At 42.7% G+C, this 64,126-nt stretch overlaps 1 protein-coding gene and 1 pseudogene across 1 annotated transcript; one reads left to right on the top strand and one right to left on the bottom strand.

The window, feature by feature from the left end:
- Nucleotides 1-33,976: 33,976 nt before the first annotated feature.
- On the bottom strand, nucleotides 33,977-34,952 carry LOC125511681 (early nodulin-like protein 8). Its single transcript, XM_087522389.1, has one exon. The coding sequence runs from the start codon at nucleotides 34,790-34,792 to the stop codon at nucleotides 34,184-34,186; it is 609 nt and encodes a 202-aa protein (XP_087378515.1). The 5' UTR covers nucleotides 34,793-34,952; the 3' UTR covers nucleotides 33,977-34,183.
- A 14,568-nt stretch (nucleotides 34,953-49,520) lies between these two features.
- On the top strand, nucleotides 49,521-50,482 carry LOC125511560 (mitochondrial import inner membrane translocase subunit TIM23-1 pseudogene; annotated as a pseudogene).
- The last annotated feature ends 13,644 nt before the right edge of the window (nucleotides 50,483-64,126 follow it).

Below are 64,126 nucleotides of genomic sequence, written 5' to 3'. Positions count from 1 at the left end.
CCTGTGTTACAAGGTGTGAAGTTGAGTCAGACTCAATGCCTGACCACTGCAGAAGATAGAGAGAAAATGAAAGTCATTCCCTATGCCTCAGCCATAGGTTATGTCATGTATGCAATGTTGTGTACCAGATCTGATGTGTGCCTTGCTATTAGTTTAGAAGGGAGGTACCAAAGTAATCCAGGAGTGGATCACTGGACAACGGTCAAGAACATCCTGAAATACCTGAAAAGGACTAAGGATATGTTTCTCGTTTATGGAGGTGCCAAATAGCTTGTCGTAAATGGTTACATTGATGCAAGCTTTAACACTTATCCGGATGACTCTAAGTCACAAACCGGATACGTATTTTTATTAAATGGAGGAGGTGTCAGTTGGTGCAGTTCCCAGCAGAGCATTGTGGCGGGATCTATATGTGAAGCGGAGTACATAGCTGCTTCAGAAGCAGCAAATGAAGGAGTCTGGATGAAGGAGTTCATATCCGATCTAGGTGTCATACCTAGTGCATCGGGTATTCGATACTAGGATCGGTTGGATCGTGAAGAGGTACGACTACATCAACCGCGTTGTCATAACGCTTCCGCTTACGAACTACGAGGGTATGTGGACAACACTCTTCCCCTCTCATTGCTATGCATCACCATGATAGATCTTGCGTGTGCGTAGGAATTTTTTTGAAATTACTGCGTTCCCCAACAGTCCTGTCTATGATTCGGATGTGGTACATATTATCTTTTATAACTATTTGTTTCATTTAGTGTTTATGACAAGTATGCCGACGAACGTGACATATATTTTTTATCTAGGAGGTATGTGAACCAGAAATTCCAACCGACCCTATTGTCGAGAGGTTAATTTAGTTGAAGAAGAAAACAATTACTTAAAGGAAAAATTGAAAAAAAAATTGAGGAGGAGAATATGATATTGGAGTTGCATGTTGCGGATATCATCGATGATCGCAAGATCAAGATGGATGCAATGCGCTTGAAGATTAGAAAAATTAGAAAATATGCCATTCATACTTAGGCTTGGTATCATTATGCCGTTGGATCAATTGTTACCTTAGTTGCGATTATGATCGCATTTGTTGTTGCATTGAAATGTTTTAGATAGTTTCAATGTATGGTTTAATTAGATGCTCTGGAGAGCTATATGTTGTTCAATGAGAACTATGTATGTACTTTGGTTTTAATGTGATGATGAACTTCTATTAATTTGGTCACTTCTGTATTCATGATGTTCTGTAATGGTTTTTGACACACTTAATTATATATAATGCACGCAGATGAACCGGCAATGGATGTACAGTAATAGACGCGCCTCCGAGTACATTAAGGGCGTGCATAATTTTCTTGAAGTGGCTGAGGCAAACAAGTAGAATGGTTTTATGTGTTGTTCGTGCCCTATATGTGGGAATACGAAGTCTTACTCTGACCGGAACATTGTTCACACCCACCTGCTTTATAAGGGTTTCATGCCACACTATAATGTTTGGACCAACCACGGATAAAGAGGGGTTATGATGGAAGACACCGAAGAAGAAGAGGATGATGACAACTATGTGCCCCCTGAATACGGTGATGCTACAACGAGGGAAGCTGAAGATCAATAGGAACCAGACGATGTGCCCGATGATGATTTTCGCTAGGTCATTGTTGATGCAAAGAGACAATGCGAAAGTGAAAAGGAGAAGCTGAAGTTCGATTGCATGTTAGAGGATCACAAAAAAGCGGTGTACCCCAATTGCGAAGATGGCAACACAAAGCTCGGTACCACACTGGAATTGCTGCACTCGAAGGCAAAGAATGGTGTACCTGACAAAGGATTTGAGAAGCTACTGAAAATATTGAAGAAGAAGCTTCCAAAGGATAACGAATTGCCCGACACTACGTACGCAGCAAAGAAGGTTGTATGCCCTCTAGGATTGGAGGTGCCAAAGATACATGCATGCCCTAATGACTGCATCCTCTACCGCGGTGCGTACGAGGATTTGAACGCATGCCCGGCATGCGGTGCATTGCGGTATAAGATCAGACAAGATGACCCTGGTGATGTTGAGGGTGAGCGCCCAGGAAGAGGGTTCCTACCAAGGTGATGTGGTATGCTCCTATAATACCATGGTTGAAACGTCTGTTCAGAAACAAAGATCATGTCAAGTTGATGCGATGGCACAGAGAGGACCGTAAGAAAGACGGGAAGTTGAGAGCACCCACGGATGGGTCGCGGTGGAGAAAAATCGAGAGAAAGTACTGGGAGGACTTTACAGGTGACGCAAGGAACATATGGTTTGGTTTAAGAGTGGATGGCATTGATACTTTTGGGGAGCAGAGCAGCAATCACAGCACCTGGTCCGTGACTCTATGTATCTATAACCTTCCTCCTTGGTTGTGCATGAAGCGGAAGTTCATTATGATGCCAGTTCTCATCCAAGGCCCTAAGCAACCCGGCAACGACATTAATGTGTACCTAAGGTCATTAGTTGAAGAACTTTTACAGCTGTGGAATGGAAATGGTGTGCGTGTGTGGGATGAGTACAAACAGCAAGAATTTGACCTGCATGTGTTGCTGTTTGTAACCATCAATGATTGGCATGCACGCACTGTTTAGATGGCACTGAAAGTATATAACTGGACAAATGCAGGAAGAATGTGTACCTGGGGCATCGTTGATTTCTTCCGACCAACCATCAATGTCGAAAGAAAGGCAAGCATTTCAAAGGCAAGGCAGATCACCGGAAGAAGCCCACCATCTGTACCGGTGATCACATACTTGCTATGGTCAATAATTTACAAGTAATCTTTAGAAAGGGTCCCGGCGGACTATCTGTTCCGAATGACGCTGAGGGACGCACGTCCATGTGGAAGAAGTGAGGGAAATATTCCCTAGAGGCAATAATAAAGTTGTTATTTATATTTCCTTATATCATGATAAATGATTATTATTCATGCCAGAATTGTATTAACCGGAAACTTAGTACATGTGTGAATACATAGACAAACAAAGTGTCCCTAGTATGCCTCTACTAGACAAGCTCGTTAATCAAAGATGGTTAAGTTTCCTGACCATAGACATGTGTTGTCATTTGATGAACGGGATCACATCATTAGAGAATGATGTGATGGACAAGACCAATCCATTAGCTTACCATAATGATAGTTTAGTTTTATTGATATTGCTTTCATCATGACTTATACATGTTCCTCTAACTATGATATTATGCAACTCCCGAATACCGGAGGAACACCTTGTGTGCTATCAAACGTCACAACGTAACTGGGTGATTATAAAGATGCTCTACAGGTGTCTCCGATGGTGTTTGTTGACTTGGCATAGATCAAGATTAGGATTTGTCACTCCGTGTATCGGAGAGGTATCTCTGGGCCCTCTCGGTAATGCACATCACTATGAGCCTTGCAAGCAATGTGACTAATGAGTTAGTTACAGGATGATGCATTACAGAACGAGTAAAGAGACTTGCCGGTAACGAGATTGAACTAGGTATGTTGATACCGACGATCGAATCTCAGGCAAGTAACATACCGATGAGAAAGGGAATGACGTATGTTGTTATGTGGTTTGACCGATAAAAATCTTCGTAGAATATGTAGGAGGCAATATGAGCATCCAGGTTCCACTATTGGTTATTGACTGGAGATGTGTCTCGGTCATGTATACATAGTTCTCGAACCCGTAGGGTCCGCACGCTTGATGTTCGATGACGATTTGTATTATGAGTTATGTGATTTGATGACTGAAGTTTGTTCGGAGTCCTGGATGAGATCACGGACATGATGAGGTGTCTCCAAATGGTCGAGAGGCAAAGGTTCATATATTGAAAGGTTACATTCGGACACCGGAATGGTTTCCGAAAGTTTCGGATAAGTTTCAAAGTACCGCGGGTTACCGGAACCCCCCCCCTCCCCATCGGGGGAAGATAATGGGCCAACATGGGCCTTAGTGGCGGAGAGAGGGCCGGCCATAGGATGTAGCGCGAGCCCCCTGCCAATCCAAATTGGACAAGGGGTGGGGGCGACGCCCCACCTTTACCTCTGCTACTCCTTCTCTCTTTCCCCCTTTGCTACTCCGGAAAAGGAAAAAAGGAGAGGGGAATCCTACTAGGACTAGGATCGATTGTATTGTGAAGACGTTAGGACTCCCCACACTTGGCCTCCTAGTAGGACTCCCCACACTTTACTACTCCTTCTCTCTTTTCCCCTTTGCTACTCCTTCTCTCTTTCCCCCTTCTCTCTTTCTCCTAGTAGGACTCCCCACACTTTGCCTCCTCCTCCTCCCCCTTTATATACAGAGGCGGGGGCACCCCAAAGGGACAACAAACATCTCTTAGCCATGTGCGGTGCCCCCCTCCATAGTTTACCACCGCGGTCATATCGTCGTAGTGCTTAGGCGAAGCCCTGCGCCGGTAGCTTCATCACCACCGTCGCCACACCGTCGTGCTGACGGAACTCTCCCTCGTCCTCAACTGGATCAAGAGCTCGGGGACGTCATCGTGCTGAACGTGTGCTGAAGATGGAGGTGTCGTATGTTCGGTGCTAGGATCGATTGTATCATGAAGACGTTCGACTACATCAACCGTGTTACTAAACGCTTTCGCTTTCGGTCTATGAGGGTACGTGGACACACTCTCCCCTCTCATTGCTATGCATCTCCTAGTTAGATCTTGCATGATCATACGAATTTTTTTGAATTACTACGTTCCCCAACAAGAAGAAATCTATATTTTGGAACCTACCCTACTGGAAAGACCTAGTGGTCCGCTCTTCAATCGATGTGATGCATGTGATGAAGAATCTTTGTGTGGACCTGCTAGGATTTTTCGGCGTGTATGGGAAGACAAACGATACACCGGAGGCACGGGAGGACCAGCAACGTGTGCATGAAAAAGATGGCATGCCTCCAAAGCAGTATGAAGGTCCTGCCAGCTACGCTCTTACCAAAGAAGAGAAGGAAATCTTCTTTGAATGCCTGCTTAGTATGAAGGTTCCGTCTGGCTTCTCGTAGAGTATAAAGGGAATAATAAATATGCCAGAGAAAAAGTTCCAGAACCTAAAGTCTCATGACTACCACGTGATTATGACGCAACTGCTTCCGGTTGCATTGAGGAGGCTTCTACCGGAAAACGTTCGATTAGCCATTGTGAAGCTATGTGCATTCCTCAATGCAATCTGTCAGAAGGTGATTGATACGGAAATCCTGCCAAGGTTAAGGAGTGATTGCTACCTCCTAAGCACTGCGTTGGTTTCCCATTGAAGAGGAAAGGGTGATGCAGCAAAGTAGCGTAAGTATTTCCCTCAGTTTTTGAGAACCAAGGTATCAATCCAGTAGGAGACCACGCGCAAGTCCCCTCGTACCTACACAAACAAATAAGAACCTCGCAACCAACGCAATAAAGGGGTTGTCAATCCCTTCACGGCCACTTGCAAGAGTGAGATCTGATAGAGATAATGATAATAAGATAAAGATTTTTGGTATTTTTATGATATAGATTGAAAGTAAAGACTGCAAAATAAAATAGATTGGGAACTTGTATGATGGAAAATAGACATGGGGCCATAGGTTTCACTAGTGGCTTCTCTCAAGATAGCATAAGTATTACGGTTGGTGAACAAATTACTGTCGAACAATTGATAGAAAAGCGAATAATTATGAGAATATCTAGGTATGATCATGTATATAGGCATCACGTCCGTGACAAGTAGACCGACTCTAGCCTGAATCTACTACTATTACTCCACACATCGACCGCTATCCAGCATGCATCTAGAGTATTAAGTTCATAAGAATAGAGTAACGCCTTAAGCAGGATGACATGATGTAGAGGGATAGACTAATGCAATATGATATAAACCCCATCTTTTTATCCTTGATGGCAACAATACAATACGTGTCATTTCCCTTTCTGTCACTGGGATCGAGCACCGCAAGATTGAACCCAAAGCTAAGCACTTCTCCCATTGAAAGAAAGATCAATCTAGCAGGCCAAACCAAACTGTCGAAGAGACTTGCAAAGATAAACCAATCATACATAAAAGAATTCAGAGAAGATTCAAATATTGTTCATAGATAGACTTGATCATAAACCCACAATTCATCAGATCTCGACAAACACACCGCAAAAAGAGTTACATCGAATAGATCTCCAAGAAGATCGAGGAGATTTGTATTGAGATCCAAAGAGAGAGAAGAAGCCATCTAGCTACTAGCTATGGACCCGAAGGTCTGAGGTAAACTACTCACACATCATCGGAGGGGCCATGGAGTTGATGTAGAGGCCCTCCGTGATCAAGGCCCCCTCCGGTGGAGCTCCGGAAAAGGCCCCAAGATGGGATCTCTTGGGTACAGAAGGTTGCGGCGGTGGAAATAGGGTTTTGTGGTGCTCCTGGACGTTTGCGGCGTACATAGATATATATAGGAGGAAGAAGTAGGTCGGTGGAGCAACGAGGGGCCCACGAGGGTGGAGGGTGCGCCCGGGGGGTAGGCGTGGCCCCCTGCCTCATGGCCACCTCGTTGATTGCTTGACGTCCACTCCAAGTCCTCTGGATCACGTTTGTTCCAAAAATCACGCTCCCGAAGGTTTCATTTCGTTTGGACTCCGTTTGATATTCCTTTTCTACGAAAAACTGAAATAGGCAAAAAAAACAACAATTTGGGCTGGGCCTCCGGTTAATAGGTTAGTCCCAAAAATATTATAAAAGTGTAAAATAAAGCCCATTATCATCCAAAACAGATAATATAATAGCATGGAACAATCAAAAATTATAGATACATTGGAGACATATCAAGCATCCCCAAGCTTAATTCCTGCTCGTCCTCGAGTAGGTAAATTATAAAAACAGAATTTGTGATGTGGGATGCTTTCTAGAATATACTTCAATGTATTTTTCTCTATTGTGGCATGATTGTTCAGATCGGAAAGATTCAAGATAAAAGTTTGTTTTTGAGATAAAAATAGTAATACTCCAAGTATGCTAATCAAGCAATTATGTCTTATCAAAATACCATAGCCAAAGAAAACTTATCCCTACAAAGTCATATAGTTTGGCCATGCTTCATTTTCGTCACACAAAATGCTCTCATCATGTACAACCCCGATGACAAGCCAAGCAATTGTTTCGCAATATATGAGCGCGAGCCATGGACATAGCACTATGGGTGGAATAGAATATGATGATTGAGGTTGTGTGAGAAGACAAAAAGGGAGAAAGTCTCACATTGACACGGCTAATCAATGGGCTATGGAGATGCCCACCGATTGATGTCAATGCAAGGAGTAGGGATTGCCATGCAACGGATGCACTAGAGCTATAAATATATGAAAGCTCATCAAAGAAACTAAGTGGCTATGCATCCAACTTGCTTGATCACGAAGACCTAGGGCAATTTGAGGAAGCCCATCATTGGAATATACAAGCCAAGTTCTATAATGAAAAATTCCCACTAGTATATGAAAGTGACAACATAGGAAATTCTCTATCATGAAGATCATTGTGCTACTTTGAAGCACAAGTGTGGAAAAAGGATAGTAACATTGTCCCTTCTCTCTTTTTCTCTCATTATACTTTTTTTGGGCCTTCTTTCTTTTTTTGCCTCTTTTCTCTCTTTTTTTCGTCCGGAGTCTCATCTCAACTTGTGGGGGAATCATAGTCTCCATCATCCTTTCCTCACGGGACAATGCTCTAATAATGATGATCATCACACTTCTTTTTACTTGCAACTCAAGAATTACAACTCAATACTTAGAACAGAATAAGACTCTATGTGAACGCCTCCGGCGGTGTACCGGGATTGCGATGAATCAAGAGTGACATGTATGGAAAAATTATGAACGGTGGCTTTGCCACAAATACGATGTCAACTACATGAGCATGCAAAGCAATATGACAATGATGATGCGTGTCATAATAAATGGAACGGTGAAAAGTTGCATGTCAATATATCTTGTAATGGCTATGGAAATGCCATAATAGGTAGGTATGGTGGCTGTTTTGAGGAAGATATAAGGAGGCTTATGTGTGATAGAGCATATCATATCACGGGGTTTGGATGCACCGGCAAAGTTTGCACCAACTCTCAAGGTGAGAAAGGGCAATGCACGGTACCGAAGAGGCTAGCAATGATGGAAGGGTGAGAGTGCGTATAATCCATGGACTCAACATTAGTCATAAAGAACTCACATACTTATTGCAAAAATCTACAAGTCATCAAAACCAAGCACTACGCACATGCTCCTAGGAGGGTAGATTGGTAGGAAAAGACCATCGCTCGTCCCCGGCCGCCACTCATAAGGAAAGCAATCAAAGAACACCCCATGCTTCAAATTTGTCACATAACGTTTACCATACGTGCATGCTACGGGACTTGCCAACTTCAACAAAAGTATTCATCAATTTCACAATTACTCAACTAGCACACCTCTAATATTACCACCTTTATATCTCAAAACCATCTATCAAACATCCAACTTCTCTTAGCAGTTAAAATTTATAGCCAAAGTGAATTACCATGTTGTTCTAAGGGTCTCTCAAAATGATATAAGTGAAGCGTGAGAGATCAATTGTTTCTATAAAATAGAACCACCGCTGTGCTCTAAAAGATATAAGCGAAGCACTAGAGCAAAAATTATCCAACTCAAAAAATATAAGTGAAGCACATAGAGTATTCTAATAAATTCCAATCAATGTGTGTCTCTCCCAAAAGGTGTGTACAGCAAGGATGATTGTGGTAAACTAAAAAGCAAAGACTCAAATCATACAAGACACTCCAAGCAAAACACATATCATGTGGCGAATAAAAATATAGCTCCAAGTAAAGTTACCGATGGATGAAGACGAAAGAGGGGATGCCTTCCGGGGCATCCCCAAGCTTAGGCTTTTTGCTGTCCTTGGATTTTACCTTGGGGTGCCTTGGGCATCCCCAAGCTTAGGCTTTTTGGTGTCCTTTTATTTTACCTTGGGGTGCCTTGGGCATCCCCAAGCTTAGGCTCTTGCCACTCCTTGTTCCATAATCCATCAAATCTTTACCCAAAACTTGAAAACTTCACAACACAAAACTTAAAAGAAAATCTTTGTGAGCTCCGTTAGTAAAATAAAACAAACCACCCCTTCAAGGTACTGTAATGAACTCAGTATTTATTTATATTGGTGTTAAACCTAATGTATTCCAACTTTTCTATGGTTCATAAACTCTATTACTAGCCATAGATTCATCAAAATAAGCAAACAACACACGAAAAACAGAATCTGTCAAAAACAGAACAGTCTGTAGTAATCTGTAGGTTTCGAATTATTATGGAAACCCAAAAATTCTAAAATAAATTTATGGACGTGAGGAATTTATCTATTAATCATCTTCAAAAATAATTAACTAAATAGCACTCTCCAGTAAAAGATGGAAGCAATTCTCGTGAGCGCTAAAGTTTCTGTTTTTTACAGCAAGATCAAAAATACTCTCCCCAAGTCTTCCCAACGGTTCTACTTGGCACAAACACTAATTAAACACAAAAAACACAACCAAAACAGAGGCTAGATAAATTATTTATTACTATACAGGAACAAAAAGCAAGGAATAAAAATAAAATTGGGTTGTCTCCCAACAAGCGCTATCGTTTAACGCCCCTACCTAGGCATAAAATCAAGGATAGATCTAAGTATTATCATCTTTGGTATGCAATCCATAAGTGGCTCTCATAATAGATTCATAAGGTAATTTAATTTAATTTCTAGGAAATTTTTCCATGCCCTTCCTTAACGGAAATTGGAATCTAATATTCCCTTCCTTCATATTAATAATTGCACCAATCGTTCTAAGGAAAGGTCTACCAAGAATAATAGGGCATGAAGGATTGCAATCTATATCAAGAACAATGAAATCTACGGGCACATAATTCCGATTTGCAACAATAAGAACATCACTAATTCTTCCCATAGGTTTCTTAATGGTGGAATCCACAAGATGCAATTTTAAAGAACAATCATCAAATTCATGAAACCTAGCAAATCACATAAAGTTTTAGGAATCGTGGAAACACTAGCACCCAAATTACACAAAGCATAGCATTCATCATATTTAATTTTTATTTTAATTGTAGGTTCCCACTCATCATAAAGTTTTCTAGGGATAGAAACTTCCAACTCAAGTTTTTTCTTCATAAGATTGCATTAAAGCATCAATGATATGTTTAGTAAAAGCTTTATTTTGACTATAAGCATGAGGAGAATTTAGCACGGATTGCAACAAGGAAATACAATCTATCAAAGATAAATTATCATAATTAAATTCCTTGAAATCCAATATAGTGGGTTCATTTCTATTTAAAGTCTTGACCTCTCCAATCCCACTTTTATCAATTTTTGCATCAAGATCTAAAAACTCCGAATCATTGGGACGCCTTCTAACTAAAGTTGACTCATCTCCAGTCCCATCATTATCAATATTCATATTGCAAAACAAAGATTTAATAGGGGACACATCAATCACTTTTAGATCTTCATTTTTATTATCATGGAAACTAGAAGAACACGCTTTCACAAAGCAATCTTTTTAGCACGCATCCTAGCGGTTCTTTCTTTGCACTCATCAACCAAAATTCTCATGGCTTTGAGAGACTAATTGATATCATTCTTAGGTGGAATAGATATAAGTTTCAAAGAATCAACATCAAGAGAAATTATATCCACGTTCCTAGGCAACTTATCAATCTTAAGCATTTTTTCTTCAATCAAAGCATTGAAACTCTTTTGCAAACTAATAAATTCTTTAATATTAGATTCAAAATCAGAGGGCATCTTATTATAATTTCCATAAGAATTGTTGTAGGAATTACCATAATTATTAGAGGAATTACTAGGAAACGGCCTAGAATTGAAATTACCTCTATACGCGTTGTTACCAAAATTGTTCCTACCAACAACATTCACATCCATAGATTAATTATTATTCTCAATCATAGTAGACAAAGGCATATCATTGGGACCAGTAGGAGCACTCTTATTAGCAAACAATTTCATAAGTTCATCCATCTTTCCACTCAAAACACTAATCTCTTCAATTGCATGCACCTTTTTACTAGTAGATCTTTCAGTGTGCCATTGAGAATAATTAACCATAATATTATCTAGGAGTTTGGTAGCTTCTCCTAAAGTAATTTCCATAAAAGTGCCTCCCGCGGCCGAATCTAAAAGATTTCTAGAAGCAAAATTCAATCCAACATAAAAATGTTGAATAATCATCCATAAATTCAAACCATGTGTAGGGCAATTACGTATCATTAATTTCATCCTCTCCCAAGATTGTGCAACATGCTCATGATCAAGTTGCTTAAAATTCATAATATCGTTTCTAAGAGAGATGATCTTAGCGGGAGGAAAATACTTAGAGATAAAAGCATCTTTGCACTTATTCCATGAATCAATACTGTTTTTAGGTAAAGACGAAAACCAAGCTTTAGCATGATCTCTAAGAGAAAACAGAAATAGCTTAAGTTTAACAATATCATTATCCACATCTTTCTTCTTTTGCATATCACACAAATCAACACAGTTGTTTAGATGGGTAGCGGCATCTTCACTAGGAAGGCCAGAAAACGGATATTTCATGACAAGATTCAGCATCGGTAAGAGGAGCAATCGGAGTGCTAATAAAAACATTATTGTTTGTATTGGCAAAGTCACACAATTTAGTATTATCTTGAGCCATCATGACAAGCAAGCTATCCAACACACAAGCAAACAAGCGAAGAAAAAGCAAACAGAAAGAGAGGGCGAAAGGAAAAGAGGGCGAATAAAACGGCAAGGGTGGAGTGGGGGAGAGGAAAACGAGAGGCAAATGGCAAATAATGTAATGCGAACGATAAGAGTAGTGATGGGTACTTGGTATGTCTTGACTTGGGGTAGATATCCCCGGCAACGGCGCCAGAAATCCTTCTTGCTACCTCTTGAGCACTGCGTTGGTTTTCCCTTGAAGAGGAAAGGGTGATGCAGCAAAGTAGCGTAAGTATTTCCCTCAGTTTTTGAGAACCAAGGTATCAATCCAGTAGGAGACCACGCGCAAGTCACCTCGTACCTACACAAACAAATAAGAACATCGCAACCAACGCTATAAAGGGGTTGTCAATCCCTTCACGGCCACTTGCAAGAGTGAGATCTGATAGAGATAATGATAATAAGATAAATAGTTTTGGTAATTTTATGATATAGATTGAAAGTAAAGACTGCAAAATAAAATAGATTAGAAACTTGTATGATGGAAAATAGACCCGGGGCCATAGGTTTCACTAGTGGCTTCTCTCAAGATAGCATAAGTATTATGGTGGGTGAACAAATTATTGTTGAACAATTGATAGAAAAGCGAATAATTATGAGAATATCTAGGTATGATCATGTATATAGGCATCACGTCCGTGACAAGTAGACCGGCTCGAGCCTGCATCTACTACTATTACTCCACACATCGACCGCTATCCAGCATGCATCTAGAGTATTAAGTTCATAAGAACAGAGTAACGCCTTAAGCAAGATGACATGATGTAGAGGGATAGACTAATGCAATATGATATAAACCCCTATTTTTATCCTTGATGGCAACAACACAATACGTGTCATTTCCCTTTCTGTCACTGGGATCGAGCACCGCAAGATTGAACCCAAAGCTAAGCACTTCTCCCATTGCAAGAAAGATCAATCTAGCAGGCCAAACCAAACTGTCGAAGAGACTTGCAAAGATAAACCAATCATACATAAAAGAATTCAGAGAAGATTCAAATATTGTTCATAGATAGACTTGATCATAAACCCATAATTCATCAGATCTCGACAAACACGCCGCAAAAAGAGTTACATCGAATAGATCTCCAAGAAGATCAAGGAGAACTTTGTATTGAGATCCAAAGAGAGAGAGAAGAAGCCATCTAGCTACTAGCTATGGACCCGAAGGTCTGAGGTAAACTACTCACACACCATCGGAGGGGCCATGGAGTTGATGTAGAGGCCCTCCGTGATCAAGGCCCCCTCCGGCGGAGCTCCGGAAAAGGCCCCGAGATGGGATCTCTTGGGTACAGAAGGTTGCGACGGTGGAAATAGGGTTTCGTGGTGCTCCTGGATGTTTGCGAGGTACGTAGATATATATAGGTGGAAGAAGTAGGTTGGTGGAGCAACGAGGGGCCCATGAGGGTGGAGGGCGCGCCTAGGGGGGTAGGGGCGCCCCCTACCTCTTATGGCCGCCTTGTTGATTGATTGACGTCCACTCCAAGTCCTATGGATCACGTTTGTTCCAAAAATCACCCTCCCAAAGGTTTCATTCCGTTTGGACTCCGTTTGATATTTCTTTTCCACGAAATACAGAAATAGGCAAAAAAACAGCAATTTGGGCTGGGCCTCCGGTTAATAGGTTAGTCCCAAAAATAATATAAAAGTGTAAAATAAAGCCCATTATCATCCAAAACAGATAATATAATAGCATGGAACAATCAAAAATTATAGATACATTGGAGACATATCAGTGATGTGGCGCAATGTCTTGTCAGTTTCAAGCTGGTTTTCCCACCATCCTTCTTAAATATCATGATGCACGTCCTAGTTCATCTAGTCGACGAGATTGTCATTCTGGGCCCTGTATTTCTACACAATATGTTCCCCTTTGAGAGTTTCATGAGAGTCCAAAAGAAATATGTCCGTAACCGTGCTAGGCTAGAAGGAAGCATCTCCATGGGCCATCAAACAGAGGATGTCATTGGGTTTTGTGTTGACTTCATTCCTGACCTTAAGAAGATTGGTCTCCCTCAATCGCGGTATGAGGGGAGACTGACTGGAAAAGGCACGCTAGGAGGGGACTCAATAATATGTAGGAACGGGCATTCTTGGTCTCAAGCACACTACACAGTTCTACAGAATTCTACCTTGGTGACCTCGTATGTCGATGAACACAAGAATATTCTGCGCTCCAATAACCCGGAGAAGTGTGACGACTGGATTACATGTGAACACATCAGGACTTTCGGCAGTTGGTTGCAAACAAGTCTCAGGGGTGACAACGCTGTTTCTGATAAGCTGTACTCGTTGGCCAGGGGACCATCTTCGACTGTATTGACTTACAAAGGGTACGAGATAAATGAGAATACATTTTACATGGTCGCCCAAGATCAAAAGAGCACCAAGCAAAATAGCGGTGTCCGCTTTGATGCAGCAACCAAGAGGGGAAAGGACACATATTATGGTTACATAGTGGACATATGGGAACTTGACTATGGACATGATTTTAAGGTCCCTTTGTTTCAGCGCAAATGGGTCAATCAGGAGGTGGGGTACAGGTAGACCCACAGTACGGAATGACAACAATGGATCTGAAGAATCTTGGGTACACAGACGCACCATTCATCCTAGCCAATGATGTGGCACGGGTTTTCTATGTGAAGGACATGTCTACCAAACTGAGAAAAATAAAAGATGAGGAAGTGAATACATCATACGATGACCCAAAGAGCCACATAGTTCTTTCAGGAAAAAGAGTCATCGTGGGATTGGAGGGCAAGACAGATATGTCTGAAGATTATGAAAAGTGTCATGAAATTCCTCCCTTCAAAGTCAAGGCTGACCCAAGCACCCTGTTAAACGATGAAGATTATCTATGGTTACGGCGCAATAAGCAATGGACACAGGCAAAGAAAAAGTGAAGACTTTCTCTCCACAACTATTATGATGATGACTTTGATCTAGAATATCACTGTAGCTACATGTGAAGAAGTGAAATGCCTTTTGTAACAGATGAGTTTCCGTATGAAACCCTGATACAGATTGTTCGTTTTGTACATGAAGTGCATCCAGTCTTTGTCGTAACCCTCTCAACTTTTTATAACATGCTATGTGGGTGAAATGATGATACCATGCCAAATTTCAACCTTTTTAGAGTTCTTTTGTAGCGCTTTTCAATTTCAGGGTCATTTAGCTTTAAAAAATCAGTAAATGCATGAAAAATACAAGATGAAGTCAGAAAGGGTTGAAAATTGATGATGTGGCTTTGAATGGTTCATTTTGAACACACAAAAAGTTTGGAGTTCAAATAAGTTCAAAAAATGAAATACCTTTGTAACAGATGAGTTTTCATCCGAAACCCTGATACTTCGAAAGAGATTGTCCGTCTTATACATGAAGTGCATCCAGTTTTTGCCGTAACCCTATCAACTTTTTATAACATGCTATGTGGGTGAAATGATGATACCGTGTCAACTTGCAACCTTTTTAGAGTGCATTTGTAGTGATTTTCAATTTCAGGGTCATTTAGCTCAAAAAATCAATAATGCATGAAAAATACCAAATGAAGTCAGAAAGGGTTGAAAATTGATGATGTGGCTTTAAATGGTGCATTTTGAAGAAACAAAAAGTCTAGAGTTCAACACTAGTAGAAAAAGGGCCTTCAGTCCCGGTTCATAAGGGCCTTTAGTCCCGGTTCTGGAACCGGGACTAAAATGTCGGTACTAATGCCTCTCCCTTTAGTCCCGGTTCAATCCAGAACTGGGACTAAAGGGCGCGGCCACGTGGAGCTCCACCTTTAGTCCCGGTTGGTAACACCAGGTTGGTAACACCAACCGGGACTAAAGGAAATTTTATGATTTTTTTTGGAAAAAAATTTTGAAATTTTTTTTAATTTTTTTATTATTTTCAAATTTCTGAATTATTTTAACCTCTAGTCTGTAATCACCACCCCTCATCACTTCTCAATTTATCCTCTAATCACCCCTCATCATTCCAAATCATCTAACTTCCCGAATGGTCACCCATCCTCCCACTCCCCCAGCCTGAGCACGCTTAACTTCCGGGTTCTATTCTCCCTCGCTCCAAGTCTGCACTTGTTGTTTTCCTGACAATACTAAGATGTCAATCCTATTAACCTTCAGGAATTTTGCTTGAGCATGAAGTGACACATTTCATAGTTTTATTTTGAAACTATTGTTTTAAAAAAACAATAATTATTTAGTAACACTAGTATTTCTTGAATAATTAGTTTGACCATTGTTTGACCACAGTTTGACCAGATTTGACCAAAATTGAAATAACTGAAATAATTATTTAGTAACACTAATATTCCAGAATAATTAGTTTGACCATTGTTTGACCACAGTTTGCCCACTGTTTGAATTTTTTTTCGATTTTTTTCACTCTAGATCTTAAAAGCCCCGTAACTTTTTTTCTATTAGGTTTTTGAGAATTTTGAAAATGTTTAACGGGGTTCCCCCGATTAAATTCGGATGTAACTTTTCGAGTAGATGATTTTTCATATAAAAAACTTTTTCATCCGAGTTAGTATGCAAAAGTTATGCCCATTTTTACAAATTTTAGAGAGATTTTGCAAATAAAGTCAAAATTCACATTTGCAAATTTTCCCAACAACTAGACCACATATCACATGGGAAACTTATTTTCTTTTATTTTTTTGACATTTCCATCATTTTCTTTTATTTTTTAAAAACTGAAAAGGCGATCCACAGGGGGGGTAGAGTTTGAAAATGGGACCTTTAGTACCGGTTCGTGGCACGAACCGGGACTAAAGGTCTCATCCCCATTAGTCCCGGTTCGTGCCTCAAACCGGGAGTAAAGGTCTAATCTTTAGTCCCGGTTTGAGGCACGAACCGGGACCAATGGTTGTGGGCCAGGAGCGAGGCCCATTGGTCCCGGTTCATCCCACCAACCGGGACCAAAAGGTCCAGATGAACCGGGACCAATGGCCCACGTGGCCTGGCCGGCCCCCTGGGCTCACGAACCGGGACCAATGCCCCCATTGGTCCCGGTTCTGGACTGAACCGGGACTAATGGGGTTACCCGGCCTGGACCAAAGCCCCCTTTTCTACTAGTGCAAATAAGTTCAAAAGATGAAATCCGTTTGTAACAGATGAGTTTTCGTATGAAACCATGATACTTCGAAAGAGATTGTCTGTTTTGTACATGAAGTGCATCCAGTTTTTGTCGTAACCCTCTCAACTTTTTATAACATGCTATGTGGGTGAAATGATGATATCATGCCAACTTTCAACCTTTTCAGAGTTCATTTGTAGTGCTTTTCAATTTCAGGGTCATTTAGCTTTAAAAATCAGTAAATGCATAAAAATGCCAGATGAAGTCAGAAAGGGTAGAAAATTGATGATGTGGCTTTGAATGGTTCATTTTGAACACACAAAAGTCTCGAGTTCAAATAAGTTCAAAAAATAAAATACCTTTATAACAGATGAGTTTTCGTCCGAAACCCTGATACTTCAAAAGAGATTGTCTGTCTTGTACACGAAGTGCATCCAGTTTTTGTCATAACCCTATTAACTTTTTATAACATGCTATGTGGGTGAAATGATGATACCATGTCAACTTTCAACCTTCTCAGAGTTCATTTGAAGTGCTTTTCAATTTCAGGGTCATTTAGCTCAAAGAATCGGAAAAATATCAAATGACGTCAGAAAGGGTTGAAAATTGATGATGTGGCTTTGAATGGTGCATTTTGAACACACAAAAATTTTGGAGTTTAAATAAGTTCAAAAAAATGAAATCCCTTTGAAACAGATGACTTTCCATATGAAACCCTGATACTTCGAAAGAGATTGTCCATTTTGTACATGAAGTGCATCCAGTTTTTGTCGTGACTCTCTCAACTTTTTAGCACATGCTATGTGGGTGAAATGATGATACCATGCCAACTTTCAACCTTTTCAGAGTTCATTTGTAGTGCTTTTCAATTTTATGGTCATTTAGCTCAAAGAATGAACTAATAGCAAAAAGGATGAACTAAAAATAATCAATTAAACTATTCTATTAAGATCAACAAAAACAAAACAATAATATTATTCAATAGCAAAAAGAATCAACTAAAAAGCTTTTATAAAACTCTAATAGCAAAAGGAATCAACTAAAATGCTTTTATAAACCTCTAGTATTTTTGAAACTAAAATTATATAAAATTTATGCAACTAAAATTATCAAAGTATTTTCTGTTCAAAACATTAATAGCAAAAAGAATTTTCATAAAGAATTTTTTTGTTAGAAACTTTAATAGCAAACTAAAATAACAAAATCTATTTTTGATTAAAACAGATATTTAAAATAACCTAAAAATTACGACATTGAATATAATGATAAAACACAGTAATATTAAATAGCAGGAAGAAGAATCACTCAAAAATCTATTATTATAGTAATGTTATTCACAAACTAGTGATTCGGACAAATTTCAAAGAATTCAAATTTAAACTATTCAAATTTGAAAACTAATGGCACTAATAGAAAGTTTATAATTTTTGTGACCTAACAGCAAAAATAATGCAAAAAACAAAAGAAAATAAATAATGCAAAAAAACAAAACAAAAATAGTGGAAAAAAATAAAATAAAAAATGTCACCTACTGGGCCACCACGGCCTGAATACGACTAGAAAACCAACCATGGGCTAGGATTTAGGCCCGCAGAAGACCTAGTAGGCCCACAGGTAGATAAAGCGATTTTAGGCCCGTAAGCCTGCATTTCAGAGGAGCTCGAAGTGGTCTGCGCAGCCGCGCTTATAAACCACTGTCGAAGACTCTCGGCTAGCGAGGTAGGACTAAACATCCCACCGCATCGCGCCATTTCCAGCACAAGGCCTTTGGTCCCGGTTGGTGGCACGAACCGGGACCAATGCCACCCTTTGGTCCCAGTTCATGGCACCAACCTGGACCAATTCCCCCTTTAGTCCCGGTTAGTGCCACCAACCGGGACCAAAGGTCTCTGTTTCCCGCCCTTTGGGCTGCTGAAAACTGACCTTTGGTCCCTTTGGTCGTGGTTGGTGACACCAACCGGGACTAAAGGGGGGCATTGGTCCCGGTTTGAGGTACGAACGAGGAGAAAAGGTGGTTGCTATATAACCCGACACTTAGGAAAATTCCCCCCATCCGCCATTCTTCTCTCGGACGCCGCCAGGCTGGTGCTGCTCCTCGATGTTGCACCCCTGCCCGACGTCGCCATCGCCATCGCCGCCCGCTCCTCATCGTCGTGGCCCCGCGCCCCTGCCCTGCCCCGATGTGTCATCCCGTGCCCTGGCCCCTGCCTCGACGTCGCCCCGTGCCCCGGCCCCGGCCCCTGCCCCGACGTCGGCTGCCCCGTGCCCCGACACCGCCTCGTGATATGTCTCCAACGTATCTATAAATTTTGATTGTTCCATGCTATTATATTATCTGTTTTGGATGTTTAATGGGCTTTGATACACCTTTTTATATTATTTTTGGGACTCATCTACTAACCAAAGGCCCAGTGCAAATTGTTGTTTTCTTGCCTATTTCAGTGTTTCGCAGAAAAAGAATATCAAACGGAATGAAACCTTCGGGAGAGTTATTTTTGGAACAAACGCAATCCAAGAGACTTGGAGTGGATGTCAAGGAAGAAACGAGGCGGCCATGAGGTAGGAGGGCGCACCCAGGGGGTAGGCGCGCTCCCCACCCTCGTGGGCCCCTCGTGGCTCCGCCGACCTACTTCTTTCACCTATATATACTCATATACCCCAAAAACATCCTAGAGCACCACAAAACCCTATTTCCACCGCCACAACCTTCTGTACCCGTGAGATCCCATCTTGGGGCCTTTTCCGGCGCTCCGTCGGAAGGGGAATCGATCACGGAGGGCTTCTACATCAACACCATAGCGTCTCCGATGATGTGTGAGTAGTTTGCCACAGACCTTCGGGTCCATAGTCATTAGCTAGATGGCTTCTTCTCTCTCTTTGGATCTCAATACAAAGTTCTCCTCGATTCTCTTGGAGATCTATTCGATGTAATTCTTTTTGCGGTGTGTTTGTCGAGATCCAATGAATTGTGGGTTTATGATCAAGATTATCTATGAACAATATTTGATTCTTCTCTGAATTCTTTTATGCGTGATTTAATATCTTTGCAAGTCTCTTTGAATTATCAGTTTGGTTTGGCCTACTAGATTGATCTTTCTCGCAATGGGAGAAGTGCTTAGCTTTGGGTTCAATCTTGCGGTGTCCTTTCCCAGTGATAGCAGGGGCAGCAAGGCACGTATTGTATTGTTGGCATCGAGGATAAAAAGATGGGGTTTATATCATATTGCTTGAGTTTATCCCTCTACATCATGTCATCTTGCCTAATGCGTTACTCTGTTCTTATGAACTTAATACACTAGATGCATGTTGGATAGTGGTCGATGTGTGGAGTAATAGTAGTAGATGCAGAATCATTTTGGTCTACTTGTCGCAGACGTGATGCCTATATACATGATCATGCCTAGATATTCTCATAACTATGCGCTTTTCTATCAATTGCTCGGCAGTAATTTGTTCACCCACTGTAGAATTTGCTATCTTGAGAGAAGCCACTAGTGAAACCTATGGCCCCCGGGTCTATTTTCCATTATATTATTTTCCTACCAACTTGCTATTTCTCTCATTGTTTATTTTGCAATCTTTATTTTCCAATCTATACAATAAAAATACCAAAAATATTTAGCTTATTATCTGTATCAGATCTCACTTTCTTAAGTGATCGTGAAGGGATTGACAACCCCTTTATCACGTTGGTTGCGAGGTTCTTGTTTGTTTGTGCAGGTAGTAGGTACTTGCGTGTTACCTCCTACTGGATTGATACCTTGGTTCTCAAAAACTGAGGGAAATTCTTATGCTACTTTGCTGCATCACCCTTTCCTCTTCAAGGGAAAACCAACGCATGCTCAAGAGGTAGCAAGCAGGATTTCTGGCGCCGTTGCCGGGGAGGTTGCACCAAGTCAAGTCAAGATTTGATCTCCCGTCAACAAGCCATTTCTGGCACCGTTGCCGAGGAGATTTACGCACAAGTCAAGACATACCAAGTACCCATCACAAACTCTTATCTCTCGCATTACATTATTTGCCATTTGCCTCTCGTTTTCATCTCCCCCACTTCACCCTTGCTATTTTATTCGCCCTCTTTTTTGTTCACCCTTTTTCTTGCTTCTTGTGTGTCTGTGTGTTAGATCGTTGGTTTTTCTATTATGGCTAGCCCTTCTATAACAGTTAGTACTCCCGATCATGAAGTTCTCAATTTTAAACAAAGCGAGGGAGAAAATTTAAAATATGCTTGGTATAGAATTTGCAATGCTCAGAATAGATCCACTAGGAAGCAGTCCACTTCCGTTCTTCTTCGCAATTTTTATGTAGGCATCACCCCTTGGAATAGATATATTCTTGATACCATTACTGGAGGGAATTTCTTGGGTAGCCATACTTTTGATTCTTATAATGCTATGATAGATTTGTTTGCGCCACCACCTCTCTTGGTTAATGGAACTATTTTAACTTTGGAACATGTGATGCAAAGGCTTGAAATTATTGAAAATAAAGTTGCCACTTTAGAGTTGGTTGAGAATTTGGACAAAAATATCCACAACCAAATTACCCAATATGGATCTAAGGTAGGAGTTACTCTGATTTTTTTTAAAGAAAAATAACCCATAGTTAACGAAAAGATAGATCAAGATTCCACAAGAATTGATAAACTTGAGGATATTATTACCAACTGAAGGTTTGCCTTTTCTTATGTGAAAAATACTCCAAATCCTCCTACTACTAGAGTTTCCAAGTTTATGTATGTACCTAAAAATAAAGGTGAATCTTCTAGTAAGGAAAATGCGGATCTCAAAGCAATAAGTGTTCACCCCAACATTTTCGCTATCATTAAGGAACCTTTTGCTACAAATGAATTTCTTAAATTCTTGCCTAGGAGTTTGATCATTAATAAAAAGAAGGAAACTCCTAAGGGTTATAAGTGTTCTATTTAAGAATTGCATACCAAAGATGACAATACCTAGATCTATTCTTGTTTTTATGCCTAGCTAGGGGCGTTAAACGATAGCGCTTGTTGGGAGCCAACCCAATTTTATTTTTGTTTCTTGTTTTTGATCCTGTTTAGTAATAAATAATTCATCTATCTTCTGTTTATATGTGGTTTTATGTTTTTAATTAGTGTTTGTGCCAAGTAAAACCTTTGGGAAGACTTGGGGCAAGTCTTTGCGATCTTGCTGTAAAAAACAGAAACTTTAGTGCTCATGAGATTTGCTGCCATTTTTACTGGAGAGTGCGATTAGGTTGATTCTTTTTGTAGATGATTAATAGACAAATTACTCACGTCCACCAGTTTATTTTGGAATTTTAGCGGTTACATAAGTGTTCGAAACCTACAGATTACTACAGATTGTTCTGTTTTTGACAGATTCTGTTTTTCGTGTGCTGTTGGCTTATTTTGATGAATCTATGGCTAGTATCGAGGAGTATAAACCATAGAGAAGTTGCAATACAGTAGGTTTAACACCAATATAAATAAATAATGAGTTCATTACAGTACCTTGAAGTGGTGGTTTGTTTTCTTATACTAACGGAGCTCATGAGATTTTCTGTTGAGTTTTGTGTTGTGAAGTTTTCAAGTTTTGGGTAAACATTTGATGGATTTTGGAATAAGGAGTGGCAAGAACCTAAGCTTGGGGATGCCCAAGGCACTCCAAGGTAAAATTCAAGGACAACCAAAAGCCTAAGCTTGGGGATGCCCCGGAAGGCATCCCCTCTTTCGTCTTCGTCCATCGGTAACTTTACTTGAGGCTATATTTTTATTCACCACATGATATGTGTTTTGCTTGGAGCGTCTCGTATGATTTGAGTCTTTGATTTTTAGTTTACCACATTCATCATTGTTGTACACACCTTTTGGAGAGACACACATAAATCGTAATTTATTAGAATACTCTATGTGCTTCACTTATATCTTTTGAGCTAGATAATTTTGCTCTAGCGCTTCACTTATATCTTTAAGAGCACGGTGGTGGTTTTATTTTATAGAAATTATTGATCTCTCATGATTCACTTATATTATTTTGAGAGTCTTTTAGAACAGCATGGTAATTTGTTTTGTCTATAAAATTAGTCATAATATGATAGGCATCCAAGATGGGTATAATAAAAACTTTCATAAAAAGTGCATTGAATACTATGAGAAGTTTGATACTTGATGATTGTTTTGATATCTTAAGATGGTGATATTAGAGTCATGCTAGTTGAGTAGTGGTGAATTTGAGAAATACTTGTTCTAAAGTTTGTGATTCCCGTAGCATGCACATATGGTGAACCGTTATGTGATGAAGTCGGAGCAGTATTTATTTATTTATTTATTGTCTTCCTTATGAGTGGTGGCCGGGGACGAGCTATGGTCTTTTCCTACCAATCTATCCCCATAGGAGCATGTGCGTAGTACTTTTTTTCGATAACTAATAGATTTTTGCAATAAGTATGTGAGTTCTTTATGACTAATGTTGAGTCCATGGATTATACACACTCTCACCCTTCCACCATAGCTAGCCTCTCTAGTATCGCACAACTTTCGAAGGTACCATACACCCACCATATACCTTCCTCAAAACAGCCACCACACCTACCTATTATGGCATTTCCATAGCCATTCCGAGATATATTGCCATGCAACTTACCACCGTTCCGTTTGTTATGACACGTTACATCATTGTCATATTGCTTTGCATGATCATGTAGTTGACATTGTATTTGTGGCAAAGCCACCTTTTATAATTATTTCGTACATGTCACTCTTGATTCATTGCATATCCCGGTACACCGCTAGAGGCATTCACATAGAGTCATATTTTGTTCTAGTATTGAGTTGTAATTTTTGAGTTGTAAGTAAATAAAAGTGTGATGATCATCATTATTAGAGCATTGTCCCAAGTGAGGAAAGGATGATGGAGACTATGATTCCCCCACAAGTCGGGATGAGAATCCGGACGAAAAGAAGAAGAAAAGAGAAAAGAAAAAAAGGCGATAAAAAAGAGGAAAAGGCCCAAATAAAAAAATGAGAGAAAAAGAGAGAAGGGACAATGTTACTATCCTTTTACCACACTTGTGCTTCAAAGTAGCACCATGATCTTCATGATAGAGAGTCTCCTATGTTTTCACTTTCATATACTAGTGGAAATTTTACATTATAGAACTTGGCTTGTATATTCCAATGATGGGCTTCCTCAAAACGCCCTAGGTCCTCGTGAGCAAGTGAGTTGGATGCACACCCACTTAGTTTCTTTAGTTGAGCTTTCATACACTTATAGCTCTAGTGCATCCATTGCATGACAATACCTACTCACTCAGCTTGATATCTATTGATGGGCATCTCCATAGCACGTTGATATGCCTAGTTGATTTGAGACTATCTTCTCCCTTTTTGTCTTCTCCACAACCACCATTCTATTCCACATATAGTGTTATGTCCATGGCTCACGCTCATATATTGCGTGAAGATTGAAAAAGTTTGATAACATCAAAAGTATGAAACAATTTCTTGGCTTGTCATCGGGGTTGTGCATGATTAAATACTCTGTGCGATGAAGATAGAGCATAGCTAGACTATATGATTTTGTAGGGATAACTTTCTTTGGCCATGTTATTTTGAGAAGACATGATTGCTTTGTTAGTATGCTTGAAGTATTATTATTTTTATGTCAATATTAAACTTTTGTCTTGAATCTTTCGGTCTGAACATTCATGCCACAATAAAGAAAATTACATTGAGAATTATGTTAGGTAGCATTCCACATCAAAAATTCTATTTTTATCATTTATCTACTCAAGGACGAGCAGGAATTAAGCTTGGGGATGCTTGATACGTCTCCAACGTATCTACAATTTTTGATTGTTCCATGCTATTATATTATCTGTTTTGGATGTTTAATGGGCTTTAATATATCTTTTTATATTATTTTTGAGACTAACCTACTAACCAAAGGCCTAGTGCAAATTGCTGTTTTTTTGCCTATTTCAGTGTCTCACAGAAAAGGAATATCAAACGGAATCCAAACGGAACGAAACCTTTGAGAGAGTTATTTTTGGAACAAACGCAATCCAGGAGACTTAGAGTGGACATCAAGGAAGAAACGAGGCGGCCACGAGGTAGGAGGGCGCGCCCCCACACTCGTGGGCCCCTCATGGCTCCGCGGACCTACTTCTTTCGCCTATATATACTCATATACCTCAAAAACATCCGAGAGCACCACGAAACCCTATTTCCACTACCGCAACCTTCTGTACCCGTGAGATACCATCTTCGGACCTTTTCCGGCGCTCCGTCGGAAGGGGAATCGATCATGGAGGGCTTCTACATCAACACCATAGCCTCTCCGATGATGTGTGAGTAGTTTACCACAGACCTTTGGGTCCATAGTAATTAGCTAGATGGTCTCTTCTCTCTCTTTGGGTCTCAATACAAAGTTCTCCTCGATTCTCTTGGAGATCTATTCAATGTAATTCATTTTGCGGTGTGTTTGTCGAGATCCGATGAATTGTGGGTTTTATGATCAAGATTATCTATGAACAATATTTGATTCTTTTCTGAATTCTTTTATGCATGATTTAATATCTTTGCAAGTCTCTTCGAATTATCCCTCTACATCATGTCATCTTGCCTAATGTGTTACTCTATTCTTATGAACTTAATACTCTAAATGCATACTGGATAGTGGTTGATGTGTGGAGTAATAGTAGTAGATGCAGAATCATTTCGGTCTACTTATCACGGACGTGATGCTTTGGATTCCTGGCGAGAGTTCATGTCTATCTCATTATCGGACACTGGACCATTCGGGCATCTGAACCTGAATTGTGCCTCTGATTACCATGGGAGTGTGGATTTGCAGGAAAAAAATGACGTAGTGTCGGTTATCTGAAAAGAATGGATTCAGAGTAGGCCACCGTCGAGCTCTTCTGCAAACGAGCTGGCTCCATGGTGTCCCACGGCGATGGAGGGCTCTGTAGACAACTTGGTTCCAGCCGTGCTCGAGGCCGCCGCCGCCGCCGTGCTCTATGCAGCTGTGCGGAGGGAGCAGTGCCAAGCTGTGCTGCGGTATGCGCAGCCCATGATGCTCCTGGCGGCCAGGTGATCCATCACGGGCAGTTCGAATAAACTAATACTAGTTGGTCGTATAGATTCGGTAGTGGTATAATGTTGTAGGTTCCTGAATTTTGGTCTGGATGTTTGGCCGTACTTGACTTTCAGTTTTGTACAGTATACGGGAGCATTTTGGATTTGGTCTTTTCTGTATTCTGGCACCATGTTATATGTATTTTAAAGTGCACAAAAATAGCACTTACCGTCAAAATTAGTTGTGCAAAGTGCGGATGCTCCACAGGTGCTTGTTGTAATCTGAAATCCATTGAAAACACACTAAAGTTCATACGTTTAAAAAGCCTTGGAAACCAAAACGAAATTCAACAAACAAAATGATGGCGAGTACATCGGAAAACGACACAAAGTTCAATAAGTATAATTTTAGAGGTTCAAGTAATATGAGAACACTGCAAGTTTGCAGAAGAAAAATATCGGCGGTGCAGTTGCCGTCAGCTACATCGGGCGGAGCCTCTTGCTCCTCCACAAACCTGGCCAACCGCGCGCCGCCAACGCGGATCATCACCATCCCAATACTCGACCTTCGTGGGGTGCCTACCTGACCTTCAAGGGGTGCCAGCGGTGTCTTTCATCATTGTGCGTCGCTGATACGGGCCATCTGTCGACGAGCTATCGTGTAAAACCCGAGCAACGACCGGGCCTCACGTGCCAGCAATGGGCCCTAAACCTTCGCGCGGCAGCTCCCCTTGCTTGCCCTTGCCGTCGAGCGTGAGAGTCAAGCAAGGGCTCTTTATCCTGATCTGGGTTTCATCACGGTTGGACAAGCACACAGAAAATTTGGGCAAAGAAATGACATATGTTTGCAACACAATTTTGTTCTTGAATGCATGAAAGATGTAAAAGCGAGTGAAAATGTACGAGTTGTGTAAGGCCAATCTCAGCAATGTGGCATTCAATCCGGTAGCGCCTCACACACACACTGCTCCCTGTGCACATGTGATTTTTTTCCTCTCTAGTAACTAACATGTTTGGGGAATTTGTGAAGTCATGCTACTACCAACAGAGAAGGAAAATCACCACTGAACACCATTTTGAGATAAATGGAACCAACTTAGCAAACTAGGAAAGTCGACAGTGTGTCACCAACTAATTATTTTACAAGATGGTCGTGTGTGCGTTCGTGTGGTGTTTGTGTGTGGTGCGTTCGGTGTGCTCGTGCTATGTGTATGCTTTTCCTTTATTTTTTTGAATAAATCAGAACTTCATACATACAAAAAATAGAAGTTCAAAACCCAGATTTTCCTCGTTAATAAATAATAAACCAAGAAGTTCAATTGAAAAAAGGGAGCAGCTTAATATTTATTACAAAAACTCTAATTTTCCCCATTACTAGTGAATAAACCAAGAAATTAAGTTCGAAATAACCAAGTTCTATGATGTTTATTACAAAATTAGTATTTTGTTCTGTTACAAATGAATAACACCAAGGAGTCCAAATTGAAAAAACCAGGAAGCTTAATTTTAAAAAATAGAATAGTTCAATGTATATGAAAAACTTAGATTTTCCTTGTTACTAGATAATAAACCAAGATGTTCAATTTCAAAAAATGGAGCAGTTCGATATTTATTACGAAAACTCAAATTTTTTCCATTACAAACGAATAAACTAAGAAGTCCATTTAGAAATAACGAAGAAGTTCGACATTTATTAAAAAACTCTGTGTTTATGCATGAAAACTCACTTATTCTCTTTGTATGAAAAAATACACACACAAGTTCAAAATTTAAAAGTAGAGCAGTTTGATGTCTATAAAAAATTCTGATTTTTCATGTTACAAAAAGGATAACGTCAATTTGGCATTTTGTAAAAAGGGCCTAAAAATTACGGTGAATTTGAAAAAAATGACTATATGAAAATTTTCCGCAAGGATTTTTCCTGTGACGCTATATTTGTATGTTGGTAGCAAGCTTGATGATGTATTGGTGTGCTACACTTGATGATGTATTGGTTGTGCACGTAGCACACAAAGTGTGTGTGTATTGTTGTGTGTAATTTTCTTGAATTTCAATAGCATGCGAAGTTCATCTTTCGAAAATTCCTAAGTTCATGTGTACCCATATACTGAAGAAAATCATCAGTTTAAAAAAAAGGAACGCCTAGGCCATTTCACCGATAGCAAAAAATGCCTAAAAATGTCGCGAGACAAAAAACAAATCGTAGAAAGTGGAAAAAACAATAATTTTGCTTTGTAAGTTTAACCATTTCTATAAAATACATCGAAGGTCCAATTTAAATAATATGGTGGTTCAATGTTTATTACAAACCTGTGATTTTCCCCTTTACAATAGAATAACCAAGAAGTTCAAAAATTAAAAATGGAGCAGTTCGAAAAGTTTATAAAAATGGTGTTTCTAAATTTTACAAAAAAAAATGGAGAAGTTCAAATTTATATTGCGGGACGTCCGACCACCAATTACATGTTTTAAAATGTCAAGAAATGACATCCGACCTTCAATTGCGTGTAATTCAACAGAAAAAACAAGAAGTTCAAGTACTGCAAGGACTGAATTTCAGGTGAGAATAAAAGTATAGAAAAATATGCTTACAAAGTTTGTTGAAAGAAGTTCAAGTGCTCTTTCCGAGGAAGTTCAAAAATTCTTGCGAGAGAAGTTCACCTTGTATTTCCATGTTCGAAAACACAAAATATAAATTGTTTTTTTTTTGCATTTTAACATAATTCTCTCAATCCACAAAGAAGTTCAGTTATTATTTGGGAGCAATTTAATTTCAAAAAGAAAATAAAAAATCAAATTAAAAAAATGGAAAAAGTTCATGTACTACATGGTGTGTGTTTAATATGAGAAAAATGAATTAAAAGGTAAGGTTCAATTTTTTGTTGCTATAAGTTCAAGTCCTCGGACGGAGAAAGTTAAAAATAATATTATGAGAGGGGTTTGTACAAAAAGAATATCATTTGTGTAACACTCACGAATGGATAAGAAAATTACAAACAAAAATACGGCACGGAAGTTTAACATGAAAACAGCAGAAAGTTCAACTACTATACTGAATCAATTTCAGATGAAAAACTTTTGAAATCGTCGCGAGTATGAAAAAATGATCAACACGGGAAAGTTGCTTTTTACAACAGTTTTTCATCGGTATATCATTTGCTAAATTCCGTTAAGTTGTTTGGGAGTTACGGGCAAAAAACAGAGTGAAGTTCAGACACAACTGCAACAGAAGTTCAAGTACTTCACGCAGTGCATTTTTGAAAAATCTGTTACAGAAATCATGATCTCGTCATTTTCAAAATTACTTGAAAACAACTGGGACTTAGAGAAAACTTTATATACGAAAAAGTTTCGCATTTTCCATAGCTTTTCAACGGTATATTATTTTCCCCATTACGATAAAGTTTATACAAATTACAACAAAAATATGTTTTTAGCAATTTTCAAAGTTGACTTAAAATAGTAAGGAATTGGGAGAAACAATATATACCAAAAAGTTTCGCATTTCCTCAAGATTTCCAACTCCATATCATTTGATGCATTCGGACGCACGGTTAAACAATTAGCTCGAAAATACGAACTCGGTGGAACTTGTACCGTTTTCTAAAGTACTTTTAAATCATTCAAAATTAGAAAAAACTTTCAACATGAAAAGTAGCACATTTTTATAAGATTTCCAACGCTATATCATTTGCCTCAATTGGATTAGCCGTTTAGAAATGACATTGAAAATACGAACTCGCCTGTTTGATTTGCGAAATTTTATGATTTTCCAAATTACTCTTTAATCATAGGGAATTAGAGAAAACTTTCAACACGTGGAATGAGCGGTTTTGTAGCAGCTTCCAACGCCATATTATTTGCCCCATTCCGATAAATAGTTTATAAGTGCGATCGAAAATACAATTCACGTTTTTTATGTGAAGAAAACCCAATTTTCAAAACTGCTCTTAAACCGCTTACGTTTTGCCAAAAAATTTAACTTGGGTCATGATACTCATGTCCATAGCTTTCCAACGGTATATCGCAAGCCCCATTTGGGCAAGGTTGGCGGAAGTTCAACCTAGCACCGGGGGAAGTTCAGGTCGAACAACTCAGGCAGTGAAATTGCAAAAAACGCAAGTTCATCATGACCCGAGAGCAAAATCCGCCAACAAGCGAGATACCTATTTAAAACAGGCATTTAGTTGCTAAAAACCGTTTCTAGATTACACTTACATCATATAGAAGACGACTAATCAGAATAATTCATGCGGGGAGACACGGTTGCAAAGATAGCCCGAAGGTCGGGTTCCTACAGAGGGAAGTTCATGCGTGTAACTCAGGAAGTTCATGTTGTGATCAAAATAATATTCTGATCCCGTGATCAGAATAGTGTTTTAGGGACGTCGGACATTCATGAGAGAGGCGGTCCGGTTCGGTCGTCGGACATGTCATGTGATAGGTAGTATTTTTTTGTTCATAGAAAACTCCGATAACTCTTCAACATGAGGGGGACGTCGATCAACCCCCTCTCGCCCGACCAAACCCTAGAAGCGTCGAGGCCACCCAAATTTACCAAGTTAAAAGAGAGTTGTCGAGGCCACCCAAATTTACCAAGTTAAAAGAGCGTTATCGAGGCCACCCCAAACCCTAGAAGCACTGTCGAGGCCACCCCAAACCATAGAAGCGTCGAGGCCACTAATATGATTCCTGGTCTATGTTTAGCTAGCTAGGTCTATGTTTGCCACTAATATATACATCTCTCATGTTTGTATATTAATTGTCATGTTGCAATATTTGCAGAAACTATGGATCAACAAAGAGACTTGGAAAAAGAATAGTTGTTGGGGGGTATAATCTTCAACGTAGGTGATGTCTTGTCATTTCTCAACGACACCAATGGTCAGGAAGGAGAGGATGACGGCTCCGGTGATCGAACAATGGAGGAGGAAGGACATGATCATGACGGCGTCGGTGACCGAATGGCGGAGGAAGAAGGAGACCATGATGACGGCTCCGGTGACCGAATGGAGGAGGGAGCTGTTCCAAAGTCCGGTGAGGTATATATATTAATTAAGCCAGTGCTGACTAATTGATGCATTAGTTCTTTTGGTATATGTATATTAACTCTTATTTCTTCTTTTATAGCCCCCCGGATCGAGCCAAACTTCGGTAACGAGACAAGGCCCGAAGAAAAGGTTGCACCAGGATGAAAGGTTCACGATCACAGCACTCGCGGACAATGGCCAACCGATTGAACCTAGGCGGACCAAGGAAACATTTTCTGCTCAGTGCAGAGCTATTGTTAGGGACAACATCCAGCTATGGAATAAACCTAAGAACGAAGACCCTCAAGTTTCTTATGTCACCAATAGACAGAAAGATGATCTTTGGACCTCACTAAAGGAAAATTTCACCCTACCACCAGAGGAGGATCCGAATAAGCCAGTTATAGAGCCACTGGTCAAGGCGTGTGCTCTTAAGAAGATGGCAAACATATTCAGGAGGTGGAAGAATGAGTTGGAATCAACGTTTGTCAACAAAGGGAAGACTCCAGAATTCACTGGCCGATTTGAGAAGATAAGAGATCACTGGCCCGCATTTGTGGCCTACAAGACATCTGCCAGGGATGGTGCTCGGTACCAATCCTGGTGATTACCTGGGCGATGATGTAGAGTTTGAAACAATGGAGGTGGTCGGATTCAGATACCAGTACGGGAAGCCTCTCGTCAAAGATGGAAGTTCTCCTCTAACAATGATGATGCGAAGATTCCATCAATGATACATGAAAACCTGCAGCGAATTTGGGAAGGATGTTTTGATGATGAGAATTAAAGAGGAGCACGACCTCGTTGGAACTGGTTTGTTCTCTATCGAATTTGACGAGTTATTCCAGTTATACAATCAAAAGGCCCTCGACAAAACACTCGTGACTTGCTACTGTCTGTAAGTACTACTTCTGTAATTAAGTCTCTATATATAGCTCAGCTCTTTCATTGCATGTGTATATATAATTATCTTCACTATATTATGCAGATTGAAGATCATCGAATGCAGAAAAGCACAAATCTATGACATTGGATTCATTAACCGAAATATCATACATGAATGGACGGTTAAAAACAATGTCACAGAAACCGAGGACAACTTGCTACAATCGTTGCTCAAAAATAAAAATAAAAAGGATAAAAATACTATTTCCTTACAACTTCAAGTGAGTGTTACTGTCTTGTGCATATTCGGTTTCCCTTATTACTCAAGGTTATAGTAATGTAATTGATGAGTTATGCATGCGTGCGCAGCTTTCACTATATTCCCCTAGAGATTAAGCTTGAGTAGGGAGTAGTAACCGTTTTAGACTCGAGACGAAAAGATCCCGACACTAGTAGAAAACGGAGTTTTATCACTGGTTCGTAAGGGCCTTTAGTGCCGGTTCTGCAACCGGCACTAAAGAGTGGAGACTAAAGCCCCCCCCCCCCTTTAGTACCGGTTCGGCACGAACCGGCACTAAAGGACCACCACGTGGCGTGAGCTCGCGCCGTGGTATGGGCTAAAGGTTTTTTTTTGAAAAAAATTCTGCAAATTTTGGAAAAAAAATTGTTTTTTTTTGATTTTCTGAATTATTTGATGATTTAATCTCTAATCACCCCTCTTAACTACTCAAGTGTGGATCACTCATTCCAAATCGTCTAACTTCCCGGTCGGTCACCCATCCTCTCACTCCCCCAGCCTGAGCATGCTTAACTTTGTAGTTCTATCCCCCCTACTTTTCAAGTCTACACTTGTTGTTTTCCTGGCAAATGTAAGATGTCAATCCTATTAACCCTCAGCGGTTTAGCTTGAGCATTAAGTCACACGTTTCACCATTTAAGTTCGAAACTATTATTCTAAAAAACAGTAATTATTTAGTAACACTAATATTTCTTGAATAAGTTTGACCCCAATTTGACCATAGTTTGACCATAGTTTGAAATACTTCTTGAATAAGTAGTTTTACCATAGTTTGACCAGATTTAACCAAAAAAACTAAAATTTAAGCATATCTTTTTTTTCCTTTTAGAATTTGAGAATTCTAAAAAATTGCAAACAGGCCATAGGTTGTGAAAATCGGATGTGGATTTTCGTTCTGAACATTTTGATACATTATACATTTTTTCCCGACATCGTATGCAAAAGTTATGGCCGTTTTACTTTTTCATAACACCTTTTTGCAAAACATGTCCAAATTTAAGTTTTTTAATTTTCCTAACTAGTAGATGTAGTAATGTAAGTACATCTCGAAGAATTTTATTTTTTGATTTTTTTTATCATTTTCTTTTGTTATTTTCAAAACTAAAATGGCGATACACGGGGAGGGGGGTAGAGTTTGAAAATTGCCCTATAGTCCCAGTTTGTGTCTCCAACAGGGACTAAAGGTCAAACCCCTTTAGTACCGGTTCGTGACACGAACCGGTACTAAAGGTTCAACACGAACCGGCATTAATGCATAGCCGTTCGAACCGGCACTAATGGTACCATTAGTACCGGGCCAAAATCAAACCGGGACTAGGTCCTTTTTCTACTAGTGCGAGGACTATGCGGACATGACTCAAATGCTCCAGAAGTAAAGTTGAATCGATTATTATCACACCTCTGAATTAACCCTCCAAAACCCCCGAACCCCCATTTTAAAAAAAAAAAATCCCTGCTCCTGCCATATGCTGACGTTTCATTTCATTATTGGTATGGATTCGTTGCCTTGCCTTGCGTTGGCGGTGCGGTGCGGTGGGGGGCAATAAATTCCTTGCCGTGACGGCACCGACAAAGGCAGACATGTCCATGTGCGCGCGCAGCTCCACCTCTCCAGCTAGCGCATGAGCTAATCTAATCTAATCTAATCTAATCTAATCTAATCTAATCTAATCTTGTGACACCCATCATGAACAGATCACTCACACCTCTTGCTTAAATTAACGGCCTTGTAGTGCTCCGCTCCACTAGTAGTAAGACAATCTGATTCTCCAATTCCAGTTGCAGTTCCAATTCCAATTCCCCACAGAGAATGCTCATCCCATTCAAGAAATCCGCATCAATCAATCAATCAATCAATCAATCAATCAATTATACTTATAATCCAATCCAAACAAATAAATTAATACTCCGGAGTAGAGTAGAGTAGATTAGAGTACAATTCATGTTTCTCATCTGACAAAAAAGAAAGAAAGAAAGAAAGAAATCAAGAAAGAAAAAAAGAAATCAAGAAATCGGAATGGATGGGAGGAAGAAGAAGAAGAGCATCTCACGTGAATCACAGCCACATGAGGATGAGAGCGGCGAGGAGAGACAGAGCGGATCCGGCGGCCCGGTGCAGGGCCATGGAGGAGGCAGCCGAGTCGTCGTCGTCGTCGGGGCCGGGCGAGAGCGAGGGGAGCGCCTCGGACGGGGCAGCGGCAGGCGGCAGCGCAGAGAGCGCCTTGAGCGCGGCCTCGTCGTCCGCGGACGGCTTGAGCAGCTTCCCATCGGCGCCAGGCACGTCCACCGACAGCTTCTGGCCCTTGCGGCAGCGGCCCGGGGCGGCGCTGGTGAAGTAGGCCCGCCCGGGCTTGGTGAGGTTGAAGACGGAGTTGCCGTCCTCCAGCTTGAGCAGCGGGTCGGAGACGTGGCAGGCGGCGAAGGCCTTGGCGGTGACCTGCACGGCGCTGTCCTGGCTGGGCGGGTAGAGGAAGAAGAGGGCGTCGCCGAGCTTGACGGGGACGGACTTGGCCCACCGCACGTACACGTCCGGCTTGCTGGACGGCGGCACCCCCCACGCGTCCAGACCGCCCACCTTGTACTCAGCGGCGGCGCACCCGTCCATGGAGACGCACAGCAGCAGCGCCAGGGCCGCTAGAGTCGCCATTCCCACCGGCGTGCCCATCGTCCGTCCTCTGCTTCCCCAAAGCTCCTCCCTCTGCTTTTTCTTGGATTGGGATTGGTTGTGTCTGGCTGGCTAGATTCCAGATGCGGATTTATGATGAGGAGAGGAGAGGAGCCGGAGTGGAGGAAAGGTAACCAACGGGTAGATTTGACCACGTGACGCGCCGCCCTACCCAGAACCAGATGCGGGCGCCCGGGCCGGGCAGGTAACTGGCCCATCACAAAAAATCGACCCAACCAAATCTTTCGAATCCGTTCCAAATATACGATGGATACGAGACGACGGTCAGAGCACGCCCGACCGCGTCCGTCTGACAAGTCAGACCCGTGGATGTCCCACAAAAAACCACGCCGGGCTCATCGCTCCAAAACCCTAGCTCGCTCTCTCTCTCTCCGTCCGCTCCTCTCCCCGCACCGATTCCGGTCGAATCCAGCGCAATGTCAAGCTCTGCCAATCGACCCGACGACGAGCTAGATTTGGAGTATGAGCTAGCCCTCCGCATCGCCTTGGAGCGGTCCAAGGTGGAGACCGGGGGGCAGCTCCGGATCTGCAGCCTCGGCACAGCCACACTTTCCCCATTGGCGCAGATCGGACGCCGGCGCTGACCCCTCCCGGCCCGGGGGCAGCTTCGACAGGCGGCTGTCACTCCCCCTTGTGAGTAGCGGTGGGTGCTTGTGCCCGCCCAGCCGGCCCGGACGCCCACACCGAAGTCGGAGGCGCGCGCCGCCCGCCACGAGAGGCAGCAGGCAAGGGAGAGGGACGCTACGAAGAGCTCTGTCCGCCGCTGCCGTGGGTTACCGGCAGAGCCCGACGAGGACGAATGGCTCCTTGCGTGGGTCTACCGTCGGTCGCTTACGACGGCGGAGACGGACGCTCGGCGGCTCCGCCGGAAGAACGCGAAGGCAATTCGGCTTGCCATCGAGCAGTCCGAGCGGGAGGCAAAGGAGAAGGCGGCAGAGGCGGCTCAGCTGGCCAAGCTCAGGGGCCAGCAGACCGGGCCGCCCAGCGCCTCAAGGGCCTCATCATCATCTCCTCCTCCTTGTCCGATGGCGACGGCTCCTTGTCCGACGAATCGGGTGATCCTCCACCAGCCGATGACGGCTACAGCTATGTCGGTGACCAAAAGGGGAAAGGGCCAACCCGGAAGTAGTGAAGTTCAATTTCATTTCAAATTTTAGATGTAGTATAAAGTTGTATGTCGTTTATGTGAACTTTGGTGATCTTTTGGTGAACAATTGTGGTGTCCTATGTCTGATTCTATGTCCAGTCAGTTGATCTACTTAATTTGGGCGATGTTGCATGATTTAGTATGGATATAGGAGTTCGGATATGATATACACGGATGTGGACGACGCAATTTGAGGGGTGCCTGGTCAGTGCCCGCGGACGCGTCCGGGCACGTCTGCGGGCATTTGAGGGGTCGGATTTGCCAAGTCTGGTTGTAGATACTCTTAGAGCATCTACAGTCGGACTTGCTAAATCCGACCCCTCAAACGCCTACAGAGGCATCCGGTTCCGGAGTGGTCGGAGTCTGATCCGCTGCCTGCCATGTCGGAGACGGCCGGAAACCGCCGGAGGTGAGTTCGGGTGGCGGAGGGGGTGAAGGGGAGTGAAGTGAAGTGGCTAGGGTTTGCTTCGGTGAGCGGATGAGACCGAGTATATGTGGGGTCGGATGGGTCAGTATGGACCGGATCCGATGTGATGGGCGTGCACGGGCGCGCCCGGGCGCCCCATATCCGTTCCACATTTGGGCTGGATATGAAGGGTGCTGGTCAGCCTGGATATTTGAGGCCCGTTTAAAGCATTCGTCTAGATGAAAAATCTTGACCGGTGGCGGGCCACCCGAGCGTTTGAGGAGGGTTTGGGGTGCCCTACTGTAGATGCTCTTAGGACAATAAGTAAAATCCGAAAGCGTTGTTTGCACCCGAGTCACATGAGTTTGGATGGACAGTAAGTAAAATTCGAAAAAAATACAAAAAAGAAATTGAAATATTTTGGCACAAACATTGGTGTTTTTTTCCATATGCATGCAAAATTTTGCTACGAAATCACGTTCGTGTAGGTGTTGGAAAAAAACAAAATTAATGCTTCAAAAGGACTGTTATTTAGAGCATCGATTTTCATTTTGCCCACACCTGCACGAAATTATGCACACATGTTGAAAAAACTTCAATTTTTCTTGAAAGAACATCAGATTTTTCTTGAAAGAACATCAGATTTTTCTTGAAGAGACAAAGGCCAGCGACCCCGTCGCCGAGGGAACCCTGGATGGCAGAGAGGATCGCCTAGTCCTGCTGCACCCACATACGGTGTTCCGGGTTGATGGCCGGGCCGTGGACGGTAGGGATGACCTGCGGAGGACACGGTAGCAAACCATCAACAACCCCTAGGAGAGACCGGCTGCGTAGCAGCGGTAGGACCTTGGCGCGCCAGAACAAGTAGTTGTCCGGCGTGAGTCGGATGGCGATCAAGTTGTCGAAGTGGAATGGCCCGGTGGGCGTGATTGCGCCAGCAGCAGGGACGGTTGGTGGCGGAGCCGCGACAGGATCCACGGCCGCGACCGATGCCGCGGGCAGGGGCGGGATCACGGCCGCAGGCAGAGTCGCGAGCGTGGCCGCGGGTGGCATCACGGGCGGAACCTCCCCCGAGGCTGTCGGGAGGACGGCAAGTGATGAGGAATAGGCCGTGGGTAGGATCGCCGTTGTGGCGGCGGAGGTTGCAGGTGACAGCGGCGGGATTGGAGCTGAGAACATGGAGCCCACAGCGGTGGTGCCGAAGAACTGGGGCACCGACAGAGCCAGGGGGTGAGGTGGGAGGTTGAGAGAGCGGCAAGCGACACGGGGATGGACCCGAAGCTGGCGGCGCCCGAAGCGGAAGTGGTCATGGCGTCGGCGGCGGCCCTAGGGTTTAGGGTTTTTGGCGCGGCGGCGACGGCGACGGCAGGTGGGGTGAAGGACCTAGATTAGACTCGATACCATGTAAAACGTAGGTTTTGGGAGAACTGGCTCAACCCTCAAAAGGATGGCCTATCACATATATATAATGATGACATACAAGTCCAATACCAATAAGTTATAGTTTACACAGTAGGGCTACAATACGAAGTCTAACAATAGGCTAGGGTGGGTTTAAGCGAGGTTGCGTGTGGTCCATACTATATATTGCCGGCCGGCTGCTAATCGATCACACACGGAAAGGAAAGGAATACTTGAGCTGTATCGTGTGTATGTGTGTGTGTTTGCCTTTGCCTTCCCTTGTTGGTTTGGGGTTTGAGCCAGAGAGACAGACAGACAGATGGGCGTGCGCTGGTGCTCATTAGAACATCACATGGGAGCACATGGATGCTTCCAGGTCAGGTCAGGTCACGGTTTACCAACTTTGTTTTCTCTTCTCTTGTGTACGTACATATGCTTTTTGTTTTCTTCTCTTGTCAGTCAAGTAGTGGTTAGTTGCGGCCGGGGAGTGTCCACTCCACTCCAGCATTACAAATTTGGCTCTCTCCCTCTCTCTCGGTGGTTGTGGTTGGATTGCAAGTGGAACCAGCAGCTAGCTGCTTCGGCCGTTGTGCGCTAAGCCAATCTCATGGGGAACACATCCGCCCTCTCGTTCGCCCGTTGGGTCAGTATATGGTCGAATATGGGAATGTATGTGTCATGCTTATTTTAACTAATATGAAACATATAAGTTAGAACATCTACAACATGACCTCTCAAATCCGTCTCATACGTTTAGGAGGCACCCGGACCCAGTCATGATTTTGACCCAGACGGCTCCTCAAACGGCCCTCAAACGCCCAGGCTGACCAGCACCCCCATATCCAGCCCAAATATGGGGGCGCCCGGATACACCCGCCACATCGGACCCGACAAACCCGACCCCACCCCAAATTGCACCAGATCCCCCCCCCCCCCCCGAGCTGCCGGATCCATTTGCTCTCTCCTCTCTTCTTCCTCCTTCGCATCGTCCGGCTTGCAGCTCCGCAGCCATTCCCAGGCTCTCCGCCACCAGCTCGGGAAGAGCGCTCCCGTCCTCGCCGCGGGGGACGTTGTCGCCGGCCTGGACGCCACCGTGGTATGTCCGGCAACTCTCTGGCTCCGCCTTGCGCTTGATGTGTTCGACACATTAACCAGTCAGAATTATTGTGATTTTGTTACGTAAATGATGGATCCCGATGCTTCGTCGGACGAGGATTATGGACCAACGAAGCTTGACCAAATGAACCAAATGCGCAGGACACGGAGAAGTTGTTGGCTATTGGAGAGGCAAGGGGGTTTCCAGGAATGCTCGGATCAATTGTTTACATGCATTGGCAATGGAAACACTGCCCCAAATGTCTGTGGGGAATGTATCAAGGTCACACTAAAGAGGCCACCATTGTACTAGAAGCGGTGGCATCACATAACTAGAGAGGCCACCATCTCCGAACACGGAGTTTGGAGAGATGAAGAGATGAAGAGCGCTCCAATGACCAAAGGCAAAAAGAAAAAGCTGGAGGAGGAAGTGAATAAGCAAGCCGAAGAGATAAAGTGCTTAAAGGCTCAACTCTCGGATGCGCAGAAGGAAAACCAAAAGTTAAAGGGCGGCATATTTGGTATGACTCTTGAACCATCCGGAGGACTTTATACAGTCCTATAATACGGAATGTGATAATGTTGTTCTTTCAGGTCTGTTAACCGGCCATCACGAAGAAGAGTGATGTCTACTACACAACCTTCTTTTTGCAGACATTGTTGGGCCTCCAAGTGCAGAGGTTTGTAGGACAGTAGCAAATTTCCCTCAAGTGGATGACCTAAGGTTTATCAATCTGTGGGAGGCGTAGGATGAAGAAGGTCTCTCTCAAACAACCCTGCAACCAAATAACAAAGAGTCTCTTGTGTCCCCAACACACCCAATATAATGGTAAATTGTATAGGTGCACTAGTTCGGTGAAGAGATGGTGATATAAGTGCAATATGGATGGTCGATATAGGTTTTTGTAATCTGAAAATATAAAAATAGCAAGGTATCAAGTGGTAAAAGTGAGCGTAAACGGTATTGCAATGCTAGGAAAGAAGGCCTAGGGTTCATACTTTCACTAGTGCAAGTTCTCTCAACAATAATAACATAATTGGATCATATAACAATCCCTCAACATGCAACAAAGAGTCACTCCAAAAGTTACTAATAGCGGAGAACAAACGAACAGATTATTGTAGGGTACGAAACCACCTCAAAGTTATTCTTTCTGATCGACCTATTCAAGAGTCCGTAGTAAAATAACACGAAGCTATTCTTTCAGTTCGATCTATCATAGAGTTCGTACTAGAATAACACCTTAAGACACAAATCAACCAAAACCCTAATGTCACCTAGATACTCCAATGTCACCTCAAGTATCTGTGGGTATGATTATACGATATGCATCACACAATCTCAGATTCATCTATTCAACCAACACAAAGAACTTCAAAGAGTGCCCCAAAGTTTCTACCGGAGAGTCAAGACGAAAACCTGTGCTAACCCCTATGCATAAGTTCACAAGGTCACAAAACCCGCAAGTTGATCACCAAAACATACATCAAGTAGATCACGTGAATATCCCATTGTCACCACAGATAAGCACATGCAAGACATACATCAAGTGTTCTCAAATCCTTAAAGACTCAATCCGATAAGATAACTTCAAAGAGAAAATTCAATCCATTACAAGAGAGTAGAGGGGGAGAAGCATCATAAGATCCAACTATAATAGCAAAGCTCGCGATACATCAAGATCATGTCAAATCAAGAACACGAGAGAGAGAGAGACTGAGAGATCAAACACATAGCTACTGGTACATACCCTCAGCCCCGAGGGTGAATGATGACCCACAAGTATAGGGGATCTATCGTAGTCCTTTCGATAAGTAAGAGTGTCGAACCCAACGAGGAGCAGAATGAAATGATAAGCGGTTTTCAGCAAGGTATTCTCTGCAAGCACTGAAATTATAGGTAACAGATAGTTTTGTGATAAGATAATTGGTAACGAGCAACAAGTAACAAAAGTAAATAAAGTGCAGCAAGAAAAGCGCTCCCGAGGACACATGGGAATTATTTTCAAGCTAGTTTTCATCACGTTCATATGACTCACGTTCGGTACTTTGATAATTTGATATGTGGGTGGACCGGTGCTTGGGTGCTATTCTTACTTGAACAAGCATCCAACTTATGATTAACCTCTATTGCAAGCATCCGCAACTACAACAAAAGTATTAAGGTAAACCTAACCATAGCATGAAACATATGGATCCAAATCAACCCCTTACGAAGCAACGCATAAACTAGGGTTTAAGCTTCTGTCACTCTAGCAACCCATCATCTACTTATTACATTTCTGATATCCAAATATAGGCTTCCAATATATCAATCTTCATGTCTCGACCATTTCGAGACTCCTTGTCATGTCTGTGATCACATCCGGGACTCCGAACAACCTTCGGTACATCAAAACTCATAATATAACCGTCATCGAAACTTTAAGCGTGCGGACCCTATGGGTTCGAGAACTATGTAGACATGACCGAGACACGTCTCTGGTCAATAACCAATAGCGGAACCTGGATGCTCATATTGGCTCCCACATATTCTACAAAGATCTTTATCGGTCAGACCGCATAACAACATATGTTGTTCCCTTTGTCATCGGTATGTTACTTGCCCGAGATTCGATTGCCGGTATCTCAATACCTAGTTCAATCTCGTTACCGTCAAGTCTCTTTACTCGTTCCGTAATACATCATCCCGCAACTAACTCATTAGTTGCATTGCTTGCAAGGCTTAAGTGATGTGTATTACCGAGTGGGCCCAGAGATACCTCTCCGACAATCGGAGTGACAAATCCTAATCTCGAAATACGCCAACCCAACAAGTACCTTTGGAGACACCCGTAGAGCACCTATATAATCACCCAGTTACGTTGTGACGTTTGGTAGCACACAAATTGTTCCTCCGGTAAACGGGAGTTGCATAATCTCATAGTCATAGGAACATGTATAAGTCATGAAGAAAGCAATAGCAACATACTAAACGATCAAGTGCTAAGCTAACAGATTAGGTCAAGTCAATCACATCATTCTTCTAATTATGTGATCCCGTTAATCAAATGACAACTCATGTCAATGGCTAGGAAACATAACCATCTTTGATCAACGAGCTAGTCAAGTAGAGGCATACTAGTGACACTCTGTTTGTCTATGTATTCACACATGTATCATGTTTCCTGTTAATACAATTCTAACATGAATAATAAACATTTATCATGATATAAGGAAATAAATAATAACTTTATTATTGCCTCTAGGGCATATTTCCTTCACTGAGGACCCCCGAAACCAGGACTCCCTCAACTACAACATGGGGTACTATCTTGTCGATGGTATCTATCCTCAGTGGGCGGCGTTTGTGAAGACCATATCCGAGCCACGTGGCAATAAACAGAGACACTTTGCAACAATGCAGGAAGCGGCTAGGAAGGAGGTGGAGAGGGCATTTGATGTGCTTCAAGCTCGTTGGGGAATTGTGCGAAACGCTGCAATGATGTGGGAATCGGAAACTTTGTGGCAGCTGATGACATGTTGTGTTATTCTGCACAATATGATTGTTGAGGATGAGGGTGATGGTGTTGCCCAAACCCATGATTTCGAAGCACCCGGAGAACAAGTTAAAATCCCAGAATATCATGATGCGGCTCAGCTTATGCACTTTCTGTAGATGGGGGTATATATAGGAAAATTTGTAGTCCCGGTTGGTGTCTAAAATCGGGACTGAAGATAGACCTTTAGTCCCGGTTGGAGACACCAACCGAGACTAAAGGGCGTCGCTCCTGGTCCCATTTAGTCCTGGTTGGTGTCTCCAACCGGCACTAAAGGTCCCAACCGAACCGGGACTGGTGCCTGCCGAGCCCCGTCCGGCGTCCTAGCCGCTCGAACCGGGACTAATGCTCACATTAGTCCCGGTTCATAACACGACCGGGAGTATTGCTCCTATCCTGCTAGAACCAAAGCCTTGTTTTCTACTAGTGCCCCACACCCCAGAAGCTACATATAGAAGTTTGTCATTAGAAGCATTAAGAATAGTAGGGATGGCAGACTCACCATGCTAATCTTTGTTAGCTGCTCTCTCTCTCTCTCTCTCTCTCTCTCTGGCAGGGCTTCAGTATTCTGGTCTTCTTTCCCCTTCAATCTTCCACATCTCCTGAGCAGCTCAGAATCCTTGACTTCCTCAAGCTCTCCTCTCTTAGCCTTTTCAATTTTTATCTCAAAGAACTCCTGGCTAACTATGTAGTCCACCAAGACCAACCCCCTCTCGTTCTTTTTGTTCCATATCTTCCTCCCAGGTTCCCTTACCCACCTCATCTTCCTCATTTTCATTTTACTCTCCCATATCTTCCTCTATCTCCTCATCCACCACCTTGTTGTCAGTTTGTTATCCCACCAAATCAGGCTTATCCATAGTAGACATCAACCTAAAATTCTGCTGCAGTAATCGATGTTGTCCCTTAACTTCTTTTTCCAAACTAATTTCCATTATTTCCATCTCTTTTCGTTTTTCTGTTCCAAAACCAATTGAGCTACTTCTATGGAAGCATGTTCCTCAGCCAGACGCAGTTTGATGAGTAAGATACCCCCTCCCTAGTCATGTGAATTTTCACTTTCTTTCCTGCGGCTACAATCTCCAGAATTCTTTTTTCCTGTAACTCAATTGTTTTCACCACACTTTCAAATTCCTGCAGAGACAAACTACGCAGAGTGATATTAGTTCTAGATTGCTCAAAGGTTCCACTTCTTGTTTCCTAGTAACTCAGGCTCCTTCGCGTCCCTTGTATCTTCTAGATTAATGTAATCAAACAACTTTCATTTGTTACCATCATCTTTATACCACCCCTGCTCGGCCACTGATTCTACTTTGAATTCAATATCATATAACACCCCCCTAGTCATGTGAATTTTCACTTTCTTTCCTGCGGCTACAATCTCCAGAATTCTTTTTTCCTGTAACTCAATTGTTTTCACCACACTTTCAAATTCCTGCAGAGACAAACTACGCAGAGTGATATTAGTTCTAGATTGCTCAAAGGTTCCACTTCTTGTTTCCTAGTAACTCAGGCTCCTTCGCGTCCCTTGTATCTTCTAGATTAATGTAATCAAACAACTTTCATTTGTTACCATCATCTTTATACCACCCCTGCTCGGCCACTGATTCTACTTTGAATTCAATATCATATAACACCCCCCTAGTCATGTGAATTTTCACTTTCTTTCCCGCGGCTACAATCTCCAGAATTCTTTTTTCCTGTAACTCAATTGTTTTCACCACACTTTCAAATTCCTGCAGAGACAAACTACGCAGAGTGATATTAGTTCTAGATTGCTCAAAGGTTCCACTTCTTCTTTCCTAGTAACTCAGGCTCCTTCGCGTCCCTTGTATCTTCTAGATTAATGTAATCAAACAACTTTCATTTGTTACCATCATCTTTATACCACCCCTGCTCGGCCACTGATTCTACTTTGAATTCAATATCATATAACACCCCCCTAGTCATGTGAATTTTCACTTCCTTTCCCGCGGCTACAACCTCCAGAATTCTTTTTTCCTGTAACTCAATTGTTTTCACCACACTTTCAAATTCCTGCAGAGACAAACTACGCAGAGTGATATTAGTTCTAGATTGCTCAAAGGTTCCACTTCTTCTTTCCTAGTAACTCAGGCTCCTTCGCGTCCCTTGTATCTTCTAGATTAATGTAATCAAACAACTTTCATTTGTTACCATCATCTTTATACCACCCCTGCTCGGCCACTGATTCTACTTTGAATTCAATATCATATAACACCCCCCTAGTCATGTGAATTTTCACTTTCTTTCCCGCGGCTACAATCTCCAGAATTCTTTTTTCCTGTAACTCAATTGTTTTCACCACACTTTCAAATTCCTGCAGAGACAAACTACGCAGAGTGATATTAGTTCTAGATTGCTCAAAGGTTCCACTTCTTGTTTCCTAGTAACTCAGGCTCCTTCGCGTCCCTTGTATCTTCTAGATTAATGTAATCAAACAACTTTCATTTGTTACCATCATCTTTATACCACCCCTGCTCGGCCACTGATTCTACTTTGAATTCAATATCATATAACACCCCCCTAATCATGTGAATTTTCACTTTCTTTCCCGCGGCTACAATCTCCAGAATTCTTTTTTCCTGTAACTCAATTGTTTTCACCACACTTTCAAATTCCTGCAGAGACAAACTACGCAGAGTGATATCAGTTCTAGATTGCTCAAAGGTTCCACTTCTTCTTTCCTAGTAACTCAGGCTCCTTCGCGTCCCTTGTATCTTCTAGATTAATGTAATCAAACAACTTTCATTTGTTACCATCATCTTTATACCACCCCTGCTCGGCCACTGATTCTACTTTGAATTCAATATCATATAACACCCCCCTAATCATGTGAATTTTCACTTTCTTTGCCGCGGCTACAATCTCCAGAATTCTTTTTTCCTGTAACTCAATTGTTTTCACCACACTTTCAAATTCCTGCAGAGACAAACTACGCAGAGTGATATCAGTTCTAGATTGCTCAAAGGTTCCACTTCTTCTTTCCTAGTAACTCAGGCTCCTTCGCGTCCCTTGTATCTTCTAGATTAATGTAATCAAACAACTTTCATTTGTTACCATCATCTTTATACCACCCCTGCTCGGCCACTGATTCTACTTTGAATTCAATATCATATAACACCCCCCTAATCATGTGAATTTTCACTTTCTTTGCCGCGGCTACAATCTCCAGAATTCTTTTTTCCTGTAACTCAATTGTTTTCACCACACTTTCAAATTCCTGCAGAGACAAACTACGCAGAGTGATATCAGTTCTAGATTGGTCAAAGGTTCCACTTCTTCTTTCCTAGTAACTCAGGCTCCTTCGCGTCCCTTGTATCTTCTAGATTAATGTAATCAAACAGCTTTCATTTGTTACCATCATCTTTATACCACCCCTGCTCGGCCACTGATTCTACTTTGAATTCAATATCATATAACACCCCCCTAATCATGTGAATTTTCACTTTCTTTGCCGCGGCTACAATATCCAGAATTCTTTTTTCCTGTAACTCAATTGTTTTCACCACACTTTCAAATTCCTGCAGAGACAAACTACGCAGAGTGATATCAGTTCTAGATTGCTCAAAGGTTCCACTTCTTCTTTCCTAGTAACTCAGGCTCCTTCGCGTCCCTTGTATCTTCTAGATTAATGTAATCAAACAGCTTTCTTTTGTTACCATCATGTTTATACCACCCCTGCTCGGCCACTGATTCTACTTTGAATTCAATATCATATAACACCCCCCTAATCATGTGAATTTTCACTTTCTTTGCCGCGGCTACAATCTCCAGAATTCTTTTTTCCTGTAACTCAATTGTTTTCACCACACTTTCAAATTCCTGCAGAGACAAACTACGCAGAGTGATATCAGTTCTAGATTGCTCAAAGGTTCCACTTCTTCTTTCCTAGTAACTCAGGCTCCTTCGCGTCCCTTGTATCTTCTAGATTAATGTAATCAAACAGCTTTCTTTTGTTACCATCATGTTTATACCACCCCTGCTCGGCCACTGATTCTACTTTGAATTCAATATCATATAACACCCCCTAATCATGTGAATTTTCACTTTCTTTCCCGTGGCTACAATCTCCAGAATTCTTTTTTCCTGTAACTCAATTGTTTTCACCACACTTTCAAATTCCTGCAGAGACAAACTACGCAGAGTGATATCAGTTCTAGATTGCTCAAAGGTTCCACTTCTTCTTTCCTAGTAACTCAGGCTCCTTCGCGTCCCTTGTATCTTCTAGATTAATGTAATCAAACAGCTTTCTTTTGTTACCATCATGTGTATACCACCCCTGCTCGGCCACTGATTCTACTTTGAATTCAATATCATATAACACCCCCCTAATCATGTGAATTTTCACTTTCTTTCCCGTGGCTACAATCTCCAGAATTCTTTTTTCCTGTAACTCAATTGTTTTCACCACACTTTCAAATTCCTGCAGAGACAAACTACGCAGAGTGATATCAGTTCTAGATTGCTCAAAGGTTCCACTTCTTCTTTCCTAGTAACTCAGGCTCCTTCGCGTCCCTTGTATCTTCTAGATTAATGTAATCAAACAGCTTTCTTTTGTTACCATCATGTTTATACCACCCCTGCTCGGCCACTGATTCTACTTTGAATTCAATATCATATAACACCCCCCTAATCATGTGAATTTTCACTTTCTTTCCCGTGGCTACAATCTCCAGAATTCTTTTTTCCTGTAACTCAATTGTTTTCACCACACTTTCAAATTCCTGCAGAGACAAACTACGCAGAGTGATATCAGTTCTAGATTGCTCAAAGGTTCCACTTCTTCTTTCCTAGTAACTCAGGCTCCTTCGCGTCCCTTGTATCTTCTAGATTAATGTAATCAAACAGCTTTCTTTTGTTACCATCATGTTTATACCACCCCTGCTCGGCCACTGATTCTACTTTGAATTCAATATCATATAACACCCCCCTAATCATGTGAATTTTCACTTTCTTTCCCGTGGCTACAATCTCCAGAATTCTTTTTTCCTGTAACTCAATTGTTTTCACCACACTTTCAAATTCCTGCAGAGACAAACTACGCAGAGTGATATCAGTTCTAGATTGCTCAAAGGTTCCACTTCTTCTTTCCTAGTAACTCAGGCTCCTTCGCGTCCCTTGTATCTTCTAGATTAATGTAATCAAACAGCTTTCTTTTGTTACCATCATGTGTATACCACCCCTGCTCGGCCACTGATTCTACTTTGAATTCAATATCATATAACACCCCCCTAATCATGTGAATTTTCACTTTCTTTCCCGTGGCTACAATCTCCAGAATTCTTTTTTCCTGTAACTCAATTGTTTTCACCACACTTTCAAATTCCTGCAGAGACAAACTACGCAGAGTGATATCAGTTCTAGATTGCTCAAAGGTTCCACTTCTTCTTTCCTAGTAACTCAGGCTCCTTCGCGTCCCTTGTATCTTCTAGATTAATGTAATCAAACAGCTTTCTTTTGTTACCATCATGTTTATACCACCCCTGCTCGGCCACTGATTCTACTTTGAATTCAATATCATATAACACCCCCCTAATCATGTGAATTTTCACTTTCTTTCCCGTGGCTACAATCTCCAGAATTCTTTTTTCCTGTAACTCAATTGTTTTCACCACACTTTCAAATTCCTGCAGAGACAAACTACGCAGAGTGATATCAGTTCTAGATTGCTCAAAGGTTCCACTTCTTCTTTCCTAGTAACTCAGGCTCCTTCGCGTCCCTTGTATCTTCTAGATTAATGTAATCAAACAGCTTTCTTTTGTTACCATCATGTTTATACCACCCCTGCTCGGCCACTGATTCTACTTTGAAATCAATATCATTTAACATGAGTTCTTTGGTGGTAATCTCAGTTCTAGAGGATATTTTGCTCAGATCTCTTATTCCACATTTTATCCTTATATTTTCTTTGTCGTGTAACGTTTCCACATCCACCTCCACCAAGGGTCCTAGAGATGACCCATTCACATACTCCAAGAAAATGCCTCAGGGTGTCAGGTACCCCTGTCATATGCATCCCATACAAAAGTTGCACGGTTTAATGGCATAACATCGACACACATGGCTCCGGCATCCTCACTACCAAGTGTGTCACCGAGAAGTATGCCGTCAGGCAGTCCTTTCGACCCCGTTGTGGCACCCTTTACCGAACAATGACAGGCAATCCCCTAGCATGCATCGACGTCAGCAACAGTCAATGCATGGAGCCACGGTAGTGCACGGCTCGTCGGGATAAGAAGTGAGGAGGAGAGAGATAATGACACCCAAAAAAAGTTCACGGCCCAAAAAAGAGCACTGGCATGGCAAGTGGGATACTAGAAAACCGGTGACATGTCAGTGGGTTTCCCTCCTTTCTGGTTTTGTACGATTCGTGTTCGGTATCAGAACATGAGGGACCAAATGTATGTAGCCAAAAAAAGGATAAGGGAGCAAATGTTAACTTGTTGTAAATCGGAGGGGCCAGAAATATACTTTTTCTCTTTAACAATTATGTAGTTTCCGCGTCTTAAGATTAATCTCCATAAGAGCGAGTTATTTTGTTCTTCTTCCGGCGAAAAAGGTACGGATTGGTTAAATGGATCGCATGCATTAGAGAGCAAGTGGGTCTAGGAATTCATGATTTTGACATGAAGAATGTTGCCTTACTTAGCAAGCAGATGTTTAAGCTCCTTGTTACAACTGATGGAGTATATATATTCCCGTGCCTTGTCGGGCCAAAAATCGGGCTGGCCCGGCAAGCAGGGCCCATATGGGCATGTATATTCTAATTTTGACTAGTTTAGATAAGGCCCATAAGTTGAAGGAGTTGAAAACTCGAGCACAAGCCTTCAACATGGCCCATGATTCCTGGCCCACGAAGGAAGAGAAGTTTGGGTATTGTAATTGATAGAGCGAAAGAAGCGACATGAAGTATGATGCCTTGTTAAACCCTAGCAGCAAAGATGATTAGAGGCCCAGTTCTTTTGCCGACCCATACCCAGATCGGTCTTGGGGCTTGACTTGAGGGATGGGCCTTGTTCACCATGGGCCTTGAGGCCATGGTTTCCGGCGTGGGCTGGCACAGAGTCCAGCTTTGGGTTCCACCAAGACGAAGGAACCAACCGGCGACTTGTTTGCGGTCCGTCCCCAAACCCAAACCCTCCTCTCCTCCACTTTCTTTCGTGCATCCCACGCCCGCCTCCGCCGCCGCCGCCGCCGCCATGGCCGATCCGCGGCTCTACCCGTCGGGATCGGGATCCGCCCCTCACCGCGACGAATCCTCCACCACCACCGACGGCTCCGGCCGCCGGCTCTACGACCCGTACCAGGACCTCAACATCCCCACCGCCTACAAGAACCTCTACGACCTCCCCACCTCCCCCGAGTTCCTCTTCCAGGAGGAGGCCCTCCTCCAGCGCCGCTCCTGGGGAGAGAACCTCACCTACTACACCGGGGTCGGCTACCTCTCCGGCGCCGTCGCGGGCGCCGCAGTCGGCCTGCGCGAGGCCGCACGCGCCGCCGAGCGCGGCGACACCGCCAAGATCCGCGCCAACCGCCTCCTCAACTCGTGCGGCTCCGCCGGACGCCGCGTCGGCAACAGGCTCGGCGTCATCGGCCTCCTCTACGCCGGCATGGAGAGCGGCATGGTCTCAGCCAGGGACGGCCACGACGACTGGATCAACAGCCTAGTCGCGGGGCTCGGCACCGGCGCCCTCTTCAGGGCCGCCCAGGGCCCCAGGTCTGCCGCCGTCGCTGGCGCCCTCGGAGGGGTCCTCGCCATGGCCGCCAAGCAGGCAGCCAAGAGATACGCGCCCGCCTTCTGATTGATTCATTGATTCCCTCCTCCTGCCGGCCGGTATTATTAATCTTAATCAATCGCTCGCTCGCTGCTCCTGTCTGTCATCAATCAATCGAATCAATTGGCCAATGATCTAGCACTAGTTTCTTCGTTTATTGCTGTCAGAGTTAATTATTTGAGAAGGGTCATCTTCTCGACATTATTATGATATGTTAAAGTGTTATGCTATATATGAAAACAACAACGATGCCATCGGTATCATCGGATCAGCAATTTTTTGACATGCCTTGTTGCAATGTATGTAACATGATCTTCTTTCTCTCTTCATCACTACTACTACTTGGTTAGCGACCTAGATAGATTGTCGTGGGTGTCAGACTCCCTCAATAACTTACATTATGCTGGAGAGTCGAGGAAATCGTGGAATGTAATGTTCATTGCATGCTACTCCCTCTGTTTCTAAATACAAGTCTTTTTAGACATTTCATTTTGCACCGTATGTAGTCCATATTGAAATCTCTAAAAAGACTTGTATTTAGAAATTATCGTGGTGCTTCATGTCTGATGAAATATTTATTTTGCCGCAGAATGGCAGGTTAATTGGGTATTTCTCTTATCTTTCTGCTCATGTCATTCTTCTTGAATGCCACACTGCTATTTCAAGAATTAACTAGACTTGATGAAAAAGTTGAGCTTTTTGCATTCTACTACTCACAGTGCCGTGCGTTCTACTTGGGTGCCTTTTCTCATCTTTCTGCACATGTTATTGTTACGGAACGCTATACTGCTATTTCAAGTAACTAGACTAGAGTTGATGAGAAACTTGAGCCTTTTAGCATTCTGATAGTTTAACAACAATGCGTTGCTAACTCACAATGGAATGCTCTTATCCCTATATCCTTTATACAGTTATGCCTATTCCATTCGACCTAGCTGGTGGGTGTCAGACTCAATAATATGTTTGTGTGCGTTTACATTATGCTTGCTGGAGAGTCCAGGACATTGTGGAATGTAATGTTCATTGTAGAGTAACTAATTTCGCTAGGTTATCTTGGTGCTTCCTTGGCCTCTCTTGTGGTGAAATATTTGGCCGCAGAATGCTATTGTTACACAAGACTTGTTACTGCTATTATTTATGAATAACTAGAGAGAGATGATGAAAAAGTTGGGGCTTTTTGCATTCTATTCTAGGTCCTTTTTTGATCTTTCTGCACATGTTACCGTCACAGAATAATGCTCTACTGCTATTTCAAATGACTAGCGTTGATAAAAAAAAGTTTGAGCTTTTTGCATTCTCCTTGGGTCCTTTTCTGATCCTTGTGTACATGTCATTGCTACAGAATGTGATTCTGAGAAACTTGAGCTGTTTGCTTTTTGGTATTTTTATTTTAGCAATGCATGCATTGCTACTCACACTAGGATGATGTACTGTTATTTGGAATTCATCAGAAAGTTGAGCTTATTGCATTCTGCTATTGAACAATGCATTGCTTGCTACTCACACTAGGATGCTGTATTGTTATTTGGAATAACTTGAATTCGTCAGAAAGTTGTCGAACAATGCATTTGAATCATTGTTATATTTGCACTTGTCCATGGATAGATTCTTAATTCGGTTAAGATATATCACCTCCGTCCCAAAAGGCTTGTCTCAGATTTATCTAGATACATACAGATGTATCTAGAGTTCTAGACACTAAAACAAGTAATTCGGGATGGAGGCCTATTTCGATCCTGGCAGCTTGCTAGTGGTGGCATATGCATCGATCCTAGTGCATATTGGCGCTCTTCCAGATTTTATTTATTGTTACTGGATTGGTGTACTTGCTGCTTTCAAGTAACTTGATGAAAAATTTGAGCCTCACTTGTTTCTTGAGATGTTAGCACTGGTATTTTGTACCGCTGTTTCCGTTATTAGCGGGGCAGGCAAAACTGATGGTTTTGCATTATTGAGTTATTTTGCTTTTCTCCATACATTCTTTATATACGATGATATTCTTGCCTATTTCAATCCTGGCATCTCACTAGTATCGGCATATATATGCATCCTGGTGTACAGTAATATCTACAGGAATAACTTGATGAAAACTTGAGTTGTTTGCGTTCAGTATTGCACAGTGCACTCAGATGGATGTTATTATCACTGAAATGTTTGTGCTATATTGATGAAAGTTGAGCTTTGTGCATTTTGGTATTGCAAAAATAATAATACATGTGGGTCACAGCACAGGGTTGTTTATCATTTTTCCCTATAGTAGCAATAATATTTATACAAGTAAGATCATTATTTATCCCATTCAAGCCCGGATATAATTTGCTCTTTGAAGATAGATAATTTTGGCAGGCATTATGAAATTCCAGACTTGCGTGTTTTGCAGCATATGAATCTTTTACTAGTGATGATGATGTTGTTGGTCATATTCCGGCCTTCCTTTGAGGTAACTTTCCAATTGTTGGATCGAGTTGCTCTTGCAACAACCTTGGACTTTATGAACTCATCCGGTCCATATTTGTCGACTGACGACGCAAGCATTACGGTTTAGCTGTCTTTCACCGGTTTAGTGATTGTATTTGGAAGATGAAACGAGCAGACCGATTTTCAAACCAATCGAAAGTCGAATAAAAATCTCATGAGGGGAGTGTCCCTTTCCTTGAGCAAGAAGAAGGGTTGTGAGAATTGCTCCTTCCTTCCTTCCTACAATAAAGGCTCATGTTATTGTAAGATTGCGGATCTCTGTTTGTTTTTTAGCTGCGGAGGTGAGCGTGCAGTCTTCAGTTACAACATGTGTTGTATTCTTCGCCTGATTTTTTTTTTGAGAAATCATAATATGAGCAATTTTTGGGAGCGACCGTCTGATTGGCGCCTTTTAGTCCATTGGATGGATCTCAAGCGCCTCTTTCCTCTAGCAATGCAGGTTTGGGGAGAGATTCCGGTCCTGGAGCATAATTTCTACTCTTTCATAAAGAAATATAAATATAAGAGCATTGATCTAAATGTTTTTATATTTTTTTTACATCTTTTCCCCCTTGATCTCGTGCATCTTTTTCCCCTTGATCTCGTGCATCTCGCTGACCCATTGGTTCTCCCAGAAGCGCTCGTTTTGGTGTAAGCCATCCCAACCCAAGAGCTCCGCCTCTCCGGCGAGCCCCGCAGCCGTCGTTTCCATCGTCCCTGAGGGCAACCGAGGCTACCATCAGCACCACCGCGTCCACCCGAGCCCCTCCCCGTCCCCAAGACTCCCCGAGCGCCAAATATGTTGAACCAAGGGCGTAGCACCGTCGTTCTGGCGACATCTACGGTGACCTAACACCGGTGAGGCCCAGATCTAATCTTGTCCGTTTGTATCAATCCAACAGCTCACTTACCAAATCGGTACCGGCCAATCACGTCTTGGCACATGTCCCACCTTATCCAAAACATTATTCAGAACAATTTCTGTTTAATTGAATTATTTGGTAGTTCTATAGAAAACCCCTGGGCAATGCAAGACTTGCTCTTTCTGAGCTAAAGCAAGAGCTTGAGAAGAAGAAAATGTCTGACAAATCTACCACTAGCATTCATCAGGTTATGAGGGCTAAGGCAGAGAAAGAGAGGGATGAGATGAAATATCTAAACTGGAGGTCAAATAAATAAACTTTAGTAATTATATTGATTCAAAACTAGAGGTAAATAAATAAACAGGTTACTGAATTTTATTGATGCAAGCACAGATAAGACTTGAATTGAACTCTAGTCTAGTAAATAACTTGAATTGAACTCTATAGTCTAAAAAAACTGGAGGTTAAATAAATAAACTTTAGTATAAATTATATTGGATTTGTATTTGATTTTAGAAAAACAATAAAAGAAAATTGAGTTGGGCTTGAACTGCCGTCAAAGTAGGAGTTGTAGAATCGGATTTCACCACGGAGATACATGACCCTCTTTCCTCTTTAGTAATAATAATAACGTAACCAACATATATAGCCGCCGCCATCCAAACCGATCGCCCATTGATCCGTGGCAGTGGCAGTGCCATGCCGCCAGACCACGCCGGCGCCGGCGTCAGCCTGTCACCGGATATGCTGGCCAACATCCACGGCCGTCCTGGGCTTTCCCCGACCGCCTCGCCTTCGCCGCGGTCTTCCGCGCCTCGCGCCACGCCTTGAGGCCGGAGGCGCCATGCCTCCTCCTACCAGGCCGGACGCCGGAGACCGCTACGCTCTTCTCCGTCGCCCCGAGCCCACGCCTTCATTGGCTCCTCTCGCGGGTGGCTCGTAACCGCGGTACTCTAGCTAGGTCTAGAATTGTTTTTTTTTCTTTTTTTAATTTCAAAATCGAGGGATGTCGCAGTTTTTATTAAAAGAAAGAAATATTTGGTCCAAAGTTGAATGAGCGTGTCATGCAGGGTTAAATTGCAAGATAAACTGATGAAACACATGATGCATTAGTGTATATATATAAATCTCACGGGTGATTTGAAGACAAATTGAAAAACATGATGTGTTAGTTAAATAAATAAATATCATGATAAAAAAATAAACTATATGTCCAAAAACAATACTTGCACGCACGGGCATTTTATTTTTGCTACTATTAATAAATTGGTAAGGTTTTTTTTAGGACTAAGCTAAGCTTTATTGATCATAATCCACATGAAGTGGGATACAGGTCGGATTGTGAGGGTTTGCCAGCCATACATGGCGCCCCACACCGAGAAAAAGTGCATGCTTAGCTAAGCTATGAGCTTCACCGTTTGAAGAACGGTTTTCAAAAACGAAATTACAAGTAAAATCCTGAGATCTAAGTTTAATTTCTGTTATCACTGAACCATAAACTCCCTGGTTCCCCAGCTTGATATCATCAACAACCTGCTTGCAATCGGACGTGACCGTTATGTTTCGCTGGAGAAGATCTTCAGCCAAAGCAAGGCCTTCTCTGCATGCTATTGCCTCCAAGGTAGCTGGGTCGATGATTCCTGGCAAGACCAAAGCCGAACTCCCCAGATAGTTACCCACTTGGTCCCGGCACACTGCCGCAACTGCTCCACGTCGGTCACGGAAGACCGCCCCATCAACATGTATCTTCGAAAATCCAGCGGGTGGCGCTTTTGGCCTTGCATGCATTGCTCTGTTCACCCGAGGGGCTGCCTGCAAATTGTTGGGAGGTCTTGCATGGATGAGCTCCAATTCCTTGATGAACCTGTTCACAAAAAGAGATATAGCCTGCGGGCTTTGTGTTAATCCTTCATGAATGTACTTTCGCCTGGCCGTCCAGATAGACCACAATGTGACCGCCACCTGAGTGAAGCTGCTATGATTCAAGGACGCCATTAGAGTGAAGATCCATTGTTTCGCATTTGGTTCTGTTGCGGCAATCAATTGGTCCACCGTCTCGCCATCTTCTAGCGCCCAAACGCATCTAGCCATCGAACACTCAAGCAGTGAGTGTCTCCATGAGTCTCGCGAGCCACAGAAGCAACAAGAGGCGGTGATAGACATATTGCGGTGAGCTCGTACATCTTCTGTGGGGAGCGATTGTCTTGATAAACACCATAAAAACATTCTGATTTTTGCTGGTACCTGAACATGCCAGAGTTGCTTCCATGCCTTTTCATCAGAATGTGCATTCGAGGGTCCTGCCGCTCCTGCAAGCCATGCTCCCCTGCGGTTCCGTGTTGCCACCATCATTCTATACGCTGAGCGTACTGAAAACTGGCCGTTCCTCACGAAGTGCCAAGCCCAGTAATCGTCAAAGTTGCGCGTACATATTGGGATCGCTAGGATTGCTTCAATATCCATAGGCATAAAAGTTTGCTCAATTTTCTGCCTGTCCCATGACGCCGTAGCTAGGTTGAAATAATCAGAAGCTAGCCTGGGTGGGTTAGCGATCTTGCTTCCATATGACCGGAGCATTTCGTCCCTAGGTATCCAATTATCCAACCATACATCAGTAGAGTTCCCATTCCCAATGCGTTTTATCAAGCCTAGCTTCAGTATATCAACTCCTTCTTTGATAGCTCTCCAAATTTGACTCGGACGGGAACCCAATTCTGCTTGCAAAATCGTTGATTGTGGGAAATACAAACTTTTAAGAATCCGGGCGCTCAAAGAGTTTGGTTGTTGCAGATGTTGGGTTTCGTAGTAATTTCAAAAAATTTCCTACGCACACGCAAGATCATGTGATGCATAGCAACGAGAGGGGAGAGTGTTGTCTACGTACCCAACGCAGACCGACTGCGGAAGCGCTGACACAACGTAGAGGAAGTAGTCGTACGTCTTCACGATACAACCGATCAAGCACCGAAACTACGGCACCTCCGAGTTCGAGCACACGTTCAGCTCGATGACGATCCCCGGACTCCGATCCAGCAAAGTGTCGGGGAAGAGTACCGTTAGCACGACGGCGTGGTGACGATCTTGATGTACTACAGCAGCAGGGCTTCGCCTAAACTCCGCTACAGTATTATCGAGGACTATAGTGGCTGGGGGCACCGCACACGGCTAAGGAATAGATCACGTGGATCAACTTGTGTCTTTCTGGGGTGCCCCTGCCTCAGTATATAAAGGACTAGAGGGGGGGGGAGGCTGGCCGGCCAAGCTTGGTGCGCCAGGAGAGTCCTACTCCCTCTGGGAGTAGGATTCCCCCCCCCCCCCAATCCTAGTTGGAATAGGATTCGCGGAGGGGGAAAAGAGAGAGAGGGGGCCGGCCACCTCTCCTAGTCCTAATAGGACTAGGGAAAGGGGGAGGCGTGCAGCCCATGTAGGGCTGCCTCTTCTCTTTTCCACTAAGGCCCATCATGGCCCATTTAGCTCCCGGGGGGTTCCGGTAACCTTCCCGGTACTCCGGTAAAATCCCGATTTCACCCGGAACACTTCCGATATCCAAACATAGGCTTCCAATATATCAATCTTTACGTCTCGACCATTTCGAGACTCCTCGTCATGTCCGTGATCACATCCGGGACTCCGAACAACCTTCGGTACATCAAAATGCATAAACTCATAATATAACTGTCATCGTAACCTTAAGCGTGCGGACCCTACGGGTTCGAGAACAATGTAGACATGACCGAGACACGTCTCCAGTCAATAACCAATAGCGGGACCTGGATGCCCATATTGGCTCCTACATATTCTACGAAGATCTTTATCGGTCAGACCGCATAACAACATACGTTGTTCCCTTTGTCATCGGTATGTTACTTGCCCGAGATTCGATCGTCGGTATCCAATACCTAGTTCAATCTCGTTACCGGCAAGTCTCTTTACTCGTTCCGTAATACATCATCTCACAACTAACATCTTAGTTACAATGCTTGCCAGGCTTATGTGATGTGCATTACCGAGAGGGCCCCAGAGATACCTCTCCGACAATCGGAGTGACAAATCCTAGTCTCGAAATACGCCAACCCAACATGTACCTTTGGAGACACCTGTAGTGCTCCTTTATAATCACCCAGTTACGTTGTGACGTTTGGTAGCACCCAAAGTGTTCCTCCGGTAAACGGGAGTTGCATAATCTCATAGTCATAGGAACATGTATAAGTCATGAAGAAAGCAATAGCAACATACTAAACGATCGGGTGCTAAGCTAATGGAATGGGTCATGTCAATCAGATCATTCAACTAATGATGTGACCTCGTTAATCAAATAACAACACTTTGTTCATGGTTAGGAAACATAACCATCTTTGATTAACGAGCTAGTCAAGTAGAGGCATACTAGTGATACTAAGTTTGTCTATGTATTCACACATGTATTATGTTTCCGGTTAATACAATTCTAGCATGAATAATAAACATTTATCATGATATAAGGAAATAAATAATAACTTTATTATTGCCTCTAGGGCATATTTCCTTCAGTCTCCCACTTGCACTAGAGTCAAAAATCTAGATTGCACTGTAATGATTCTAACACCCATGGAGCCTTGGTGCTGATCATGTTTTGCTCGTGGAAGAGGCTTAGTCAACGGGTCTGCAACATTCAGATCCGTATGTATCTTGCAAATCTCTATGTCTCCCACCTGGACTAGATCCCGGATGGAGTTGAAGCATCTCTTGATGTGCTTGGTCCTTTTGTGAAATCTGGATTCCTTTGCCAATGCAATTGCACCAGTATTGTCACAAAAGATTTTCATTGGACCCGATGCACTAGGTATGACACCTAGATCGGATATGAACTCCTTCATCCAGACTCCTTCGTTTGCTGCTTCTGAAGCAGCTATGTACTCCGCTTCACATGTAGATCCCGCTACGACGCTTTGTTTAGAACTGCACCAACTGACAGCTCCACCGTTTAATGTAAACACGTATCTGGTTTGCGATTTAGAATCGTCCGGATCAGTGTCAAAGCTTGCATCAACGTAACCTTTTACGGTGAGCTCTTTGTCACCTCCATATATGAGAAACATATCCTTAGTCTTTTTCAGGTATTTCAGGATGTTCTTGACCGCTGTCCAGTGATCCACTCCTGGATTACTTTGGTACCTCCCTGCTAAACTTATAGCAAGGCACACATCAGGTCTGGTACATAGCATTGCATACATGATAGAGCCTATGGCTGAAGCATAGGGAACATCTTTCATTTTCTCTCTATCTTCTGCAGTGGTCGGGCATTGAGTCTTACTCAACTTCACACCTTGCAACACAGGCAAGAACCCTTTGTTTGCTTGATCCATTTTGAACTTCTTCAAAACTTTGTCAAGGTATGTGCTTTGTGAAAGTCCAATTAAGCGTCTTGATCTATCTCTATAGATCTTAATGCCTAATATGTAAGTAGCTTCACCGAGGCCTTTCATTGAAAAACTCTTATTCAAGTATCCCTTTATGCTATCCAGAAATTCTATATCATTTCCAATTAGTAATATGTCATCCACATATAATATCAGAAATGCTACAGAGCTCCCACTCACTTTCTTGTAAATACAGGCTTCTCTGAAAGTCTGTATAAAACCAAATGCTTTGATCATACTATCAAAGCGTTTATTCCAACTCCGAGAGGCTTGCACCAGTCCATAAATGGATCGCTGGAGCTTGCACACTTTGTTAGCTCCCTTTGGATCGACAAAACCTTCCGGTTGCATCATATACAACTCTTCTTCCAGAAATCCATTCAAGAATGCAGTTTTGACATCCATCTGCTAAATTTCATAATCATAAAATGCGGCAATCGCTAACATGATTCGGACAGACTTAAGCATCGCTACAGGTGAGAAAGTCTCATTGTAGTCAACCCCTTGAACTTGTCGAAAACCTTTCGCGACAAGTCGAGCTTTGTAGATAGTAACATTACCATCAGCGTCAGTCTTCTTCTTGAAGATCCATTTATTCTCAATTGCTTGCCGATCATCGGGCAAGTCAACCAAAGTCCATACTTTGTTCTCATACATGGATCCCATCTCAGATTTCATGGCTTCAATCCACTTTGCGGAATCTGGGCTCACCATCACTTCTTCATAGTTCGTAGGTTCATCATGATCTAGTAGCATGACTTCCAGAACAGGATTACCGTACCACTCTGGTGCGGATCTTACTCTGGTTGATCTACGAGGTTCAGTAGTATCTTGATCTGAAGTTTCATGATCATTTCATTAGCTTCCTCACTAACTGGTGTAGGTGTCACTGAAACAGTTTTCTGTGATGTACTACTTTCCAGTAAGGGAGCAGGTACAGTTACCTCGTCAAGTTCTACTTTCCTCCCACTCACTTCTTTCGAGAGAAACTCCTTCTCTAGAAAGGATCCATTCTTAGCAACGAATGTCTTGCCTTCGGATCTGTGATAGAAGGTGTACCCAACAGTCTCCTTTGGGTATCCTATGAAGACACATTTCTCCGATTTGGGTTCGAGCTTATCAGGTTGAAGCTTTTTCACATAAGCATCGCAGCCCCAAACTTTAAGAAACGACAACTTTGGTTTCTTGCCAAACCATAGTTCATAAGGCGTCGTCTCAACGGATTTTGATGGTGCCCTATTTAACGTGAATGCGGCCGTCTCTAAAGCATAACCCCAAAACGATAGCGGTAAATCTGTAAGAGACATCATAGATCGCACCATATCTAGTAAAGTACGATTACAACGTTCGGACACACCATTACGCTGTGGTGTTCCGGGTGGCGTGAGTTGCGAAACTATTCCACAGTTTTTCAAATGTACACCAAACTCGTAACTCAAATATTCTCCTCCACGATCAGATCGTAGAAACTTTATTTTCTTGTTACGATGATTTTCAACTTCACTCTGAAATTCTTTGAACTTTTCAAATGTTTCAGACTTATGTTTCATTAAGTAGATATACCCATATCTGCTTAAATCATCTGTGAAGGTGAGAAAATAACGATATCCGCCAGGAGCCTCAATATTCATCGGACCACATACATCGGTATGTATGATTCCCAACAAATCTGTTGCTCTCTCCATAGTACCGGAGAACGGTGTTTTAGTCATCTTGCCCATGAGGCACGGTTCGCAAGTACCAAGTGATTCATAATCAAGTGGTTCCAAAAGTCCATCAGTATGGAGTTTCTTCATGCGCTTTACATCGATATGACCTAAACGACAGTGCCACAAATAAGTTGCACTTTCATTATCAACTCTGCATCTTTTGGCTTCAACATTATGAATATGTGTATTACTACTATCGAGATTCAACAAGAATAGACCACTCTTCAAGGGTGCATGACCATAAAAGATATTACTCATATAAATAGAACAACCATTATTCTCTGATTTAAATGAATAACCGTCTCGCATTAAACAAGATCCAGATATAATGTTCATGCTCAACGCTGGCACCAAATAACAATTATTTAGGTCTAATACTAATCCCGAAGGTAGGTGTAGAGGTAGCGTGCCGACCGTGATCACATCGACTTTGGAACCGTTTCCCACGCGCATCGTCACCTCGTCCTTCGCCAGTGTTCGCTTAATCCGTAGTCCCTGTTTCGAGTTGCAAATATTAGCAACAGAACCAGTATCAAATACCCAGGTGCTACTGCGAGCTCTAGTAAGGTACACATCAATAACAAGTATATCACATATACCTTTGTTCACCTTGCCATCCTTCTTATCCGCCAAATACTTGGGGCAGTGCCGCTTCCAGTGACCAGTCTGCTTGCAGTAGAAGCACTCAGTTTCAGGCTTAGGTCCAGACTTGGGTTTCTTCTCCTGAGCAGCAACTTGCTTGCCGTTCTTCTTGAAGTTCCCCTTCTTCTTCCCTTTGTCCTTTTTCTTGAAACTAGTGGTCTTGATAACCATCAACACTTGATGCTCCTTCTTGATTTCTACCTCCGCAGCTTTCAGCATCGCGAAGAGCTCAGGAATAGTCTTGTTCATCCCTTGCATATTATAGTTCATCACGAAGCTCTTGTAGCTTGGTGGCAGTGATTGGAGAATTCTGTCAATGACGCAATCATCTGGAAGATTAACTCCCATCTGAATCAAGTGATTATTATACCCAGACATTTTGAGTATATGCTCACTGACAGAACTGTTCTCCTCCATCTTGCAGCTATAGAACTTATTGGAGACTTCATATCTCTCAATCCGGGCATTTGCTTGAAATATTAACTTCAACTCCTAGAACATCTCATATGCTCCATGACGTTCAAAACGTCATTGAAGTCCTGATTCTAAGCCGTAAAGCATGGCACACTGAACTATCGAGTAGTCATCAGCTTTGCTCTGCCAGACGTTCATAACATCTGGTGTTGCTCCAGCAGCAGGCCTGGCACCTAGCGGTGCTTCCAGGACGTAATTCTTCTGAGCAGCAATGAGGATAATCCTCAAGTTATGGACCCAGTCCGTATAATTGCTACCATCATCTTTCAACTTTGCTTTCTCAAGGAACGCATTAAAATTCAACGGAACAACAGCACGAGCCATCTATCTACAATCAACATAAACAAGCAAGATACTATCAGGTACTAAGTTCATGATAAGTTTAAGTTCAATTAATCAAATTACTTAAGAACTCCCACTTAGATAGACATCCCTCTAATCCTCTAAGTGATCACGTGATCCAAATCAACTAAACCATAACCGATCATCACGTGAGATGGAGTAGTTTTCAATGGTGAACATCGTTATGTTGATCATATCTACTATATGATTCACGCTCGAACTTTCGGTCTCCGTGTTCCGAGGCCATATCTGCATATGCTAGGCTCGTCAAGTTTAACTTGAGTATTCTGCGTGTGCAAAACTCTCTTGCACCCGTTGTAGATGGACGTAGAGCTTATCACACCCGATCATCACGTGGTGTCTGGGCACGACGAACTTTGGCAACGGTGCATACTCAGGGAGAACACTTCTTGATAATTTAGTGAGAGATCATCTTATAATGCTACCGTCAATCAAAGCAAGATAAGATGCATAAAAAGATAAACATCACATGCAATCAATATAAGTGATATGATATGGCCATCATCATCTTGTGCTTGTGATCTCCATCTCCGAAGCACCGTCATGATCACCATCGTCACCGGCGTGACACCTTGATCTCCATCGTAGCATCGTTGTCGTCTCGCCAATCTTATGCTTCCACGACTATCACTACCGTTTAGTAATAAAGTAAAGCATTACATCGCGATTTACATTGCATACAATAAAGCGACAACCATATGGCTCCTGCCAGTTGCCGATAACTCGGTTACAAAACATGATCATCTCATACAATAAAATTCAGCATCATGCCTTGACCATATCACATCACAACATGCCCTGCAAAAACAAGTTAGACGTCCTCTACTTTGTTGTTGCAAGTTTTACGTGGCTGCTACGGGCTTAAGCAAGAACCAATCTCACCTACGCATCAAAACCACAACGATAGTTTTTCAAATAGACTCCGTTTTAACCTTCGCAAGGACCGGGCGTAGCCATACTCGGTTCAACTAAAGTTGGAGAGACAGTCGCCCGCAAGCCACCTATGTGCAAAGCACGTCAGGGGAACCGGTCTCGCGTAAGCGTACGCGTAATGTTGGTCCGGGTCGTCTCGTCCAACAATGCCGCCGAACCAAAGTATGACATGCTGGTAGGCAGTATGACTTATATCGCCCACAACTCACTTGTGTTTTACTCGTGCATATAACATCAACATAAATAACCTAGGCTCTGATGCCATTGTTGGGTTTCGTAGTAATTTCAAAAAATTTCCTACGCACACGCAAGATCATGTGATGCATAGCAACGAGAGGGGAGAGTGTTGTCTACGTACCCAACGCAGACCGACTGCGGAAGCGCTGACACAACGTAGAGGAAGTAGTCGTACGTCTTCACGATACAACCGATCAAGCACCGAAACTACGGCACCTCCGAGTTCGAGCACACGTTCAGCTCGATGACGATCCCCGGACTCCGATCCAGCAAAGTGTCGGGGAAGAGTACCGTCAGCACGACGGCGTGGTGACGATCTTGATGTACTACAGCAGCAGGGCTTCGCCTAAACTCCGCTACAGTATTATCGAGGACTATAGTGGCTGGGGGCACCGCACACGGCTAAGGAATAGATCACGTGGATCAACTTGTGTCTTTCTGGGTGCCCCTGCCTTAGTATATAAAGGACTAGAGGGGGGGGGAGGCTGGCCGGCCAAGCTTGGCGCGCCAGGAGAGTCCTACTCCCTCTGGGAGTAGGATTCCCCCCCCCCCCCAATCCTAGTTGGAATAGGATTCGCGGAGGGGGAAAAGAGAGAGAGGGGGCCGGCCACCTCTCCTAGTCCTAATAGGACTAGGGGAAGGGGGAGGCGCGCAGCCCATGTAGGGCTGCCTCTTCTCTTTTCCACTAAGGCCCATCATGGCCCATTTAGCTCCCGGGGGGTTCCGGTAACCTTCCCGGTACTCCGGTAAAATCCCGATTTCACCCGGAACACTTCCGATATCCAAACATAGGCTTCCAATATATCAATCTTTACGTCTCGACCATTTCGAGACTCCTCGTCATGTCCGTGA

This window comes from Triticum urartu, chromosome 5A (genome assembly GCF_056163025.1).
Source record: "Triticum urartu cultivar PI428250 chromosome 5A, HENAU_Tu73, whole genome shotgun sequence".
NCBI lineage: Eukaryota > Viridiplantae > Streptophyta > Magnoliopsida > Poales > Poaceae > Triticum > Triticum urartu.
This window is presented reverse-complemented; position numbering and strand designations above follow the sequence as displayed.

Excerpts from the sequence above, each read along its gene's own strand:
- LOC125511681 (XM_087522389.1), bottom strand. The coding sequence starts at position 34,792 with ATGGGCACGCCGGTGGGAATGGCGACTCTAGCGGCCCTGGCGCTGCTG.